This window comes from Oncorhynchus clarkii, chromosome 5, assembly GCF_045791955.1.
Source record: "Oncorhynchus clarkii lewisi isolate Uvic-CL-2024 chromosome 5, UVic_Ocla_1.0, whole genome shotgun sequence".
In the NCBI taxonomy this organism is placed as follows: domain Eukaryota; kingdom Metazoa; phylum Chordata; class Actinopteri; order Salmoniformes; family Salmonidae; genus Oncorhynchus; species Oncorhynchus clarkii.
Window position 1 is genome coordinate 49,188,804 of NC_092151.1, and position 72,089 is coordinate 49,260,892.

The 72,089-nt window shown below is 40.3% G+C and overlaps 1 protein-coding gene across 1 annotated transcript; it reads left to right on the forward strand.

The window, feature by feature from the left end:
- The first annotated feature begins 19,766 nt into the window (after window positions 1-19,766).
- Window positions 19,767-44,724, forward strand: LOC139408957 (protein ERGIC-53-like). The gene is made up of 13 exons (XM_071153487.1): window positions 19,767-20,002; window positions 21,722-21,876; window positions 23,697-23,804; window positions 24,097-24,158; window positions 24,695-24,794; window positions 25,024-25,147; window positions 25,808-25,866; window positions 26,030-26,162; window positions 28,262-28,446; window positions 34,815-34,885; window positions 43,738-43,897; window positions 44,016-44,143; window positions 44,258-44,724. The coding sequence occupies exons 1-13, from the start codon at window positions 19,795-19,797 to the stop codon at window positions 44,292-44,294; spliced, it is 1,530 nt and encodes a 509-aa protein (XP_071009588.1). The 5' UTR covers window positions 19,767-19,794; the 3' UTR covers window positions 44,295-44,724.
- Window positions 44,725-72,089: the final 27,365 nt, after the last annotated feature.

The window sequence follows — 72,089 nt, forward strand, 5'->3', positions numbered from 1 at the left end:
CACTAGCTAATCTGATGCTTGCCTTGGCCTCTAAATAGACAGGATTGTATTTGGAAGTTTACAACTGTTTTGGTCTCTCTCTCTACAGAGCAAACAAGAAACAGGAAAGTAGTAGGTTCAGACTGTCTGTCTCACTTGCTTATCAAATGTCTGCATTGGTCTTTTAGTGGGAGCAGGAGTCTCACTAGATAACGATATCTGACTCGCTAATGTAACATGTCTATTGTTTCTCCAACAGAGCGAGTTGGACAAGAACATGACTTTAATATCTGTATTGGTCTATACCAGGGCTCTTCAACCCTGTTCCTGGAGAGATACCATCCGTTATGTTTTCACTCCAACCCTAATCTAGCTCACATGACTCTAATAATTATCTGGTTCATAAGATTAATAAGGTTAGATACAAATGGGATTGGAAAAAAACCTAAAAGAGGGTAGCTCTTGTCATGACTTTCCTTCCTGGGTGAGGATCAAAGAGAGCCCCCCCTCTCTCCCACCAGAGAGGAAGAGGGGCAGTGGAGCCGGTTCTAGGACTTTAACAAACAATCGGAAACTTTCTCTCTCTCTTGCATTTGCAGTGTTGAGCCTGGAATGTCTGAGTGTTACGACAGAGAATCTATCCTGTGTGTGTGTGTTTATGTAATTCTGAGTGATTATTTAGTTAGTTAGTAAATAAATAATTAAGCCAATTTGTGTATAGTTGAATCATCATTTAGACTAGGGTTTGCGCAGATTTGAAGTCAACGACGTTCAGAATGAGACTGATATGAGGTAATAATAATAATTAATGGATGACTGGTATGATAACGACATATTCTAGAGTTAATTAGGGAAACGGTAACTCATTAAATAAACTTTTCCGTGGTGCCCCAAGATTGCTAATGAGTTAATTGTTACATGAATAATTTAATCATGTAATAAGTATACATACAGTGCCTTGCGAAAGTATTCGGCCCCCTTGAACTTTGCGACCTTTTGCCACATTTCAGGCTTCAAACATAAAGATATAAAACTGTATTTTTTTGTGAAGAATCAACAACAAGTGGGACACAATCATGAAATGGAACGACATTTATTGGATATTTCAAACTTTTTTAACAAAGCAAAAACTGAAAAATTGGGCGTGCAAAATTATTCAGCCCCCTTAAGTTAATACTTTGTAGCGCCACCTTTTGCTGCGATTACAGCTGTAAGTCGCTTGGGGTATGTCTCTATCAGTTTTGCACATCGAGAGACTGACATTTTTTTCCCATTCCTCCTTGCAAAACAGCTCGAGCTCAGTGAGGTTGGATGGAGAGCATTTGTGAACAGCAGTTTTCAGTTCTTTCCACAGATTCTCGATTGGATTCAGGTCTGGACTTTGACTTGGCCATTCTAACACCTGGATATGTTTATTTTTGAACCATTCCATTGTAGATTTTGCTTTATGTTTTGGATCATTGTCTTGTTGGAAGACAAATCTCCGTCCTAGTCTCAGGTCTTTTGCAGACTCCATCAGGTTTTCTTCCAGAATGGTCCTGTATTTGGCTCCATCCATCTTCCCATCAATTTTAACCATTTTCCCTGTCCCTGCTGAGGAAAAGCAGGCCCAAACCATGATGCTGCCACCACCTTTTTGACAGTGGGGATGGTGTGTTCAGCTGTGTTGCTTTTACGCCAAACATAACGTTTTGCATTGTTGCCAAAAAGTTCAATTTTGGTTTCATCTGACCAGAGCACCTTCTTCCACATGTTTGGTGTGTCTCCCAGGTGGCTTGTGGCAAACTTTAAACGACACTTTTTATGGATATCTTTAAGAAATGGCTTTCTTCTTGCCACTCTTCCATAAAGGCCAGATTTGTGCAATATACGACGATTGTTGTCCTATGGACAGAGTCTCCCACCTCAGCTGTAGATCTCTGCAGTTCATCCAGAGTGATCATGGGCCTCTTGGCTGCATCTCTGATCAGTCTTCTCCTTGTATGAGCTGAAAGTTTAGAGGGACGGCCAGGTCTTGGTAGATTTGCAGTGGTCTGATACTCCTTCCATTTCAATATTATCGCTTGCACAGTGCTCCTTGGGATGTTTAAAGCTTGGGAAATCTTTTTGTATCCAAATCCGGCTTTAAACTTATTCACAACAGTATCTCGGACCTGCCTGGTGTGTTCCTTGTTCTTCATGATGCTCTCTGCGCTTTTAACGGACCTCTGAGACTATCACAGTGCAGGTGCATTTATACGGAGACTTGATTACACACAGGTGGATTGTATTTATCATCATTAGTCATTTAGGTCAACATTGGATCATTCAGAGATCCTCACTGAACTTCTGGAGAGAGTTTGCTGCACTGAAAGTAGAGGGGCTGAATAATTTTGCACGCCCAATTTTCAGTTTTTGATTTGTTAAAAAAGTTTGAAATATCCTATAAATGTCGTTCCACTTCATGATTGTGTCCCACTTGTTGTTGATTCTTCACAAAAAAATACAGTTTTATATCTTTATGTTTGAAGCCTGAAATGTGGCAAAAGATCGCAAAGTTCAAGGGGGCCGAATACTTTCGCAAGGCACTGTAGTTAATTGATTTGATAAAATAACCATCATCACCTTAATGATAGTCACAAACACTCTCAAGGAGCAGTTTTAGAGAGCCTTTGGTCCTGTTTCCAGATAACGATGGAACTTGGGCTGATGAGTGTTTTAACAATATATCTTATCTACACCGGCCGAAGATGTAACATGCGTTTCCTAAAACAACACGCAGAGAGAACATTTGCTAAGTGCTTCCTTGAGGCATGTGTCAATAATGATAGTATCAAAAGAAAGGCAACACTGCTCTCGAATAAATGACACTCACTTGATTGAACATTAAATTGATTTCAATATCATTCAAATATAAAACTTGATGAGGAAAAACATTTGACATAGTTTCACTTTGATTGAACATTAAATTGATTTCAATATCATTCAAATATAAAACTTGATCTCATAGTTTCACTTTGGGATTTTCCAAACATTAGGAAGATCTTTCTAATATTGAGTTGAACAGCCTCGATTTGTCAGGCATGGACTCTACACAGTGTTGAAAGCATTCCACAGGGATGCTGGCTTATGTTGACTCCAATGCTTCCCACAGTTGTGTCAAGTTGGCTGGGTGTCCTTTGAGTGGTGGACCATTCTTGATACACACAGGAAACTGTTGAGCATGGAAAACCCATGCTGCGACTCTAGGGGCAGTATTTTCATTTTTGGAAAAAAAACGTTCCCGTTTTAGACGGGATATTTTGTCAGGACAACATGCTAGAATATGCACATAACTGACAGCTTTGGATAGACAACACTCTAACGTTTCCAAAACTGTAAAGATATTGTCTGTGAGTATAACAGAACTGATGTTGCAGGCGAAAGCCTGAGAAATATCCAATCCGGAAGTGCCCCATATTTTGAAAGCGCTGCGTTCCAATTAGTCCCTATTGAGCTGTGAATGTTCTATCAACGAGCTTACGCTTTCTACGTATTCCCCAAGGTGTCTACAGCATTGTGACGTAGTTTTACGCATTCATGTTGAAGAATACCCGTAGGGGGCTACATTGCGCAAGTGGTCACATGATGCTCCCTTAGAAAATTTTGCGTAAAGTACAGAGGTAGCCATTATTCCAATCGCTTCTACTGAGAAACCAATTGTCCAGGTGGATATATTATGGAATAGATATGTGAAAAACACCTTGAGGATTGATTCTAAACAACGTTTGCCATGTTTCTGTCGATATTATGGGGCTAATTTTGAATATTTTTCGGTGTTGTCATGACCGCAATTTCCGGTCAATTTCTCAGCCAAACATGAAGAACAAACGGAGCTATTTCGCCTACAAAAATAATATTTTGGGAAAAAATGAACTTTGGCTATCTACCTGGGAGTCTCGTGAGTGAAAACATCCGAAGTTCATCAAAGGTAAACGATTTAATTTGATTGCTTTTCTGATTTTCGTGACAAGGTTGCCTGCTGCTAGCAAGGCATAATGCTATGCTACGCTATCGATAAACTTACACAAATGCTTGTCTAGCTTTGGCTGTAAAGAGTATTTTGAAAATCTGAGATGACAGGGTGATTTACAAAAGGCTAAGCTGTGTTCCAATATATTTCACTTGTGATTTTCATGAATAGGAATATTTTCGAGGAAGATTTATGTCAGTTGCGTTATGCTAATTAGTGTCAGATGATGACAGCGGTCCCGTTCACGGGATGGGGTGTCATTAGAGGTTAACTAGGCAAGTCAGTTAAAAACAAATTCTTATTTGCGATGACGGCCTACACCGGCCGAACCCGGACAATTGTGCTCTACCCTATGGGACTACCATTCATGGCCGGGTTGTGATACAGGCTGGATTCGAACCAGGGTGTTTGTAGTGATGTCTCTAGCACTGAGATGCAGTGCTTTGGAGTGCTGTGCCACTCGGGAGCCTACAATACACAATCCATGTCTCAAATGTCTCTTGGCTTAAAAATCACACTTTAAGCTGTCTCCTCCCCTTCATCTACTTGATTGGAGTGGATTTAACAAGTGATATCAATCATGGAAAGAGCAGGTGTTCTTAATGTTTTGTACACTCAGTGTATACAGAAAGTATTCAGACCCCTTAACTTTTTCCACATTTTGTTACATTACAACCTTATTCTAAAATACTCCTTTTTTAGGCAAACAGAACCTAAAGACTCTGAGACCATGAGAAACAAGATTATTTTGTCTGATGAAACCAAGATTGAACTCTTTGGCCTGAATGCGAAGCTTCACATCTGGAGGAAACCTGGCACCATCCCTACGGTGAAACATGGTGGTGGCAGCATCATGCTTTGGAGATGTTTCTCAGCAGCAGGTACTGGGAGACTAGTCAGGATCGAGCAATAGATGAACGGACAGTGTACAGAACGATCCTTGATGAAATCTTCTCCAGAGTTCTCAGGACCACAGACTGGGGCTAAGGTTCACCTTCCAACAGGACAATGACCCTAAGCACAGAGCCAAGTCAACGCAGGATTGGCTTCGGGAAAAGTCTCTGAATGTCCTTCAGTGGCCAAGCAAGAGCCCGGACTTGAACCCGATCGAACATCTCTGAATGTCTGAAAATAGCTGTGCAGCAAGCTCCCCATCCAACCTGGCAAAGCTTGAGAGGATCTGCAGAGAAGGATGGGAGAAACTACCCAAATGCAGGTGTGCTTAGCTTGTAGCCTCATACCAAAGAAGACGCAAGGCTGTAATTGCTGCCAAAGGTTCTTCAACAAAGTCCTGAGTAAAGAGTCTGAATACTTATGTAAATGTGATATTTCAGTTTTTTTATTTTCTATGAATTTGCAAACATTTCTTAAAACCTGTTTTTGCTTTGTCATTATTCGGTATTGTGTGTAGATTGATGAGGATAAAAAAAACAAACAATTTAGTCCATATTAGAAAAACACGGAACCCAAACCGGCTGCGCGCATGCGCCATTGTGCATAAATGTATTTTGTCCCCCTACACCAAACGCGTTCACGACACGCAGGTTAAAATATCAAAACAAACTCTGAACCAATTACATTAATTTGGGAACAGGTCGAAATGCATCAAACATTTATGGCAATTTAGCTAGTTAGCTTTCACTTGCTATCTAATTTGTCCTGTTTAGCTAGCTTGCTGTTGCTAGCTAATTTTCCCTGGGATATAAACATTGAGTTGTTATTTTACCTGAAATGCACATGGTCCTCTACTCCGAAAATTCATCAATTTCTAGTCATCTCTCCTCCTTCCAGGCTTTTTCTTTGAACTTATATGGTGATTGGCATCTAAACTTTCATTTTATTACTACACCAACCAGCAACACAGTTCGTCTTTCATTCACTCACATGGGTATAACCAATGAGGAGATGCTTCTATAAACTAATGAGGAGATGAGAGAGGCAGGACTTGCAGCGTGATCTGCATAAGAAATAGAAAGGAGTTCTATTTTAGCCCTTGGCAACGCAGACGCTCGTTGACGCTCGCGAGCAGTGTGGGTGCAATAATTGAACAACATAGATTTCTAAATGTATTATGCAATGCTAGTGCACGCGATGCGAGCTGTGGGGTCAGCCTATAAGGCTGTAATGTATCAAAATGTGGAAAAAGTTAAGGGGTCTGAATACTTTCCAAATGCACTTTAGGCCTATAGTTTATACTGTATGTAGGCTTTGTATCTTTTAATGCAGTCGTCTCTGTTTTCATTAAATCTTTTGCTTGTTTGTAATAATTGCAAAGTCATTGGCAACTTAACATTGATCTAAAATTGACCCTAGAAATAGTACTGTTGGGAGATCTGGAGAGACTGGGTCAGTCAATTACTAATATACTAATACTCCTAGTAAAAGTATTTATCTTCAACTCACAATCTGTCGATTCTATTTGATTAGATAGATTGAAATTGTGTGTTAAACATCACAGCATAGATGAAAGATGTACACACGTACTCAAATTTGTTGGTACCATTACAGCTCAATGAAATAATGCTTAATTCCTCCTGAAAAGTGATGAAATTAAAAGATATTTTATCATGTATACTTGCATGCCATTGGTATGTCATGGAATAAAGCAAAGAAGCTGTGAAAAGAGATGAGTTACTGCTTATTCTACAAAGATATTCTAAAATGTCCTGGACACATTTGTTGGTACCCCTTAGAAAATATAATAAATAATTGGATTATAGTGATATATCAACCTATTTAGTTTCTTTAATTAGTATCACACATGCCTCCAATCTTTAACTAGTCATTCAGTCTATTTAAATGGAGAAAAGTAGTCACTGTGCTGTTTGGTATCATTGTGTGCACCACACTGAACACGGACCAGAGAAAGCAAAGGAGAGATTTGTCTGAGGAGATCAGAAAGAAAATAATAGACAAGCATGGTAAAGGTAAAGGCTACAAGACCATCTCCAAGCAGCTTGATGTTCCTGTGACAACAGTTGCAAATATTATTATGAAGTTAAGGTCCATGGAACTGAAGCCAACCTCCCTGTGCGCGGCCGCAAGAGGAAAATCGACCCCCGATTGAACAGAAGGATAGTGCGAATGGTAGAAAAAGAACCAGGGATAACTCCCAAAAAGATACAAGCTGAACTCCAAGGTGAAGGTACGTCAGTTTCTGACCATCTGTCGCTTTTTGAGCGAAAGTGGGCTCCATGGAAGAAGACCCAGGAGGACTCCCCTTTTGAAAGAAAAACATAAAATCACCAGACTTTGAAATTTATACAATGCATATTGAAAATCCACAATCCTTCAGAGAGAATGCCCTTTGTACAAAACTGGAGCTTTTTGGCAAGTCACATCAGCTCTACGTTCATAGTCACCAAGATGACATAGCAGTCAGACGTCTTTTGTCCTCGTCTTGTCGTGTGCCGTATATATATATATATTTACAACTTTCTTCGCATACCTTTTTATATATATTTTTTTCTTTTCCAGAAACTCATCTTCAAAACACTCTCCTGCAACCCGCCTCACCAATTTATATATATTTTTTAAAGAAAGTGTTATTTACCTCAAATCTGTAATCCTCCATAGAAGCTAACCAGAAGCTAACCAGAAGCTAACCAGAAGCTAGCCAGAAGCTAACCAGAAGCTAGCCAGAAGCTAACCAGAAGCTAGCCTGAAGCTAACCAGAAGTTAGTTAGCTTCTTTACTGGCTAATCGTTAGTATTCAGCTAACCACTGTCTGTGGTCATCAGCTATCCTTTATCTTGAAAATCTATCGCCAGTTTTGTACGGCGCGACTCGGAACATACCGGACCTATTTTTCTCTCCATGTCCCCTGATTTCATCCGCAAGCTCTGGACATTTATACCTGGATATCGCAGCTAGCTAGCTGCTATCCGTGTGACTATCGGCTTACGTCGATTCCGGAGCAAACATCAATTATTCCGGAGCTAGCCAGCTGAAGAGTTCTATCAGTCACTCCTGGGCTACATCACCTATCCGGACCCGTTTTACTGCCAACGCAGAGCCCCACCGGGTCTTCACAACTGGACTACCAACGTTATTTTCCCGATGGAGTTATCCAACTGGCTCCTCCGTCGCGACGTTACCTGCGTTACCTGCGGTCCGCTAATCGTTAGCTGTCTTATCGGCTGCTATCTGAATAGACCTATCGGGAAAAAAATATATTTTTTCTTGGGCCTCTATAACTATAGCAATTTTTTTTGCGGATTGGATTGATCCCCTCTACCACACGGAACCCCACTAATCCTACCGACGGAAACTCACGAGGTGGCTAAAAACAGACCTCCATCCTATGCTAGCTTGCTACCTATGGCCCGGCTAGATGTCTGAATCGCCGTGACCCCAACCAACCTCACTACTCACCACCTCTCTAAAAACAAGTCTCTCACCGTTGCCGCCTGCTATAGACCACCCTCTCCCCCCAGCTGTGCTCTGGACACCATATGTGATCTGATTGCCCCCCATCTATCTTCAGAGCTCGTGCTGCTAGGCGACCTAAACTGCAACATGCTTAACACCCCAGCCATCCTACAATCTAAGCTTGATTCCCTCAATCTCACACAAATTATCAATGAACCTACCAGGTACCTCCCCAAAGCCGTAAACACGGGCACCCTCATAGATATCATCCTAACCAACCTGCCCTCTAAACACACCTCTGCTGTCTTCAACCAAGATCTCAGCGATCACTGCCTCATTGTCTGCATCCGAAATGGGTCAGCGGTCAAACGACCTCCACTCATCAATGTCGAACGCTCCCTGAAACACTTCAGCGAGCAGGCCTTTCTAATCGACCTGGCCGGGGTATCCTGGAAGGATATTGATCTCATCCCATCAGTAGAGGATGCCTGGTTATTTTTTTTAAATACCTTCCTAACCATCTTAAATGAGCATGCCCCATTCAAGAAATTTAGAACCAGGAACAGATATAGCCGTTGGTTCTCCCCAGACCTGATTGCCCTTAACCAACACAAAAACATCCTATGGCGTTCTGCATTAGCATCGAACAGCCCCCGTGATATGCAACTGTTCAGGGAAGCTAGAAACCATTACACACAGGCAGTTAGAAAAGCAAAGGCTAGCTTTTTCAAGCAGAAATGTGCTTCCTGCAACACTAACTCAAGAAAGTTATTTAAAGTCCATGGAGATTAAGAACACCTCCTCCCAGCTTCCCCCTGCACTGAAGATAGGAAACACTGTCACCACTGATAAATCCACTATTATTGAGAATATCAATAAGCATTATTCTACTGCTAGCCATGCTTTCCACCTTGCTACTCCTACCCCGGTCAACAGCACTGCACCCCCCAAAGCAACTTGCCCAAGTTTTCCCCATTTCTCCTTCTCCCAAATCCAGTCCGCTGATGTTCTGAAAGAGCTGCAAAATCTGGACCCCTACAAATCAGCCGGGCTAGACAATCTGGAACCTTTCTTTCTTTCTAAAATTATCTGCCGAAATTGTTGCCACCCCTATTACTAGCCTCTTTCGTGTCGTCTGAGATTCCCAAAGATTGGAAAGCAGCTGCGGTCATTCCCCTCTTCAAAGGGGGGGACACTCTTGACCCAAACTGCTACAGACCTATATCTATCCTACCATGCCTTTCTAAGGTCTTCGAAAGCCAAGTCAACAAACAGATTACCGACCATTTCGAATCTCACCATACCGTCTCTGCTATGCAATCTGGTTTCAGAGCTGGTCATGGGTGCACCTCAGCCACGCTCAAGGACCTAAACGATATCTTAACCGCCATCAATAAGAAACATTACTGTGCAGCCGTATTCATTGATCTGGCCAAGGCTTTCGACTCTGTCAATCACCACATCCTCATCGGCAGACTCGACAGCCTTGATTTCTCAAATGATTGCCTCGCCTGGTTCACCAACTACTTCTCTCACAGAGAGGTCAGTGTGTCAAATCGGAGGGTCTGCTGTCCGGACCTCTGCCAGTCTCTATGGGGGTGCCACAGGGTTCAATTCTTGGACAGACTCTCTTCTCTGTATACATCAATGAGGTCGCTCTTGCTGCTGGTGAGTCTCTGATCCACCTCTACGCAGATGACACCATTCTGTATACTTCTGGCCCTTCTTTGGACACTGTGTTAACAACCCTCCAGGCGAGCTTCAATGCCATACAACTCTCCTTCCGTGGCCTCCAATTGTTCTAAAAAACAAGTAAAACTAAATGCATGCTCTTCAACCGATCGCTACCTGCACCTGCCCGCCTGTCCAACATCACTACTCTGGACGGCTCTGACTTAGAATACGTGGACAACTACAAATACTTAGGTGTCTGGTTAGACTGTAAACTCTCCTTCCAGACCCATATCAAACATCTCCAATCCAAAGTTAAATCTAGAATTGGCTTCCTATTTCGCAACAAAGCATCCTTCACTCATGCTGCCAAACATACCCTTGTAAAACTGACCATCCTACCAATCCTCGACTTTGGCGATGTCATTTACAAAATAGCCTCCAATACCCTACTCAACAAATTGGATGCAGTCTATCACAGTGCAATCCATTTTGTCACCAAAGCCCCATATACTACCCACCATTGCGACCTGTACGCTCTCGTTGGCTGGCCCTCGCGTCATACTCGTCGCCAAACCCACTGGCTCCATGTCATCTACAAGACCCTGCTAGTAATGTCCCCCCTTATCTCAGCTCGCTGGTCACCATAGCATCTCCCACCTGTAACACACGCTCCAGCAGGTATAGCTCTCTAGTCACCCCCAAAACCAAATCTTTCTTTGGCCGCCTCTCCTTCCAGTTCTCTGCTGCCAATGACTGGAACGAACTACAAAAATCTCTGAAACTGGAAACACTTATCTCCCTCACTAGCTTTAAGCACCAACTGTCAGAGCAGCTCACAGATTACTGCACCTGTACATAGCCCACCTATAATTTAGCCCAAACAACGACCTCTTTTCCTACTGTATTTAATTTATTTATTTATTTTGCTCCTTTGCACCCCATTATTTTTATTTCTACTTTGCACATTCTTCCATTGCAAATCTACCATTCCAGTGTTTTACTTGCTATATTGTATTTACTTTGCCACCATGGCCTTTTTTGCCTTTACCTCCCTTATCTCACCTCATTTGCTCACATTGTATATAGACTTGTTTATACTGTATTATTGACTGTATGTTTGTTTTACTCCATATGTAACTCTGTGTCGTTGTATGTGTCGAACTGCTTTGCTTTATCTTGGCCAGGTCGCAATTGTAAATGAGAACTTGTTCTCAACTTGCCTACCTGGTTAAATAAAGGTGAAATAAAAATAAATAAAATAAAAATAAATAAAATAAAAATAGCGCCGGAGGACCTGCTGGAACAATGTCTGTGACCTGGAGAGTGCTAGGCAGACCAGAGTCTGTTTTTAATAGAGCGACACGGATTAAAGAAGCAGATGAAGGCGTGCTTGAAAAACTTAAACGCAAAACCAAAAAAGGATGCAGCAGAGGAGAGGCGGGGGCTATTTCAGACCGGAGGGGGGCCTCCATCCAAGGGAATTGATACTCTCGCCTGGAAGATATGTGAAATTATTCCCCAGCAGTTCACCCCTGTCCTTCACCCCTATGATGACCAAAGACAACTCAACCCACCAATTTTTAGTAAGCTTAAACAACCGGTAAATATTTAGGACTATAATGCACGTTACAACTAACGTCAATGCTATTTCACTACAATGTTACTGTTATCAGTCACGTTACAGCATGTTGCGTAACATCATTCATACTTAGACTGTGCAAATCATAAGCCCCAATTCAATTGTTGTACAAAATGGGCATGTAAATAGCCTACTAATATTGAGTTAATTTTCTTTCTTTCCTTTCCTTTAGTTAAGCTGACACCCTGTGCCGTGGAGAAACAGTAGTGCCTGGGTCTTGCACCAGCAGCAAAAACAGCTGACAGGCCAAGCAAACGCCCCAGAACTGACATGAACCAAGCTCATATTGATGTTTTGGAGCTGTAGAGAGAGAAAAATCTACTGCAGATTGCTGTCCTGAATTTACAAAAAGAGCTACTGTAAATTCAGAAACTCCTTCAGGGAAACAAATGGCCACTGTGTAAAGAATGCTGATCTTTTTATTTATTTAAACAATTATTTATTAAAACAATCCTTTCCCAAGCAATTGGTGTCCCCCAGTCTTGTCCCCACTCTTGTGTTCTGGTGCTTCCAGTTCCACCCTGTTTTGATTTGAGAATAACAAGGTCTTAATAATACATTTTAATACAGAGAGCCTAATTAGGAATTGTCCTTGTCTATCAAAATATAATATTACTTTTTACATGTTACTAATGTTACATTGTACAGAATTTAGGCTATAAAATGGTTCTCAAACAAGGGTCTCCTCACAGCATTCCCATTTGCATTGGCAACATGTTGCAGCTGGCCGTCTTCTGCATTCTCCTCAGGTAGGTCCTCCTCAGTCTCTTAACAAAGTTATGCAGAACAGCCACTGCAATAATGATTGTCAGTGTAGTGTCCATCTATGTGCGGAGGCCCTGTAGGCACGAGAAGCTTTTTGTTCCATACTCCAAAAACGGTCTCCCTGAGACATCTTGCCAGCATATGAGAGGGGTTGCATTCTCTCTCTTCAGGTGTCTGGGGGTTTTAAAGGGGAGTGCTAAGGTACCCACGACAGGCGTATCCATAGTCACCTAGTAGGTAACATCACAGACAGCCTGCACATGGATGGAGCAGTAACCTTCCCGATTACGGAATAGTTATCCATTATCGCCACCAGGGTTGGGAATAGGAATGTGTGTACAGTCTATTGCCCCTAGTACACCTGGAAATCAAGCTCTCCTGTAAAATCTATAGGGTTGAAAATTATGTACTGATTCTTTAGACCGGCAATAGCACTGGACACTGACTACAATCTTGCAGACGGTTGACTTGTGGAATCCAAAAAGGTCCCCATCCACCATCTGGAAACATCTAATTGCATAGAACCGTAGGGTCACCAGAAACTGAAGTAGCTGGGGTACAGCCTTGTTCCTATCACTCCCATGCTTAATGTTTGGTCTAACCTTTCTTTCCAGTTGCATTACAGAGTCCTTGGAGAAGAGGCATCTCCTTTAACTCATCATTATCAAAACATTTGGCAAGATTTAACCTATAATTATTCTCTGAGGAACTCTGTTGTTTTGGTCTTTTCACAGTATATATCCTGCCATTTGATCAGTTAAACCACAAGTGGCAGTTTAGAATTAATCTCCAATCTAAATATATATATTGTTTTTATTGAGCAACAGGTTTAAAATTGATCTAGGTTTAAAGTAAAAACTAAACTTTAGATTTAGTTTAACTAGGATTAATTTAAAACTAGATTTAAAATGTTGTGCAACAAGATTAATAGATTAACCTTGATTTAACCCAGTTTAAGTTATAATCCATGTTAGTGAAACCAACCCTTAGAGTAGTATGCACATGGATACAATTTATGTTGGTTACCTTGGCGTTGGGACAGGATGGCACCCATGCCCATTTCTGAGGCATCCACCTCGATAACAAAGGGCAGCTTACATGCTGAACAGACCGGACATGTTGCGTACTCGAGGATTGCAAAGTAAATGTAGAAATCCATGTTATTCAATTATTTCACCCACACTGCTCGTGCGTGCCAATGAGCGTCTGCGTTGCCAAGGGCTAAAATAGAAGTCATTCCTATTTCTGACGCAGATCGCCCTGCATGTCCTGCCTCTCCCATCTCCTCTTTGGTTTATAGAAGCAGGTACCCACGTGCCATCTCCTCATTGGTTATACCCACGTGGGTGATTGAAAGATGAACTGTTTTGTCGGTCGTTGTGGTAATACTATGAAAGTTTAGATGCCAATCACCATATAAGTTCAAAGATGAAAAAGCCTGTAAGGAGGAGAGATGACTATAAACAATTCGGTTAACCGTTTTTATGTGTGGATTAATTGTCAGAGTAGAGGACCTTGTGAATTTCAGGTAAAATAACAACCTAATGTTTATATCCCAGGGCAAATTAGCTAGCATCAACAAGCTAGCTAAATAGGACAAATTAGCTAGCCTGTGCAAGCTAGCTAGCTAAATTGCCATACATGTTTAAGGCTTTTCTACCTGTCCCCAAATTAATGTAATTGGTTCAGAGTTTGTTTTGATATTTTAATCTGCGTGTTGTGATCGCGTTTGGTGTGATTGGACAAAATACATTTATGCACGATTTGCGCACGTGCAGCCTGTTTGGGTTCTGTGTTAGGATCTGGGTGTTTCAGCTACGGGGTGGAGGTGAAACGCCCCTTCAGTAGTCAGAAGGCCTCATTGGCTGCAGGACTCCAAACCAATTTACGGGGACCGCCCTTGAGGTGAGAGGAGAGGCGATAGAGCTGAAGTTTTTTATGAAGCTGCAGTAGAAGTTGGCAAACCTCAAACTTTTGTAGTCCCTTTATGGTGGATGGTAGTGGCCATGACCTAACCACCTCAAACTTCCTCTCATCCATCACCACTCCCTGCGGGATGATCCAGTATCCCAGGAAAGAGATTGCAACCTGATAGAACTGGCACTTCTCTGCTTTGACATATACAGTGCCTTGCGAAAGTATTCGCCCCCTTGAACTTTGCGACCTTTTGCCACATTTCAGGCTTCAAACATACATATATAAAACTGTATTTTTTTGTGAAGAATCAACAACAAGTGGGACACAATGATGAAGTGGAACGACATTTATTGGATATTTCAAACTTTTTTAACAAATCAAAAACTGAAAAATTGGGAGTGCAAAATTATTCAGCCCCCTTAAGTTAATACTTTGTAGCGCCACCTTTTGCTGCGATTACAGCTGTAAGTCGCTTGGGGTATGTCTCTATCAGTTTTGCACATCGAGAGACTGATTTTTTTTCCCATTCCTCCTTGCAAAACAGCTCGAGCTCAGTGAGGTTGGATGGAGAGCATTTGTGAACAGCAGTTTTCAGTTCTTTCCACAGATTCTCGATTGGATTCAGGTCTGGACTTTGACTTGGCCATTCTAACACCTGGATATGTTTATTTTTGAACCATTCCATTGTAGATTTTGCTTTATGTTTTGGATCATTGTCTTGTTGGAAGACAAATCTCCGTCCCAGTCTCAGGTCTTTTGCAGACTCCATCAGGTTTTCTTCCAGAATGGTCCTGTATTTGGCTCCATCCATCTTCCCATCAATTTTAACCATCTTCCCTGTCCCTGCTGAAGAAAAGCAGGCCCAAACCATGATGCTGCCACCACCATGTTTGACAGTGGGGATGGTGTGTTGCTTTTACGCCAAACATAACGTTTTGCATTGTTGCCAAAAAGTTCAATTTTGGTTTCATCTGACCAGAGCACCTTCTTCCACATGTTTGGTGTGTTTCCCAGGTGGCTTGTGGCAAACTTTAAACAACACTTTTTATGGATATCTTTAAGAAATGGCTTTCTTCTTGCCACTCTTCCATAAAGGCCAGATTTGTGCAATATACGACGATTGTTGTCCTATGGACAGAGTCTCCCACCTCAGCTGTAGATCTCTGCAGTTCATCCAGAGTGATCATGGGCCTCTTGGCTGCATCTCTGATCAGTCTTCTCCTTGTATGAGCTGAAAGTTTAGAGGGACGGCCAGGTCTTGGTAGATTTGCAGTGGTCTGATACTCCTTCCATTTCAATATTATCGCTTGCACAGTGCTCCTTGGGATGTTTAAAGCTTGGGAAATCTTTTTGTATCCAAATCCGGCTTTAAACTTCTTCACAACAGTATCTCGGACCTGCCTGGTGTGTTCCTTGTTCTTCATGATGCTCTCTGCGCTTTTAACGGACCTCTGAGACTATCACAGTGCAGGTGCATTTATACAGAGACTTGATTACACACAGGTGGATTGTATTTATCATCATTAGTCATTTAGGTCAACATTGGATCATTCAGAGATCCTCACTGAACTTCTGGAGAGAGTTTGCTGCACTGAAAGTAAAGGGGCTGAATAATTTTGCACGCCCAATTTTTCAGTTTTTGATTTGTTAAAAAAGTTTGAAATATCCAATAAATGTCGTTCCGCTTCATGATTGTGTCCTGCTTGTTGTTGATTCTTCACAAAAAAATACAGTTTTATATATTTATGTTTGAAGCCTGAAATGTGGCAAAAGGTCGCAAAGTTCAAGGGGGCCGAATACTTGCGCAAGGCACTGTAGGAACATCTCAAGGATGATCAATGGAACAGGATGTACCTGAGCTCAATTTCGAGTTTCATAGCAAAGGGTCTGAATGCTTATATAAATAAGGTATCAGATCTGTTTTACATTTTTTATAAATTTGCTTTTTGTGTAGAATGATGATGAAAAACATTTGTTTAATACATTTTAGAATAACGCTGTAACATTACATAATGTGGAAAAAGTCAAGGGGCATGAATACCTTCCGAATGTACTGTATGTTGTTTTAAATTTGTATTTTTTTATTTAACCTTTATTTAACTAGGCAAGTCAGTTAAGAACAAATTCTTATTTACAATGATGGCCTATCGGGGAACACTGGGTTAACTGCCTTGTTCAAGGGCAGAACAACAGATTAACCCTTTGCATTCTGTTACTCGCAAATATTGAGTATCAGAATGTCATGGCAGTTCAATTGTTCTCTAAAGCACCTAAAAATAAGTCTGATTTAAGCATATGTACTTTGGATGGTGACCATATTGATCGTGTCTCTGCTTACAAATATCTGGGCATCTGGATAGATGAAATGCTGTCTGTTAAAAAGCATATTGGGGAGTTAGTTAAGAAACTGAGAATAAAACTGGGCTTCTTCCATAGAAATAGGTCCTGCCTCTTGCATTAATAAATGGAAAGCAGATTATTCAGTTGACGTTCCTATCGGTCCTAGACTATGGCGACATCATCTATATGAATGCATGTGCCACTTCATTAAAGCCGTTAGATGCAGTTTATCATAGCACACAGCGCTTTTTAAGGGCAACAATTATAGAACTCATCACTGCATTCTCTACCAGAAAGTTGGTTGGCCCTCTTTGATGTCATGTAGGTTGGTACGTTGCTATGTTTTCATTTATAAAGCCCTTTTACAAAAAGTCCCACTGTATCTAACATCTTTACTGAACTTTGGACATACGAGTTACCACACCTGGTCTTAGAGATGGCTAACTCTGGAAATTCCTTTGGTCTCTGAATTAGGTAAATCAGCTTTTAGTTTTCTTGCACCTTAGTTACTCAAATATCTAAAAAATGCTCTTAAATTTGATGTTCTGGTGCCTCTAGGGCAGGTATTCTCAAACTGGGTTATGCATACCCCCAGGGGTACACGCAATAACAATGTGATTCACATAAAAAAAAATATTGAAAAAAAACAAAAAAATCTTCATATTTTCAAACAGTACATTTTTATTTTGCAATGTGGCTATACATTTGGGTGAGGTTTTTTTATTGCCTGAGTAGCTTTGTTTAACTGTCAAAAATCAAATTAAACCAACACAATGTCAAATACAGGTAGTCTAGTCGAATAATTAACATCCAATCACATTAACCGTTACTCTCTCATGGGAAAAACCTTCACTCTTGAGCAGACATTTAGAAACAAAACATGACAATTTGAAAAATAAGCCACGGGAGTTTTGAGCTAGAATAAACACAACTTTCGAGTAGTAAGACGTATAAAAGCAACAGATACCATTAATAAGAAGGGGCTAGAAGCATCTTATAGGGTGAGCTACCATATGGCTGGGACAATTCTGGGGGAAAAGGCCCCAAAAAATATGCAGACGTCTTCATCAAACAACACTGTTTTACGACGCATCAGTGACATGGCAGGAGATGTTTTGAAACAATTACTGCTTCGCATACAAGCCAGTGAATTAAATGCGTTACAGATTGATGAGTCAACAGACGTGGCGGGCCTGGCACAACTCCTGGTATATGTCCGTGATGTTTATGGGGGGTCAATTAAGGAAGACATCCTCTTCTGCAAACCATTGGAAACCAGGACAACATGAGAGGATATTGTTAATAAAGTACTGGATAGCTTTGTGATATCAAATGGACTTTGGTGGTCAAGATGTGTTGGTATATGCACTGATGGCGCAAAAGCCATGACAGGGAGACATAGTGGAGTGGCAATGCACGTACAAGCAGTTGCTCCCGATGCCACTTGGGTACACTAAAAATGGTTAACTTAGTTAACGCAAGGCCCCTGAACTCTGGTGTATTTTCTGCATTATGCAATGATATGGGCAGCAACCATGTAACACTTTTACAACATACACAAGTGCGCTGGTAATCAAGGGGCAAAGTATTGACACGTTTCTTTTAATTGAGAGACGAGCTTAAAGTTTTCTTTACTGACCATATTTTTCACTTGTTTGTCCACTTGCATGATGACGAGTTTCTCACATGACTGGCCTATCTGGGTGATGTTTTTTCTCACCTGAATGATCTGAATCTAGGATTACAGGGACTCTCCGCAACTATATTCAATGTGCAGGACAAAAATTGAGGCTATGACTAAGAAATTGGAGCTCTTATCTGTCTGCATCTAGAAGGACAACACACAGGTATTTCCATCATTATATGATTTTTTTTGTGTGCAAATGAACTCAAGCTTACGGACAATGTCAAATGTCTGAGTGAGCTGGGTGCGCATCTACGCAGGTACTGTCCTAAAATGGACGACACAAACAACTGGATTCTTTATCCATTTCTTGCCCTGCCTCCAGTCCACTTACCAATATCTGAACAAGAGAGCCTCATCGAAATTGCAACAAGAAGTTCTGTGAAAGTTTAATTTAATCAAAAGCCACTGCCAGATTTCTGGATAGGGAAAATGTGGATAGGGCTGCGTTCTCAGTTTCTTGGTAAATAGTGCTGTAGAGACACTGATGCCCTTTGCTACTACGTACCTATGTGAGAGTGGATTCTCGGCCCTCACTAGCATGAAAACTAAATACAGGCACAGACTGTGTGTGGAAAATTATTTAAGACTGAGTCTCTCTCCAATACAACCCAACATTGCAGAGTTATGTGCATCCCTTCCCCTCATTAACCTGGGGTGAGTTATTCACAAGTTTTATATGTAAGATGGCTAAATAAAGAGCAAAATTATTGATTATTATTATATTATTATTTGCATCCTGGTCCTATAAGAGCTCTTTGTCACTTCCCACGAGCCAGGTTGTGACAAAAACTCACACTCATTATTGTGTTTAATAAATCTATCGTAGGTTCACAATGATGGCAAAAAACAACATGCACTGACCCTGGTGCTAGAGGGGGTATGCAGCTGGAGGTTGAATGTTTGAAGGTGTACAAAATGTTTGGGAACCACTGCTCTAGGGCAATACAGAAAGCTGATTGAGGACCTTTATTACTGATGCATGTGTTTGTTTTTTGTGACCTTGTTTTTCTTTCTGCTTGAATTTTGTATTTATATTTTGATGTGTGTATTTTCTGTAATGTATGATTCACTAATAAAATAAAATGTAAATAAATAAAATAAATACAAAATAAACATCACACTGGATGAAACCTGATCCTCTAAATAAGGCACTGGTTACATTGTAAAAACATCGAGAAACAGAATCGTTGTTAACATTGTGAAATAAATGCAGACACATACCAGGCAACAATGTATAATTTATCTAAGGATACAATGTAATTTAGTTGCGTTCTGTGATGTACAAGCAAGCTGCAACCGTTCATATTATACCTCAGTGGCCGCAACTCGGTGGTGTCTAAGATTCAACCAATAAGAAAGCGCCCTGTTGGCTCAACAGGCATTCACGTCACCCTCTCTGTTTCAATGCTACGTAAGCAGTGATACCAAAAGATGGCGGTGTCCATAGGAAGGTGTCTGGCTGCTGATGCTTGTTTATTAATATTAACTTTAACATTTCACCACAGTAATGCCGATAATATCGTTGCCGGTGCATCGACTGAAGAAGCTCCACACCGTCGATTTGAATACAAGTACAGTTTCAAGGGACCGCACCTGTCTCAAACCGACGGGTTTATTCCTTTTTGGGTGCACAGTGGAAGTAAGTTTCAGTTAGATTGGCTAGGCAGTTGCTTACTGTTGTCAATTATCATAACCTATACATAGGTGTAGTGGAAAATCAGCTGCGATAGCTATTTTGCCACTCTAGCCAGCGATTGTAGCTATTTTGCATGTAGGGGATACATTTGACACGTTTGTTGTAGCTATCCGGCTACTGCCTGCTGTAGAGAACTTCTGTAGGGGGACCAGTTCATTGTTGTGTAGAGAAGTTCTCGACTGTGCAGACTTGGCTTGCTACAGTTTCTAAAGAGTGGCCTGATGTCAAACTCGCTTCAACATGTCATGGCCGTTAAATAGCCAGCAGCTTTAGAATAGTGTAGAGAAACAGGAGAAGCGAAAGGTACATGCACCGTCAGGCAATATGCGACTCTTTTCCAGAGTGACTTACAGTTAGTGAATTCATCTTAAGATGGATAACTAGTTGGGACAACCACATCACAGATTTAGTAACTACACTTTCCCTCCATAAACTAGTTCTCAGTAAAGTCAGAGCTAGAAAGGGGGAGGGGTATTTTTAAATACTCTTTGAAGAGGTAGGGTTTCAGGAGCTTGCCTGCCAGCTGGCTAATTCACCCAAACCGCAAAGTATACCATCTGTATACCTGCCAGCCTACATTTCTTTTTAGCTGACACTTAATAGTTCAGTTGGTTCCTTTCAGCAATACCGAGTATTGCAAACAAAGAGACATGGATTACTTGCACACAATCTGGAATGCTAACATTCCTCTTGTTAGTCCAAGTTTTGCATTTATCCTTGCAACACTCAACCACCCACATGCTACAGCAGGCAGGTTTCACAATACCTAATATTTGAGAGCGCATTTGAAGTTGACGAGCATTGCATTTCTTTCCTATTGAAGTGGCCTGCTTGTCCCCTAGTCTGGCATGGTTTTGTGTAACGTAAAGTGTTAACAAATCAGTGTCTCTAAAAACAGTTGAAAGGTCCAGCTGATGACGCACCCAGATTTAAGTCCATTTTACCATGGTGCCTTTGTCTTATCAGTATAGGCTGTAGTGAGATGGCATGTGGCTCTACACATGTACAATTGTCATTTAGAATTTGGTCACACCAAATAAGTGTAGGCAAAGGTCCATATGCCAAAGCCTGGTTGCACTAGGCTAGTTGCTATTACCCATATTTCTACTTTCCAATGCCATATCTGTCTTGGCTAGACAATAAAGCCTAACACGAGCGAGGTAATTTGGATATAGCATGATCTTGTTTCTAGCCATAAGCCTGACAAGCATGGTGTAACATTGCAATGTTAACAATACTAGGCCTATTATAATGTCTCTCTGTCCTTTACATAGGAGGCTTTCAGATACATTAATGTTACTGACAGAGAGCCTTGGACATAATCCCAGGAGCATACCTATTAAGGTGTACATGGGCTGAACACACATTTATGTTCCTAACCTCGGGCTTTGTAAGAGAATTTACCTCCTGGTCAATTGTTTGCCCTGAGCCAATAAGCTACCGTTTTCTCCATATGTAGTTACACTATAGAGTTAAACAAGTATTTCTGGACCTTCACAGAGTGAGTTTTCAGTTTCTGTACAGTTTAAATTCAGGAACATTTTGAATGCATGAGAAGCTACAATTTTTTTTTGTCAGTTAGGATTTGCCAGTATGAATTCATTGAACATTAACTAGAATGTACCCCTCCCAACCCTTTAAACTATCAACCTTGTATTCCAGATGCCATCCCCAGTGCCGACCAGGTCCGTATCACCCCCTCTCTCAGGAGTCAGAAGGGCTCAGTCTGGGCCAAAACCACGGTCAACTTTGACCACTGGGAGGCTGAGGTGACCTTTCGTGTGTCTGGACGGGGGAGGATGGGAGCCGACGGCCTTGTAAGAACTGAATAACACCTCCTTTCTATGGCTTCCATACACTGACTTTTTCCACTGCTGAGCTGAACTGTACTCGGCTGGTTACAACTCTACCATAGTTGCTGGAACCTCCTTCCTTTGACTCTAGACCAGGGATGGGCAACTGATGGTGGTCGGGGACCACAAAAAAACAAAACTCATGAGGGGCCACAGTGGCCCGTGGGTCTGCTTACCCACATTCATACCCCACCTTGTGAGCAAAACATTTAGCGGCCCCCCTCGTGACAGCGAAGAGAGAAAAACACTTGAGAAAGTGTTTGGATTTTTTTTATTTCCTGCAAATCAACACTTTGCCATGGGGTGGAGGCACATGTTTGCAGTTTTTAATATGGTAACTGATGATCAATGGGCCCCACACCGGTCGGTAGTTCGATCACGCTTACTACGAGTTTTCATAGCTGGCCACTAGACTAACTTACCAATCAAAATGTTTTTTGCTGACACGGGCTAATTAAGTGACTGCTGATGCACAATGAAATGCACCTTGTGTATTCGATGATTCTACCGCTCAACAGTAAATTGAGAGTTAGTGCCCATCTCTGCTTTAGACCTTTTCACACTACATGCTGTAGCTGATCAAGCTGTATTTTACAGGCCTGGTTACGCATCCACCTTAGTTGCTAGAACAATGCTAGAAAGGACAATGTGAAAAGAGCCAGTTAAATATCAGGGCCAGCACTAGGATAAGACAGTAATTGTCTAATTGACATTTATGGATGAAGACCATCATGAAAATTAAATAACTGTTCTAAACATTTTAATAATAAATATATCAACTTCATTTAAGTTGACAAACTTTACCCAAAAGCAGTAAAGTAAACATAAGCCTGGTTAATTAAACAGTCTCTATTAGGAAAGAGGAGACAACTAGCCAGTTTTAGAAATATGTTTTGTGGAACAAACAGCTGACTGAAGACAGCCAAATATTCAAAAATACGAGACTTGCAGTTGAGTGGTCTGGTTTCAAATATAGTGGTATGGTTTCTACCCTCTGCTACAGTTAATTAATTATTTCTAGACTGATAAAGGATGGTGTGAAAAGGTTATTTCTGTCCATTGAGACATAGACCTATGTTATGGTGGCTGTTGTGCTAGTAGAGGATGTGGAGTTGTACCGACCTACCGGCTCAGACTTCAGGTTAATAACCATGTTTTACCTCTTTCGGCCCTGTCCCTGTGTGGCTCAGTTGGTGAGAGCGTTGTGCTAGTAACTCCAAGGTCGTGTGTTCAATTCCTACTTTATGCTGTGACTGTACTTTACATCTTACTGTATCTATTGTCCCCATGTTTATCTGTCTGCCCCTTTGCTGCTCTACTGTTACATATAGTTATTTAGAAGAAAAATAAACGCACACCTATTTAAGCGAGGTGCTGGCTAGCGGAGTAGAAAACTTGAAAATAAAAGATCCGCACACTCTAGGAGCTCAGATGCAAAAATGTAATTACCAACGTTTCGACAGCCAAGCTGTCTTCATCAGGGTATAATCACAAACACTGCGGGATGACTCTTTAATGTAGTGTCAAAAGACACAGGTGTCTGTAATCATGGCCAAGAGTGGCCTAATATCATTGGTTAATTATCAAATATTACAATGTCATACAAAGAACAGCATACAAACAATGGATAGGATACGATCATAAATTAATTTGACTACACAAGCTTACAAACAATTACAATGGAAAAGTCACAATAATCACAAGATAGTTATTTAGACAGTTAAACAAGTATTTTTGGACCTTCAGTGTCTCCATGTCTTAATGTTTGTCTGTCCCTCTAATAGGCGATATGGTTCACCACTGCACAAGGCCTAGATGGTCCTGTCTATGGAGCTGCTGACAACTGGAACGGCATCGGAATCTTCTTTGATTCCTTTGACAACGATGGGAAGGTTGGTGGCCATATTAATTATATATTCATAAAATACAAAATATAATGCATTAATTTACTTAATCATAGGTAAAGTCAAGTGTATATAATATACCTTTAATATTAAATTACTACAATGCGAATTATAGGAATAATAGATTGATACTATACACACTTGGATACAAAAACTGTTTTCATACTTTCAAGTGGTATGCCTAGATCTGATGAGGACGTATGCTGGGATTGGATAAAATAAACCCAAATGACCTTCATAACATAGATTAGGTATATTAATGTTTCACTGTTTGTTTTAGAAAAATAACCCTGCTGTGCTGGTGGTGGGAAACAATGGCAAACTTGTTTATGATCACCCAAAGTAAGTCAACATTTCCTTCCCTCACTGACATCACAAAAGGAAAATGTAAACAATTTAAAGAAGATTAGAAAATATTACACAGTACATTTGTGGTTGGAGATTATAGTCCTGTCTCTTCCTAATCTCCCTTGACAGTGAAAGCTTTAAATCACTTCTCTGTGCCAGTTGATCTAGGCCTATGTCTTAGTGTTCTGTTTTGTCACTGCTGAAAATGCCGTTTACAATAATAGGAGTAAATTACATTTGAAATGACATTTTCCTTAATTTCTCAAATCTCCAAACCATTTACCTTTGGAAATGTTATTTGTTTGATCACACTGTATATGGAGCATTTTATCCTCTGCACTTACTTTTCGTGCTGCTATCATGCATGTGTATTTCATACTTTATTTGGATCAACGTTGGCCTTTGTTCTTTTGTATTATTGTTGATGCTTGTGGGGACCAATTAATTTATCTTGAAATATACTGTATTAAGTACTACTATAATAATATGGTGTTCAGTTTTAGTTTCTAAACAGGATGTTTTTTTTGCAGCGATGGCACGACTCAAGCCCTGGGAACATGCTTAAGAGACTTTCGTAATAAACCCTATCCTGTCAGAGCCAAAATAACATACTACAAGAAGACACTAACGGTAGGACAATATTCAATCAACGTTCTCAAATAATCTCTCTTCCTTGTTCTCATCGATACCACTGTCTATACTCTGATCTCTGCCTTTTACTCTGTTTTTCTCCACATCAACAGAGACATGGATACTGAACAGTTTTGCATTATGCACAAAAAAATAGCCTCATCTTTTTATATTGGGCATTTATTTCAATTGATTGCCTTAGTTGATGTGCTGTCGTCTGTCCCCTCAGGTGCTGATCAACAATGGTTTCACGCCAGATAAGGAAGACTATGAGTTCTGTACCAAGGTGGACAACATGATCATTCCTCAGGAGGGCTACTTTGGCATCTCAGCTGCCACGGGTGGTCTAGCAGGTGGTACTTGGTAACAATTTAATTAAGGCCTGCAGGTGTAATGCATTATGTGGTTGTAATGCATTATTAAACTTGCCAAAAGCAAGTTTGTCTGTCATTCCTTTCTAATTAGATTTGACTCTTCTGTGAACATTGATTTAACTGATTTTTGTCACATTAGGATTATTATTGTCAGGCTAAATTTCAGCTAAACCCAGGTTATGGAAAAGTGACAAGGAATTTTTATAAACTTCATTTACTGCATTTCCTCAATTGAAAACATGTCATGCAATTTAAAAGCATACATTAACTCCAGCCTTTATCACCTTGGCTTGTATAGTTTCATGTCAAGTCAAACAGCATCTACAGCCATCTTTTGAGAGACGTTTTGCTGTTCACTGCAGAGCTGTGTCGATGTGCTTTTCACAGTCCTCAAGCCAGCCAGCTGGGAAAACATCCCCCCCCTCCCCCTGCTCAGGGCTAACCGCATTGTCCTAAAGCCAGCCTGCTAATACCGCTACACTGTATTTGCTTTTTAATCGGAATTGGAATGATTTTCATAGCCTATTTTAAATTGTTGGTGTTGAACTTGGATATGGCGACTGCCATACCCAATTGATGCACTTGCTTAACGTTGCATCATGATACTTCATGTTTAATGCATTTTTTTCCGTCTTCCAGATGACCATGATGTCCTGTCCTTCTTGACGTTCAGACTAACAGAACCTGGCCAAGAACTGGTAACTAGATTTTCTTAGTTATACCTCTCAGAGCTGGTAACTCATTTTATTTTCTACCACTCCCAGTCCTTAGTTATACCAATCTCCAGTAATATTTAATTGGAAGAAGATCTGAGTGAAATTGTGTTTGGGTTCAGAGTGGTTGTTTTCTGTCCCATTGAAGCCTGCACCTGAAGCAGAGATGCCCAAGGAGGAGCAGGACAAGTACCAGGAGGAATTTGAGAACTTTCAGCAGGAGCTGGACAAAAAGAAAGAGGACTATCAGAAGGAGCATCCGGAAGTCCAGAGAGAACCCAGTTAGTTTAACTCAATAAAATGTGTTATACTTTTTTGGCTATGCTTTTATATTGAGACTAATATACTTATTTAATATTGATATTATTATTCAATAGTTTGGTCAATTAAATGTAACTAAAGAGAGATGCACGCTATATAAGCTCTCCGTAATTTATTGGTTATAACACCACATTTTCGGCATCAGTGCCTTCCTTCTTCAGGATGAAGAATGCACTGAAGCCGAAATGTGGTTCACCCAATAAATTACTGGGAGCATATATATATATATATATATATGTGTGTGTATGTGTATATACATACACAGAGAGAGAGTTGAAGTCAGAAGTTTACATGCACCTTAGCTAAATGCATTTAAACTCAGTTTCACAATTCCTGACATTTAATCTGAGTACAAATTCCCTGTTTTAGGTCAGTTAGGATCACCACTTTAAGAATGTGAAATGTCAATAGTACGGAGTGATTTATTTCAGCTGTAGGTTTTTTTATTACATTCCCAGTGGGTCAGAAGTTTACATACTCAATTAATATTTGGTAGCGTTGCCTTTAAATTGTTTAATTTGGGTCAAACGTTTCGGGTAGCCTTCCACAAGCTTCCCACAATAAGTTGGGTGAATTTTGGCCCATTCCTCCTGACAGCTGGTGTAACTGAGTCAGGTTTGTAGGCCTCCTTGCTTGCACACGCTTTTTCAATTCTGCCTATACATTGTCTATAGGATTGAAGTCAAGGCTTTGTGATGGCCACTCCAATACCTTGACTTTGTTGTCCTTAAGCCAACTTTGGAAGTATGCTTGGGGTTATTGTCCATTTGGAAGACCCATTTGCGACCACGCTTTAACTTCCTGGCTGATTTCTTGATGTTGCTTCAATATATAAACATAGTTTTCCTACCTCATGATGCCATCTATTTTGTGAAGTGCACCAGTCCCTCCTGCAGCAAAGCACCCCCACAACATGATGCTGCCACCCCCTGTGCTTCACGGTTGGGATGGTGTTCTTTGGCTTGCAAGCCTCCCCCTTTTTCTCTAAACATAATAATGGTCATTATGTCCAAACAGTTCTATTTTTTGTTTCATCAGACCAGACTATCTTTGTCCCCATGTGCAGTTGCAAACCGTAGTCTGGCTTTTTTATGGTGGTTTTGGAGCAGTGGCTTCTTCCTTGCTGAGCTGCCTTTCAGGTTTTGTCGATATAGGTCTCATTTTACTGTGGATATAGATAAGTTTCTACCGGTTTCCTCCAGCATCTTCACAATGTCCTTTGCTGTTGTTTTGGGATTGATTTGCACTTTTCGCACCAAAGTACGTTCATCTCTAGGACACCGAACGTGTCTCCTTCCTGAGCAGAATGATGGCTGCGTGGTCCCATGGTGTTTGTACTTGCATGCTATTGTTTGTACAGATGAACGTGGTACCTTCAGGCGTTTGGAAATTGCTCCCAAGGATGAACCAGACTTGTGGATGTCTACAATTATTTTACTGAGGTCTTGGCTGATTTATTTAGATTTTCACATGATGTCAAGCAAAGTGGCACTGAGTTTTGAAGGTAGGCCTTGAAATACAGCTACACCTCCAATTGACTCAAATGTTGTCAATTAGCCTATCGGAAGCTTCTAAAGCCATGACATCTATTTCTGGAATTTTCCCAGCTGTTTAAAGGCACGGTCAACTTGTGTATGTAAACTTCTGACCCACTGGATTTGTGACACCATGATTTATAAATGAAATAATCTGTCTGTTAACAATTCTTCACAAAATTACTTGTCATGCACAAAGTAGATGTCCTAACCTACTTGCAGAACTTCAGTTTGTTAACATGACATTTGTGGAGTGGTTGAAAACAAGTTGATGACTCCATCCTAAGTGTTAATGATTCCGTCCTAGGTGTATGTAAACTTCTGACTTCAACTGCGTGTGTGTGACTCTTTATCGCCTACAGTTTACACAGTTGGCCAGCACAACTTAAATATAAATAACAGAAAACAAATTAAGTCTAATGCAGGATATTGGTTACTTTGTACATACTAGATGCTACCAATGGATGCTAGGTTGTCTAGATGCTAAAACTTGATGCAACAGGTGTGTCCTGTTCCTTGTTAAGTTGAGGACATGTACGAGAGTGTCAACGACAGGGAGATCCGCCAGGTGTTTGAGGGTCAGAACCAGATCCACCTGGAGATCAAACAGCTTCACCGTCAGCTGGCCATGATCCTCGACGAACAGAACCGCTATGTTTCTGTGGTTACAGACGAGATATCCAAACGCCAAGTGGAGTTGGTGGGACAGGTAGGAAGTTTGATTGTACGCTCGTGCGCACAAACATTTACATTATGCACACAATTACAACTACCTACTGCTCTGACAGAGGCCTTGCATCAAGGAGGGAAGGTTTCATTCATTAGTACCATTGCAGACTATACCACGAACCTCAGACGTTTACTCTGTTTTGTTCACCTCAATATAGCCATTAACTTTGCTAGACTTGAACTGAAATAGGTGCTGGTAATAATGGTGTATGCCGGTCCTGTTTATATTTAGGTGCAGGTACTCTGCAAGAAATACTTTTTTGCTAATATTCTATAAAAGGTGCAGTAACTCGAGCAGAAAATCTTGAGGTGTTGGTACTCTGCTCCAGTTAGCTCATGCCCAAGTCGAGCACAGCCCATGGACATAGTGCCTTCAGAAACTATTCACAACCCTAGACTTTTTCCACATTTTGTTACAAAGTGGTATTAAAAATTATTTTTTTGTTAACAATCTGCACAAAATACTGTAATGTAAAAGCGGAGGAAAAATTCTAGCATTTAAAAAAAAAATGCATGAAAAATAAAATGTTGATTATATAAGTATTGAACCCCTTGAGTCAATACATGTTAGAACCACCTTTGGCAGTGATTACATATGTGACTCTTTCTGGGTAAGTATCTATGAGCTTTACACACCTGGATTGTACAACATTTTCCCATTTTATTATTTTAAAAATTCTTCAAGCTCTGTCAAATTAGTTGTTGATCATTGCAACCATGTTCAGGTCTTATAGATTTTCAAGGAGATTTAAGTCAAAACTAATTCAGGAACATACACTGTATTCTTGGAAAGCAACTCCTGTACAAAGCAGACTGGACAAGGTTTTCCTCTAGGATTTTACCTGTGCTTAGGTCATGATGCATCCACTACTAAGCTTGAAAATATGGAGAGTGATACTCCGTAATGTGTTGTATTGGATGTGCCCCAAAGAAAGCACTTTGTATTCAGGAAAAGTGCAACTCATTTGCTGCATTTTTTTGCAGTATTACTTTAATGCCTTGTTGCAAACAGTATGCATGTTTTGGGATATTTTTATTCTGTACAGGCTTCCTTTTCACTCTGTCAATTAGGTTAGTATTGTGGATATCTACAATGTTGTTGATACATCCTTAGGAGAGAACTTCCACAGCCATTAAACTCCCAACTCTTTTAAAGTCACAATGGTGACATCCCTGGACGGTTTCCTTCCTCTCCGGCAAGTTAGGAAGCACGCCTGTATCAAATCGTATTTGTCACATGCGCCGAATACATTAGGTGTAGACCTTACAGTGAAATGTTTACTTACAAGTCCTTAACCAACAATGCAGTTTTTTTTTTTTTACATTAAAAAAATAAATAAAAGTAACAAATAATTAAAGGGCAGCGGTAAAATAACCGTAGCGAGACTATATAACTCTTAGATCTGGGCTTCACAGGATAAGGTCACGGTTGGCTTGTGGGGTATCTTTCATTTTATTTGGCGTGGGCTACGGCCAAACAGTAGCCTGTGTAAAGTTGGGTTAATAAACCATCAATTTGTAAACTCAAGCCTCAGTCTGGACAATTGTTCCTTCATGATTTAGTCAGGTCATCCCGTCAGTAGAGGATGCATGTATTTTTTTTTTAAATGCCTTCCTCACCATCTTAATTAAGCATGCCCCATTCAAGAAATGTAGAATCAGGAGCAGATATAGGCCTTGGTTCTCTCCAGACCTGACTTCCCTTAACCAACACAAAAACATCCTATGGCGTTCTGCATTAGCATCGAACAGCCCCCGTGATATGCAACTTTTCAGGGAAGCTAGAAACCAATATACACAGGCAGTTAGAAAAGCCAAGGCTAGCTTTTTCAAGCAGAAATGTGCTTCCTGCAACACAAACTCAAAGTTCTGGGACACTGTAAAGGCCACGGAGAATAAGAACACCACCTCCCACTGCACTGAAGATAGGAAACCCTGTCACCACCGATAAATCCACTATAATTGAGAATTTCAATAAGCATTTTTCTACAGCTGGCCATGCTTTCTACCTGGCTACCCCTACCCCGGGCAACAGCACTGCACCCCCCACAGCAGCTTGCCCAAGTTTTCCCCATTTCTCCTTCTCCCAAATCCAGTCCGCTGATGTTCTGAAAGAGCTGCAAAATCTGGACCCCTACAAATCAGCTGGGCTAGACAATCTGGAACCTTTCTTTCTAAAAATGATCTGCCGAAATTGTTGCCACCCCTATTACTAGCCTGTACAACCTCTCCTTCATGTCGTCTGAGATTCCCAAAGATTGGAAAGCAGCTGCGGTCATCCCCCTCTTCAAACGGGGGGTCACTCTGGGGGACACTCTTGACCCAAACTGCTATAGACCGAAATCTATCCTACCCTGCCTTTCTAATGTCTTTGAAAGCCAAGTCAACAAACGGATTACCGACCATTTCGAATCCCACCATACCTTCTATGCAATCTGGTTTCAGAGCTGGTCATGGGTGCACCTCAGCTACGCTCAAGGTCCTAAACGATATCTTAACCGCCATCGATAAGAAACAATACTGTGCAGCCGTATTCATTGACCTAGCCAAGGCTTTCGACCCTGTCAATCACCACATCCTCATCGGCAGACTTGATAGCCTTGGTTTCTCAAATGATTGCCTCGCCTGGTTCACCAACTACTTCTCAGATAGAGTTCAGTGTGTCAAATCGGAGGGTCTGTTGTCCGGGCCTCTGGCAGTCTCTATGGGGGTGCCACAGGGTTTAATTCTGGGACCGATTCTCTTCTCTGTATACATCAATGATGTCTCTCTTGCTGCTGGTGAGTCTCTGATCCACCTCCTGATCCACCTCATCCACCTACGCAGATGACACCATTCTGTATACTTCTGGCCCTTCTTTGGACACTGTGTTAACAACCCTCCAGGCGAGCTTCAATGCCATACAACTCTCCTTCCGTGGCCTCCAATTGCTCTGAAATTTAAAAAAATAAATAAATGCATGCTCTTCAACCGATCGCTGCCTGCACCTGCCCGCCTGTCCAACATAACTACTCTGGACGGCTCTGACTTAGAATATGTGGACAACTACAAATACCTAGGTGTCTGGTTAAACTGTAAACTCTCCTTCCAGACTCACATCAAACATCTCCAATCCAAATTTAAATCTAGAATCAGCTTCCTATTTCACAACAAAGCATCCTTCACTCATGCTGTCAAATCTACCCTTGTAAAACTGACCATCCTACCAATCCTCGACTGCGGCGATGTCATTTACAAAATAGCCTCCAATACCCTACTCAACAAATTGGATGCAGTCTATCAGAGTGCCATCAGTTTTGTCACCATAGCCCCATATACTACCCACTGTGACCTGTACGCTCTCGTTGGCTGGCCCTTGCTTCATACTCGTCGCCAAATCCACTGGCTCCATGTCATCTACAAGACCCTGCTAGGTAAAGTCCCCCCTTATCTCAGCTCGCTGGTCACCATAGCAGCACCCACCTGTAGCACGCACTCCAGTGGATATATCTCTCTGGTCACCCCTGAAACCCACTCTTCCTTTGGCCACCTCTCCTTACAGTTATCTGCTGCCAATGACTGCAACAAACTACAAAAATCTCTGAAACTGGAAACGCTTATCTCCCTCACTAGCTTTAAGCACCAGCTGTCAGAGCAGCTCACAGATTACTGCACCTGTACATATCCCATCTATAATTTAGCCCAAACAACTACCTCTCTCCCTACTGTATTTATTTGTTTATTTATTTTGCTCCTTTGCACCCCATTTTTTTCTCTCTACTTTGCACATTCTTCCACTGCAAATCAACCATTCCAATGTTTTACTTGCTATATTGTATTTACTTCGCCACAATGGCCTTTTTTTACCTTTACCTCCCTTATCTCACCTCACTTGCTCACATTGTATATAGACTTATTTTTCTACTGTATTATTGACTGTATGTTTGTTTTACTCCATGTGTAACTCTGTGTCGTTGTATCTGTCGAACTGCTTTGCTTTATCTTGGCCAGGTCGCAATTGTATATGAGAACTTGTTCTCAACTTGCCTACCTGGTTAAATAAAGGTGAAATAAAAAATATACATGAGGTACAGAGTCGGTGTGCAGGGGCACTAGTTAGTCCAGGTAATTGAGGTAATATGTACATGTAGAGTTATTAAAGTGACTGCATAGATAACAGAGTAGCAGCAGTGTAAAAGGGAGGGGGAGTGGGCAATGCAAATAATCTGGGTAGCCATTTGAAGAGGAGTCTTATGGCTTGGGGGTAGAAGCTGTTTAGAAGCCTCTTGGACCTAGACTTTGTAGTGACTGGGTGTATTGATACGCCATCCAAAGTGTGATTAACTTCTTCACTATGCCCAAAGGGAAATATTTTTATAAGTCTACCAGCAGGTACCCTTCTTTCCAAGGCATTGGAAAACCTCCCTGTTAGTGGTTGAATCTGTGTTTTGAAATTCACTGCTCGACTGAGGGACCATACAAATATCTGTATGTGTGGGGTAGAGAGATGAGGTAGTCATTCAAAAATAATTGATATAACTATTATTGCACACAGTGAGCGAATGCAATTTATTTATCCCACCTGGCCAACATCCTGTGAAATTGCAGAGCGTGAAATTCAAACTACAGAATTATAAATATTTAACTTTCATAAAATCACAAGTGTAATACATCAAAATAAATCTTAACTTGTTAATCCAGCCGCTGTGTCAGATTTCAAAAAGGCTTTACGGCGAAAGCACACCATGCGATTATCTGAGGGCAGCGCCCCGCATACAAAAGCATAAAACATATTTCAACCAGGCAGAAATAGCGATATAATAAATGCCTTACATTTGATCATCTGTTGGCACTAAAAGGTCCCAGAACATCATAAATGGTCCTTTTGTTCGATAATGTCCATATCCATAAAAACTCAGTTTAGCTGGCGTGCTTCAGGCAATAATCCACCCAGTTTTCCTCCATTATTAATGCATACAAAATTATTCCCAAACGTTACTAATAAACTTTTCCAAACAAGTCAACCAAATTTATAATCAAACCTTAGGTACCCTAATACTTAAATTGTATTGTTTATTTAAGACTGAGAATCATTTGTCTTTACCGATGAAAAATACCAACTACAGCCAAAATGGGAGCCACCTAGAAAACCTAACATTTCTGGTTCATTTTTCCAAAAACCAGCATGAAACTCTTTCTAAAGACTTGACATCTAGTGGAAGCCCTAGGAACTGCAATCTGGGAGGATTTCACCTTATAATAAAAGTGACAGCCATTGCTGTGGTAGGCTGTTTTTTGGGGGGAACGGTTTGTCCTCGGGGTTTCGCCTGCCATATCAGTTCTGTTATACTCTCAGACATACTTTTAACAGTTTAGAAACTTTAGTGTTTTCATTCCAAATCTACCAATTATATGCATATCCTAGCTTCTGGGCCTGAGTAACAGGCAGTTTTCTTTGGGCACGCTTTTCATCCGGACGTGAAAATACTGCCCCCTACCCAAGAGAGGTTAAGCACATTTTTACTCCTGAACTTATTTAGGCTTAGGGTCGAAATAGGGTTGTTTTACACATGTTCTACTGCAGCGCCGTCTTGTATCGGTCTTTGTCTTTGGTCTTTTCCTGTGTAAATAGCCAGTCATTTTCGCAATCTCATTTTAGCCCACCAAACTACCTCATCCACATATTATTTTTGCTCCTTTGCACCCCAGCATCTCTACTTGCACGTTCATCTTCTGCACATCTATCACTCCAGTGTTTAGTTGCTAAATTGTAATTATTTCGCCACTATAGCATATAGTGGCAAATATAGTTACCTCCCTAATCTTACTACATTTGCACACACGGTATTTATACTTTTCTATTTGTATTATCCCATATGTAATTCGGTTTGTGTTGCACTGCTTTGCTTTATCTTGTCCAGGTCGCAGTTGTAAATGAGAACTTGTTCTCAACTGGCATACCTGGTTAAATAAAGGTGAAATAAAATGTTTCCTGAACTTTTTTGCCATGGGTTTTGGTAAGAAGCTAACGAGGTTCAGACTACATAATCTCATTTTCAATCATATTCTGCTTCCACATTTTAGCATTTCCTTTTTTATTCATTTGTAAAAACATAATTCTACTTTGACATTATGGGGTGGTGGGTGTGTTTTTGTCACTGGCCTACACAACTCGATTTAATTAATTGATACGTTTTAGTACATTTTAAAACAAAATGTGAAAAGTTAAGGGGTATGAATACTTTCTGAAGGCACTGTATGTATGCCAGTTTTATTACTAAAAAGGAAAGATGCCTTTACTCAAACATCTTTCAGTAATCTATCCTTAGGTATAAAACATTTATTAATTTAATTGTTTATCGTCTTTAGGCTCCTAGTCAAGAAATGGGTGCAGTGGTCGCAACACAACAGGAGATACTGAGAAACCTGAACGAGTTGAGGTAAGTGCAATAGCAATGACCATTGTTTTGTTTTGTTTTCTTTGTCTGTATTTGTTTATCACCTTCAATGCTGCAGAAATGTTTTGGTACCTTTCCCCAGATCTGTGCCTCGACACAATCCTGTCTCGGAACTCTAGGACAATTCATTTGACCTCGTTGCTTAGTTTTTGCTCTGTGCACTGTCAAATGTGGGACCTTATATAGACTGGTGTGTGCCTCTCCAAATCATTTCCAATCCATTCAATTTACCACAGACTCCAATCAAGTTGTATAAACATCAAGGATCATCAATGGAAACAGGATGCGGCTGAGCTCAATTTCGAGTCTTATAACAATGGGTCTGAATACTTACTGAATACTTATGTAAATAAAATACATTTGGTGAGCCATCTGGCTACACAAACTTGGTGTTGATGGGGAGTGCGAAGAAACAGACAACCAGTAGTCGTTGAGAGGGGAGCTGCGCAGCACAGTGGAGAAAGTGAGAAAGATTGCGAGTCACTTTCGCAAGTCAGGGGTACGTGATGACAAGCTACAGGGGTAGGCTATGTAAAGGAAGAGTTTGGTAAATAACTCCAGATGAAATTGGACTGCAGTACACTGGAATGTCTGGCAGATATGGTAGATGTTGTGTGTAGCACAATGCTGTTTGCATTGGCATGGCAGAAGAATCCATCACTTGCAGCCATTTCTGCTTGAATTTCTTGTCAGCTTCAGGTAAGACTGCATAGTTCTAAGATGTTTTTCTAGTAAAACCCCCGTGCTCTTGCTGAAGCCCCTTCTCTGTACTTACCTCCCAAGTGTTTGGAGTGTAGGCCAGCCTGCATGTTGGATCAATCAACTTGTCAAACCGCCTGTAGGCTAAATTGTATTTTACGCTTGCAGATTTAGCGTTCTGCCTTGTGGCATTACTTTTAGTGAAGCTCTACTACACAGTCAACATTTTTTGAATTACTAAAAGTAGGTAGGCCTACTTAACCGTTGGCTCAAAAGCTGGTGCCAATTTTATTCCCATAGACCTACTAACTGCATTTCAAGGTCATGTGTACAGTTTCAGCACAAACAATAAAGTAAATATGTTGTAATAGTCCAACAGTGCGCACACTCAGCCACACTGAGCGTTGGATCGTTGATAATGCAGGTAGTTAGAGTAGAGAAGGCCAAGCGAAACCAGATTTAGACATTGCATATAAATTAAGTTCCATTTCATGTCATATAAATACATTTACTGGTTTCTCAGTTATTATCCCGGGAAACCAGAGTTGGTTTGGCCAGACAATCTCAGTAATCCGGTTCCCACTTTAAACCCTAGTATTCACCCCCCTGAGTAAATGCATGTTAACACCTTTGGCAGCATTTACAGCTGGGAGTCTTTTTCTGTAAGTCTAAGAGCTTTGAACACCTGGATTGTGCAATATTTGCCTATTATTCTTTAAAAAATGATTCGAGCTGTATCAAGTTGGTGGTTGATCATTGCTAGACAGCCATTTTCAAGTCTTGCCATAGATTTTCAAGCAGATTTAAGTCTGAATAAACTATATCTAGACCATTTATGAACATTCAATTTTGTCTTGATTAGCAGTGTAGATTTGGCCTTGTGTTTTAGGTTATTGTCCTGCTGAAAGTTGAATTCATCTCCCACTGTCTGTTGAAAAGCTGAATCAGGTTTTCAGTTTAAACTCTATACAGTCCTTGCTGATGACGAGCATACCCATATGATGCAGCCACCACCATGCTTGAAAATAAGAAGTGGTACTCGGCCATGTGTTGTTGGATTTGCCCCAAACATAACACTTTGTATTCAGGACAAAAAGTACATTTCTTTGTCACATTTTGTGCAGTGCTCCTTTATTGTTGTTGCAAACAGGATGAATGTTTTTGAATGTTTTATTCTGTAAAGGTTTCCTTTTTTACTCATTTAGGTTAGTATTGTTGAGTAACTACAATGTTGTTGATCCATGCATAGTTTTCTCATATCACAGTCATTAAATGTTGTAGCTGTGTTTTAAATTCACTGTTGTCCTCATGGTGAAATCACTGAGTGGTTCCCTTCCTCGGGTCAGTTGACAATCTTTGTAGTGACTGAGTGTGTTGGTACACCATCCAAAGCCTAATTAATAACTTTAACATGCTCAAACAGATATTCATTGTCTGCTTTTAATTATTTTCAACCATCTACCAATCGGTGCCCTTCTTGTCAAAGCATTGGGAAACCTCTTTTATTTTATTTTAATCTGTGCTAGATATTCACTACTTGACTGAGGGACCTTACAATTATCTGAATGTGTTTGGTACAATCATACAGTAGTCATTCAAAAATCATGTTAACCACTAATATTGCACACAGTGAGTCCATACAATTTATGTGATCTGCTAAGCAAATTTCTACTCCTGAACTTATTTAGGCTTCCCATAAAAGGGTTTGAATATGTATTGACTAAATATGTTTTATTCATTAAAACACCCCCCCCCCCCCCCCAAAACAGAACGTTTTTACTTTGACATTATGGGGTATTTTGTGTAGGTCAGTGAACACTTAGCTCCATACTCTACATTTGGGAGTGTTACTGCTTACTTGAAACTGTCCCTATTCTTTAGCTACCTCTGTTATTTGACAAGATCATGTTTCTGATTAAATTATTTGTTATGTATTACTAGCAGGAGGGGTACGTCCTTTCCTTTTAATATTGTCTAGAAGCAATTTAAGATGATTACAAAGCCAAAAATACTGTCAAATGAAAGCAATTGGAAGGCTATAAGTATCAAGCTCTCGAGGGAACTGCGACATCAAGAAAGCAATCAGAAGGAGCCCGTGTTTTGTATCTGTGTATGAAGGATGTATTTTAAAGACGGATGTCTAATACTTTGAGGACAAATGGTGCTAAAATGTGGCCTTTTCTTGCAGCCATCCCAGGGCCACATGGCACAGAGCACACAGAGCTGAGGGACAGTCATACAGTATAAGACGTTTGTATAAACAAAATCTAATTTGTTTCTCAAATTACAAAAAATCTCCCTTGAAAGTAAGTGAACATTTTATTAAACCATGCATATAATCTTTATCTCATCCAAGTGACCAATTTATGAAAAAGCCCTTCTCAGATCAGAGAACATAATTTAACAGAGACTACAGTAAGATAAAGACATATCTTAATTATTGTCTATAGAAAGGGGTCACGAATGTAAAGAGGTCATAATCTACCTGAATATAATCTAATACAGCTCAATCACCTGTTACTGCATTATAGATTATAGGCCAGATGTGCATCTATACTATATTTGTAAACATTTATGTAAATCAAATTATGCTACAGAAACTATCATGAGTCTTTACAAGTATTTTCACATCCAGATGAAAAGCACGCCCAAAGTAAACTGTCTGCTACTCAGGCCCAGAAGCTAGGATATGCATGTAAATAGTAGATTTGGATAGAAAACACTCTGAAGTTTCTACAACTGTTAGAATAATGTCTGTGAGTATAACATAACTGATTTGGCAGGTGAAACCCCGAGCACAATCCATCCAGGGGAAAAAAATAGAGGTCACTGTTTTCCAATGGTTTTCTATGGGAGACCTGATTTATTAGGGCCCATATTGCAGTTCCTATGGCTTCCACTAGATGTCAAGTCTTTAGAAATTGTTTGATGTTTTTCTTTTGAGAAAAGCCTCTGAAGGGCTTTAGTTGCGTGTGAACTGGAGCGCACTTTACTGTTTCTAATACCAGATAAAAACGTGTTCTGTCTTTATATTTGATTGTTTATTTACATTTTAGGATACCGAAGGTTGGATTAGGAACGTTGTTTGAAATGTTTGGACCAAGTTTACAGGTGCTTTATTAGATACTTTGTAGTCATTTTGGAACCGGTGTATTTCTGAATCAAACGCCCCAAATAAATGGACATTTTGGGGATATAAAGAAGTAATTTATCGAACAAACAACCATTCATTGTGTCATTGAGACATTTAAGATTGCAAAAAGAAGACCTTCAAAGGTAAGGCATTTATATTATGGCTATTTCTGACTTTTGTGTCGCACCTGCCTGGTTGAAATATGTTTTTCATGTGTTTGTATGCGGGGCTCTGTCCTCCGATAATTGCATGTTTTGCTTTCGCCGTAAAGCCTTTTTGAAATCTGACAGCGGCTGGATTAACAAGAAGTTAAGATTTATTTTGATGTATTACGCTTGTATTTTTGAAGGTTGCATATTGATATTTTTGTAGTTTGAATTTGGCGCGCTACAATTTCACTGGATGTTGTCAAATCAATCCCGTTATCGGGATTCGCGCTTAAGAGGTTATAGGCCAGATGTGCATCTATACTGTATTTGTAAACATTTATTATGTCAATCAAATTATGCTACAGAAACTATCACGATGAGCCCATACATTGATCAGTAATAATCCTATATCCCCTGATTCAATCAAGCAATTATTGTCACATTTATGTATTACTACATTATAGTTAATAAGCCAGATATAGTTTTGCCTAAAATAAATATATCTGGACACCCCTTAAAAATATGTGGATCCAGCTATTTCTTCCCTGCTAGACCTGCCCCGGTCAACTAAGGGCTATTATTGTGAAGTGGTACTGTCTAGGAGCCACAACGGCTCATCCACGAAGTGGTAGGCTAAACAAGCTCATAGAACAAGACCGCAGAGTTCCGAAGTGTGTAGGGTAAAACAATCGTTTTCTCAGTATGGAAAATTTTGATTGCACATTTACAGATGCCACAGACTAATTACACCTATTATGGTTTCAATAGACAATGCCAAATTATGTGTTAATCTTAAACAAGCTTAACTCCTAACTAGCAAACTGACAAATCCCATTTGAGAGATTCCAAGTCAAACTTGCCCTGGGCAAAAATGTATAGTCGTGGTATTATTTATAAATAGTTTACAGAAATGTTTTCTGTTTTCAACCTTTCTAGGTTGCATGTGATACTTAACTTTTCAATAAGTATCTATTTCTTATTAAGATACTGTATGTCTGGGTTAAAAGTATAGTGATTCCATATGAAACCAGGACACAACTTCCGACTTCAACTGTACCTACATGCATACACTACCGTTCACAATTTTGGTGTCCTTGTTTTTGACACTGTCCATTTTAAATAACATCAAATTGATTGGATATACAGTGTAGACATTGTTAATGTTGTTAATTACTATTGTAGCTGTATTTCAATGGACAAAAAATGGTTTTTCTTTCAAAAACGAGGACATTTTCTAAGTGACCCCAAACTTTTGAACCGGTTGTGTATATGCACACACTACATGACCAAATGGGCATTAATATGGAGTTGGTCCCCCCTTTTCTGCTATAACAGCCTCCACTCTTCTGGGAAGGCTTTCCACAACATGTTGGAACATTGCTGTTGGGTCTTGCTTCCATTCAGCCGCAAGCATTAGTGAGGTCAGGCACTGTCAATGTTTGTTCCATAGAGATTACATGGCTGTGTGCTCAGTTTTATACACCTGTCAGCAACAGGTGTGGCTGAAATAGCCGAATCCACTAATTTGAAGGGGTGTCTCCATACTTTTGTGTGTTTGACATATGTATCTAAAAGCATAATTAAGATATTTTTTAAATTATTTTTTTAAGTTGGCATATGACATTTTTCTTACTCAGGCCTCATTTTTATACTCCATAATGTTTAATCTGTAGGTGCTACAAAGCAGCAATTATTGTCATGACGCTTTACCGCTTGTACTGTAATATGAGTATTTTGATTTCAAGAGAAACATTTTTTACTTTTGAATAATGACAAATCAACATGAATATTTGAAAAAACACCATTTTGGATGTGGTAAATTGTTCTGTACAGTCGTGGCAAAAAGTTGTGAGAATGACACAAATATACATTTTCAAAGTCTGCTGCCTCAGTTTGTATGATGGCAATTTGCATATACTCCAGAATGTTATGAAGAGTGATCAGATGAATTGCAATTAATTGCAAAGTCCCTCTGCCATGCAAATTAACTGAATCTCCAAAAAACATTTCCACTGCATTTCAGCCCTGCCACAAAAGGACCAGCTGACATCATGTCAGTGATTCTCTAGTTAACACAAGTGTGAGTGTTGACGAGGACAAGGCTGGAGATCACTCTGCCATGCTGATTTGAGTTCGAATAACAGACTGGAAGCTTCAAAAGGAGGGTGGTGCTTTGAATCATTGTTCTTCCTATGTCAATCATGGTTACCTGCAAGGAAACGCATGCCATCATCATTGCTTTGCACAAAAAGGGCTTCACAGGCAAGGATTTTGCTGCCAGAAAGATTGCACTTAAATCAACCATTTATCGGATCATCAAGAACTTCAAGAGCAGTTCAATTGTTGTGATGAAGGCTTCAGGGCGCCCAAGAAAGTCCACCAAGCGCCAGGACAGTCTCCTAAAGTTGATTTCAGCTGTGGGATCGGGGAACCACCAGTACAGAGCCTGCTCGGGAATGGCAGCAGGCAGGTGTGAGTGCATCTGCACGCACAGTGAGGCGAAGACTTTTGGAGGATGGTCTGGTGTCAAGACGGGCAGCAAAGAAGCCACTTCACTCCAGGAAAAACATCAAGGACAGACTGATATTCTGCAGAAGGGACAGGGATTGGACTGCTGAGGACTGGGGTAAAGTCACTTCCTCTGAATCCCCTTTCCGATGGTTTGGGGCGTCCGGAGAAGATAAGGTGAGCGCTACCATCACTCCTGTGTCATGCCAACAGTAAAGTATCCTGAGACCAGTCATGTGTGGAGTTGCTTCTCAGCCAAGCGAGTGGGCTCACTCACAAATTTCCCTAAGAACACAGCCATGAATAAAGAATAGTACCAACACATCCTCGGAGAGAAACTTCTTCCAACCATCCAGGAACAGTTTGGTGATGAACAAACGGAAAGGCAAAAGTGATAACTAAGTGGCTCGGGGAACAAAACATCCATATTTTTGGTCCATGGCCAGACAACTCCCCAGACCTTAATCCAATTGAGAACTTGTGGTCAATCCTCAAGAGGCAGGTGGACAAACAAAAATCCACAAATTCTGACAAACTCCAAGCATTGATTATACAAGAATGGGCTGCCCAGAAGTTAATTGACTGCATGCCAGGGCGTATTGCAGAGGTCTTGAAAAAGAAGGGTCAACACTGCAAATATTGAGTCTTTGCATCAACTTCATGTAATTGTCAATAAAAGCCTGACACTTATGGCATACTTGTAATTTTACTTCAGTATTCCATATTAACATCTGACAATTATCTAAAGACACTGAGGCAGCAGACTTTGAAAATTAATAATTGTGTCATTCTCAAAATTTTGGCCACGACTATACTGTTAACATAATATACTGTACAAGCATATAACAGTTCCAGAGTGGAATCTGTTAGTTTAAGAATTATGATCCAATTTGAATTCAAAATGCTCGATCTGCTGGTGATTTGCAGGATGTGCAAATGAAGTAAAATGAGAGCTGTAGTTTGTTACATTTGCCTTCTATGCCAATTTCTCTGTATAAAATGGTCCTTAACTTTAAACTAGCAGAGATCCCACTCTCGAACTGTGACATGCCCATAGAATATATTATGTTCAACAATATATGGAAGCATTTGCCTAATCAATTTTTTTTATATATACGTGGCCAAAAGTTTTGAATGACGCACATTCATTTTCACAGTTTGCTGCTTCAGTGTCTTTGGGTATTTTTCTCAGATGTTACAATTCTTCAAAAGGACCATTCTATATATTCAATTTTGTGAATTTCCCAAATCAGTCTTTTTTTTTTGTCCTGGTTTTGTATGGAATCACTCCATGGGATTAATTTAGCAATCATGTCCTTTTTTATTGGATGATTAGATTTTGTATCAACTTTAAGGATAAATTGCCTTTTGTTAGCTAAATAGAAGATCCGAAAGATGAATTTGGACAATTCACTGTAATATTAAGATTATAAATTGTTCATTTACAGTACATTTGCAGTAATTTCTTATCTCTGGAGGGGACTTTTGGCTGGACTTAATAAAACAAACTGCAGGAAGCCCACACTATCATTTAAAGTAGTTTCCGGGTTGCCTAGTGTGACACCGATTTGTGCCACTGCCTTCAGAGCTTATATGCCAGTATTGGCGATGGTTAGAATCCAGACCTCTTGCCCTTCTATCTCTCCTACCAACTTTCCTGTCACCCTCTCGCTGTCCAAAATAGTTTGTTAAATCTGTACAGATGTCTCATTTGTGAGTGAGCAAGGATGTATGAAAGTGTTCTGTGTGTGCTGTACAATAATCGGGAATGTGTGTTGTCATCTGTTTTGGCCCAGCGTCTCTGCCTCATCTTCCTATTTTTAATCCAGATAAGTGGTCTGGGCATTGTTCACAGACAACGGTCCAATATCTTTAGTGTCATCATGGATAAACCTGCCTTTATGTCTGGGTCACACATTAACGTCTTCACACACTATCATAATGTAGGGAAAAGCCAAACATTTCTTATCTTATTGGAAAGATTGAATAATTTCCAAGCTTTCATTTAATCATGGCAGAATTTTTCTTTTTACTCCAAATTCACATGTTTCATTTGGGATAATTTACGTATACAAAGATATTAAAATATTCAATGACCTTCATTCTGTATCAAACTGAAATCCTATCGATTCCATTTCTGGTTTAATGTTGTTAGATCTTGTTAATGTTGTCAGATCTTATTTACCATGGGCTATGGATTTCTTCGCTACCCTTTCTGGTGTGCTGTTGTGAGATGAGATGTAGAAAATGGCTAAATCTTTTTTTTGTTCTATTCTATGCATTCTTCTACTGCAGCATCAGCTGTGTTCAACAGATATACGTGACACTGTTTTTTTTCTCCTCAGAAACTCTTTCCATGAGTCTCTGAAGCAGATCAGCGCCACTCAGCACCAAGCCAACCCAGTGAGCATGGGGACATATAAGACGGTGCAACACTTCAGCGAAATCCAGGAACATCTACACGTGGTCAAGAGGAACATCGAACACCTTATCACACGCAATGGGGTCTGTTAATAACTTATCTTACAGTAAACCGCTGTAAAAACCACATCAAGTCTCAACAAATGAATTTGGAAAGAGCATTGGATTTGTGTTTTTACTCTTTGTTTTGTAATGCATGTAGAGCCCCAGTGAAAATCAGGGAGAGAAATGCCCTGACCCTCCTAAAATGCCTTCCTGTCTGGGTACTATTCACTTCTTGGTCTTTGTGGTCATCCAATCAGTCCTGTTCTTCAGCTACATCGTGTACAAGTAAGAATGAGATCTTGTTTTCACTTTATTAGCTTTGGTAATTCAAAATTGTAGTTACATTTTTGTTTCTCACAATTCACTCTCTATTTTCTTGTTTCTTCTCCCCCCCTACAGGAGTCAACAAGAAGCAGCAGCAAATAAATTCTTTTGAGGAAACATTATCATCGATATCATGATATGTAAATGAGGGACTGTTAATTTTGCTGTTTTATGTTTTTGAATTTGTAAATGATTGTACTCAAATGAGATTTTGTTTGAGAAGTTTCTTTTTTTTTATGTCTTAGTTTTAATTTGATCTGATATTTTTAATGTGGTATGTGAATGAATGCGCGAGTGGGAAATGTTAAGATTCCAAATATGGCAAAATACTGTACAGAATATATTACAAGTCATTGGATGATATTATATTTTTTTATTTATTTTTGACAAGTGCCCACCCCCAGAAGACAAACAAACCACTGTCTGCCAATTCACATAGTTTGGAAAACTGTGAATTTAATAAATGCGCAATTTTGTATTAATGCTGCTATGTTGAATTAAACCCAGTGGGTGTCTTCTTGAGTGGTTGTAACATGCCAAAAGACTGACTTTGTCTTTCTTCTCGAGCAAATTACATAAGCTGCAAAATGCCAGTTTATTTTTTGTTTTTCTCTTTCTTGTTCTTGAAGGTTATCTTGTTTACATATTGGTGCTCTTCTATTAAAAAGTAGCCGAATAGTAAAATTTTTACCTGAAAGTTTAGTATTGGTAGCATGTTTTGGTTGTCTTGTCACTCGCGAAATGTGACATTGTGTTTGTGCCATCTTGCACCTTGTAACTCATCTGGGACCAGGCTATCATCCTGGCTTTTTTGATCAGGATCTCTTTGAGACATTAGCTAAATGCTTGACTTAGTGCTTAGTCTGGTCAAGGATTGGTCTGAGAAAGGGACTACAGTGTGAGGCACGGTAGGCTGGTGTCCAGCTATAACAGTCTGACATGACAGAAAACATGCTGGACACATGCTCAACCTTAGTGATAAGAGAACAACACGTGTATGTCGCCTAGATATTGGAGTAGTATCTACTATCTATTAGTATCTACAACTAATAATGTGATTTAAACCTGTATTTAAATACTTTTGGCTTTGAATCCAACACATTAACACCTAACATTTCTGGTGTCTAGTACATCCTTGAAACTTTTTTTTAACTTTTATCCATGAAGTCCAATTGATGTCAGAATACAAGGCATGTCTTTTACAAGGGAGACTTGGAAATGTCACTGATTTTCGCTTGGATCTGAGACCAGGGGTTTTTCACGAAGCAGGGTCCATGATTCCACTCGCTAACTTATTTAAAAAAAATGGACTTTAAATTGACATGGTATAATTGACTCGACAACCAATATCTCTAATTACTGTTGTAATGCACTCCTGTTAGCAAATATCGTCCTTCAGCTGTAACAATACCACTTGGCAATGTATCAACATAGATTGGATAGTGATGTCCCTTTTATGTAAATAATTGGCAACATTGTATTTGAGTCAACACTGATCGGTAGGCATACAGATTATTGCATATCAGTCATAACAGCAGTAAGCATATTTCAACAAATGCACCCTTGTAGTCTTAACATTCTGTATACTCCCCTTGTCCTAAGGGTAAAAAATTACCTGCCTTCACTAAACCCCTAACCATACCACTAAGACCGCACTCAGTCAGCTGTATAAGGAAATAAGCAAACAGGAAACCACTCACCCAGAAGCGGCGCTCCTTGTGGCCAGAGACTTTAATGCAGGGAAACTTAAATCTGTTCTACCAAATTTCTGTCAACATGTTAAATGTGCAACCAGAGCGAAAAAATTCTAGATCCACACACAGAGATGCGTACAAAGCTCTCCCTCGCCCTCCATTTGGTAAATCCGACCACAACTATCCTCCTGATTCCTGCTTACAAGCAAAAATTAAAGCAGGAACCACCAGTGACTCGGTCTAAAAATAAAGTGGTCAGATGAAGCAGATGCTAAACTACAGGACTGTGCTGCTATCACAGACTGGAACATGTTCCGGGATTCTTCCGATGGCATTGAGGAGTACACCACATCAGTCACTGGCTTTATCAATAGTGACTGTACGTACATACCCCAACCAGAAGCCATGGATTACAGGCAACATTTGCACTGAGCTGAAGGGTAGAGCTGCTGCTTTCAAGGTGAGGGACTCTAACCCAGAAGCTTACAAGAATTCCTGCTATGCCCTGGGACGAACCATCAAACAGGCAAAGCGTCAATACAGGGCTAGGTCTGAATCATACTACACCGGCTCCTCAGATGGTGAAGGTAGGAAACAACATCTCCACTTCATTGACCCTCAACACTGGGGCCCCACAAGGGTGTGTGCTTAGCCCTCCTGTACTCCCTGTTCACCAACGACTGCGTGCACGCCTCCAACTCAATCATCAAGTTTGCAGACGACACAACAGTAGTGGGCCTGATCACCAACAATGACAAGACAGCCTATAGGGAGGAGGTGAGGGTACTCGGAGTGTGGTGTCAGGAAAACAACCTCTCACTCAACGTCAACATAACAAAGGAGATGATTGTGGACTTCAGGAAACAGCAGAGGGAGCACCCCCCTATCCACAATGAAGGGATAGCAGTGGAGAAGGTGGAAAGTTTTAAGTTCCTGGGTGTACACATCACAGACAAACTTAAATGGTCCACCCACACAGACTGTGTGGTGAAGAAGGCGCAACAGCGCCTCTTCAACCTCAGGAGGCTGAAGAGATTTGGCTTGTCTCCCAAAACCCTGATAAACTTTTACAGATGCACAATCAAGAGAATCCTGTCGGGCTGTATCACTGCCAGGTACGGCAACTGCACCGCCCTCAACTGCAAGGCTCTCCAGAGGGTGGTGTGGTCTGCACAACGCATCACCGGGGGCAAACTACCTGCCCTCCATGACACGTACAGCAACCAATGTTACAAAAAGGCCAAAAAGATCATCAATGACAACAACCACCCGAGCCACTGCCTGTTCACACCGCTATCATCCAGAAGGCGAGGTTAGTACAGGTGCATCAAAACCGGGACCGAGAGATTGAAAAACAGCCTCTCAAGGCCATCAGACTTTGCATCAACTTCATGTAATTGTCAATAAAAGCCTTTGACTCAAGTACACTGGTTAACCTTTTTTTTTATGAAATTAAACAAACAAACAATCCAGAAATCAGTTCTGTACAGCATTAAGGATATCTAATTAATTTTACTCTAGGTTTGTGTTATACACTCACTTCTTTCCAGAATAACTTTTTGACCATATTGGAGCCTATACACTTTTGTAACATACAACCTCCAACTTAATTGTGAACGACTGAATACTATTTTTATTTGGGATGCCGTTGAGGACACAAGAAATAGCATGACGCTTGTTAACAGAATGTACTGCGCTTTGGCCTTCCACACTTGTTCATGTCCATTCTTTAGTTCTTAATGCCACCTCTGCGTACCCACAATAATGGCAGAAAATGTGGATTGTGAAAGCACAATGAATTCCATTGTGTCTCAAATGGCACCCTATTCCATGTATAGTGCACTGCCATTTGGGACAGCTAATGATCTCTCATCAGACCATATTGTCACGTCATAAAAAAGACAATTACATTTTTTTCACACCCAGGAAAGCTAAGTTAGCTGCCTCCCCCCTGGCTCCCCTGCCACAGCACAATCAATGGCCAACACAACAGCGGAGCTATAGAAAAAGGCAAAGGTTATACAATTATCTTTATCCCTATAGAATTACCTACCAATTATAAATATCATCATTTGTTATGTTAATGATCTGTATGCAGTTATGTATTTTCTGTTCTCTAAAGTTTTTTTCATGTTTGCATATAAAGGATGTTTTCTTTTCTGTTTGCATATCATCTCTCTCCAGCCACTCCAATGGCAATCTAAGAAGCATGGGGTTAATCTGAATCTATCAAAGGTCATTGGTGATTGCATAGTCTTAACGTGCAGGGGGGATTGGTGTCTCTTGGAATGGTGTAAGCATTGGTTTTACACCAGTTCACTTCATTTAAATAGATAAAGGGAAGTGAACAAGTGCACACTTAAGGCAGAAGGGTTGAGGAATGGGAAGTATACAAGTGCACACTTAAGGCAGAAGGGTAGAGAAATAGGAAGTGAACAAGTGCACACTTAGGGCAGAAGACTTGAGGAATGTGGTGCCTTTCAAATCGGCCTTTCAAATACTTTGAGTGTTTGAATGAGCATGTCTGTAGTGCTAGATGAGCGGGGTTTGCACTTTTGGGACAATTCAATTGGGTTCCATCGTGCCAGGTTTTCTCAATCAAGCACAGCTGAGTATTACATTTTCTTTAAATAGTACTTGAGTCCCAGGTCTGCTAGATAAACAAGCTGATCATCCTCGTCCCCCTCCAGCCATCAGCCCTCAGCTCAGGCAGGGTATAAATGTAACTCTCTAGTAGATATGCCACATGGGAGGGGCCAACCTTTCTTAAGTAATGGGATTACTAGCAATGGGCGGGTGGAAGCAAATACAGTATGTGACGTCTGCACCAACCAACTGACAGAAGAACAAGAATGTTTTGGGATCTTGAAATCCCAAAATATTACCGTGACCTTTGCATGGTGCTGTACACCAATACTGCCATTGATTGAGCATGTCTCATAATCAATATGAATCCATAAAGCTGTGTGTTATGAAAATAGAATGCGGACCACCAAGCCACCTGCCTCTTAGCATGGTGGGGCTGTGGTGAGGTTTAATCCAGATTACGACCGGGCGTTAAAAACAAAATGTTGGTGTCTGCTCCCTAGCCGTGATTGCGTCCTTCACTACAAATCCAAGCAGCAGGACAGGTTAGCTAGACATACAGGATCCTTTTGGAATTAACCAACCGCTAAGAATCCCAACCCATCAGTAGTGACCATAGGGAAGAAACTGGTATTATTTGCAATAATATTATATCTACAGTGGGGCAAAAAAGTATTTAGTCAGCCACCAATTGCGCAAGTTCTCACACTTAAAAAGATGAGAGAGGCCTGTAATTGTCATCATAGGTACACTTCAACTATGACAGACAAAATTAGGGAAAAAAATCCAGAAAATCACATGTGTTATTTAATAGATTTGATGTCTTCACTATTATGCTACAATGTCAAAAATAGTAAAAATAAAGATAAACCCTTGAATGAGTATGTGTGTCCAACCTTCTGTTGTTGAATATTCTAGTTTTCTAATGTATCTACATGTATTCGTTGTTACAGTTTATTGTTATTTTGGTTCATTTGACTTATTTCTTGATGGTTTAGTCATTCAAGGTTAGAATGGAGACCCAAACTCAAACTGGAGTTTTTTTTAGCATATTCTTTCTGTAAAAATACATGCTTGTTTCTTGTGTTCCATGTCACCCCAGTCCCTTTCAACCACAACCACCAGTACACAATTAATCTCTGATCATTGATCCTCTGCTGTGTTGTCAACAATATTGTTGTTGACGCCCAACTGTCTAACCAACATTGAATCTGTCTAACACTCAAATGGATCAGCACTAAAATAAAGTAAAACAAATCTGCAAAATAGTCTTAGATTAGATTTTCTTTGGCTACTATCCTATTTAGTTCCTGAACTACTAAGACCATATGTGGAATTTTCAGAATGGCTGCCAAATTTGACCCATGATGATTTAACTGCGATGGTGTAGGAGGCACTTTGATGTTGAAGTGAAAAAGAATAGATCTAATGCCATCTTATTAAAGCTTGGTCAATCTAAAATGATTTCAGGACTCTGTCAACTTTACTCCTCCATAAACACAGTATCAGACAGGAATAATTCTCATTCACATTTACATTTTAGTCATTTAGCAGACGCTCTTATCCAGAACGATTTACAGGAGCAATTAGGTGCCTTGCTCAAAGACACATCAAATCACATCAAATCAAATGTATTTATATAGCCCTTCGTACATCAGCTGATATCTCAAAGTGCTGTACAGAAACCCAGCCTAAAACCCCAAACAGCAAGCAATGCAGGTGTAGAGGCACGGTGGCTAGGAAAAACTACCTAGAAAGGCCAAACCTAGAGAGGATCCAGGCTATGTGGAGTGGCCAGTCCTCTTCTGGCTGTGCCGGGTGGAGATTGTAACATAACATGGCCAAGATGTTCAAATGTTCATAAATGACCAGCATGGTCAAATAATAATAATCACAGGCAGAACAGTTGAAACTGGAGCAGCAGCACGGCCAGGTGGACTGGGGACAGCAAGGAGTCATCATGTCAGGTAGTCCTGAGGCATGGTCCTAGGGCTCAGGTCCTCCGAGAGAGAGAAAGAAAGAAAGAGAGAAAGAGAGAATTAGAGAGAGCACACTTAAATTCACACAGGACACCGAATAGGACATGAGAAGTACTCCAGATATATCAAACTGACACATAAACTACTGCAGCATAAATACTCGAGGCTGAGACAGGAGTGGTCAGGAGACACTGTGGCTCCATCCGAGGACTCCCCCGGACAGGGCCAAACAGGAAGGATATAACCCCACCCACTTTGCCAAAGCACAGCCCCACACCACTAGAAGGATATCTTCAACCACCAACTTACCATCCTGAGACAAGGCCGAGTATAGCCCACAAAGTTCTCCGCCACGGCACAACCCAAGGGGGGGCGCCAAACCAGACAGACAGGAAGATCACATCAGTGACTCATCCCACTCAAGTGACGCACCCCTCCTAGGGACGGTATGAAAGAGCCCTAGTAAGCCAGTGACTCAGCCCCTGTAATAGGGTTAGAGGGAAATAATCCCAGTGGAAAGAGGGGAACCAACCAGGCAGAGACAGCAAGGGCGGTTCGTTGCTCCAGAGCCTTTCCGTTCACCTTCACACTCCTGTTCCAGACTACACTCAATCATATGACCCACTGAAGAGATGAGTCTTCAGTAAAGACTTAAAGGTTGAGACCGAGTTTGCGTCTCTCACATGGGTAGGCAGACCATTCCATAAAAATGAAGCTCTATAGGAGAAAGCCCTGCCTCCAGCTGTTTGCTTAGAAATTCTAGGGACAATTAGGAGGCCGTAGCGTACGTGTAAGTATGTACGGCAGGACCAAATCAGAGAGATAGGTAGGAGCAAGCCCATGTAATGCTTTGTAGGTTAGCAGTAAAACCTTGAAATCAGCCCTTGCCTTGACAGGAAGCCAGTGTAGGGAGGCTAGCACTGGAGTAATATGATCAAATGTTTTGGTTCTAATCAGGATTCTAGCAGCCGTATTTAGCACTAAGTGAAGTTTATTTAGTGCTTTATCCAGGTAGCCGGAAAGTAGAGCATTGCAGTAGTCTAATCTAGAAGTGACAAAAGCATGGATTAATTTTTCTGCATCATTTTTGGACAGAAAGTTTCTGATTTTTGCAATGTTACGTAGATGGAAAAAAGCTGTCCTTGAAACAGTCTTGATATGTTCTTCAAAAGAGAGATCAGGGTCCAGAGTAACGCCGAGGTCCTTCACAGTTTTATTTGAGACGACTGTACAACCATTAAGATGAATTGTCAGATTCAACAGAAGATCTCTTTGTTTCTTGGGACCTAGAACAAGCATCTCTGTTTTGTCCGAGTTTAAAAGTAGAAAGTTTGCAGCCATCCACTTCCTTATGTCTGAAACACGTGCTTCTAGTGTGACAGGTTAAAGGAAATATTCATAGCCTGTTATACATTAAAAAGTATTAGTAAGTTCATAGTATGTGAGGATCTTAAAACATCTAACCTTAAAAAGATTCATTCAGTATTAGTTGATAGAGATTGATAACATTCATATAATTGTGTTAAAGTTCAAATCCGTCAAGCGTACAAAGGGTACGAATTGTGAGTAATGTGTAAACGTTATATTGATTACTTTATTTTGTGGTGCCTAAAAGTGTTAATCTGTGATCTACGAAATGCTCTTAATCTATGAGCCTGAGATCGATTGCTCTGGTCTCCACCCATATTCCTGGGGAAATCGCTGTCTTTTCTCATTTCAACTAAAAGTTGAATTGAGAAAACAACACCGTATCACTCTCGTGATTATTTCTCACCTGTTTTCAGGTACGTTATTGATGATAAAAAAGAGTAATTTAAATGTAATAACTCACTAACATGTGAAGAGTGTTTGAGGTGTGTCTTAGTAACATCTTGAGGAAGTTAGAGTTAAGTTTGAAGAGAGTAATATGAGCCCTGCTCGGTTGTAGCATTGCAAGAGTTAGTGTTACGCTGTGGCTTTGTGGGGTGTTTGTCCTAGTCCTCAATCTGGCCCTATCCCTCAACCTGGCCAACTAATAATCCTCCTCTTTAATTGGCTAGGGTAAACAGTTCCATTTCCACAGTGACCAGTGAGGTTGGAACAAACTGGCCAAGAAAGGGATTCCCATGACCCTTAGCCTAATGTCAATACAATAATGAATTGACCATGCACTGTATCTCATTGTTCAACACATATTGATATGGTCTGGGTTGTGTAAAGCCATAATAATGAAACAAGAGGAAAGTGGTGTAAATGTTGGTTTAATAAATTATTGTATCGGAGTCATAGTGTGCGCCTTAAAAAAACAGGAAGAAAGCAAGCAGCCATTTGCCTATAACACAGTAACCCTACAAAAATCTATGATAGCAGCAGTAACCGTACTATAACACAGTAATCATACACAAATCTATGATAGCAGCCAATCATCCTCCATGTTCTAATTTCAAATGATGGAAGCAGCATATGATTGACAGTGAGATTATGTAGCCTGACACCTCATTAGCTTCTTACCTAAACCCATCTCATGGTTAACCCATGGCACAAAAGGTCAGGAAACATTTTATTTTATTTGTATTTCACCTTTATTTAACCAGGTAGGACAGTTGAGAACAAGTTCTCATTTAAAATTGCGACCTGGCCAAGATAAAATAAAGCAGTGAGACAAAAACAACAACATACATGGGATAAACAAATGTACAGTCAATAACACAATAGAGAAATCTGTATACAGTGTGTGCAAAATGAAGTAAGGAGGTAAGGCAATAAATAGGCCAATAGTGGCAAAGTAATTACAATTTAGCCATTTACACTGTTGTAAGGGTCAACATCCATAAGCCCTGCATCCTCTGAATTTTAGGTGTTGTTCTACAGTATGGGATTACAATGTATTTGCATGATAGCTATAGAATGTTAGCCATGTTCCACCATCCTGATCGAGTGCTGGTGGATCACGCAAATATAATGTACCTTTGGTTAAAACAAGATAATATCCAAACCATTATTGTGTTTGAATGCACAGTAAACAAACATACAGTTGAAGTCGGACGTTTACATACACCTAAGCATCAGTATAGAGACAGCTCAGACATGAGAGGTATTTGGCAGGGTCTACAGTCAATCACAGACTATAGAAGGAAAACCAGCCCCGTCGCAGACCAGGACGTCTTGCTCCCAGACAGACTAAAGAACTTATTTGCTCGCTTTGAGGACACTACAGTGCCACTGACACGGCCCGCTACCAAAACCTGCAGGCTCTCCTTCACTGCAGCCGACGTGAGCAAAACATTTAAACGTGTCAACCCTCACAAGGCGGCAGGCCCAGACGACATCCCCAGCCGCATCCTCAGAGCATGTGCAGACCAGCTGGCTGGTGTGTTTACAGACATATTCAGTCACCCTTATCCCAGTCTGCTGTTCCCACATGCTTCAAGAGGGCCACCATTGTTCCTGTTCCCAAGAAAGCTAAGGTAACTGAGCTAAATGACTACCGCCCCATGGCACTCACTTCCGTCATCATGAAGTGCTTTGAGAGACAATTCAAGGACCATATCACCTCCACCCTACCTGACACCCTAGAACCACTCCAATTTGCTTACCGCCCCAACAGAGCTGGTGTAACTGAGTCAGGTTTGTAGGCCTTCTTGTTCGCACATGCTTTTTCAGTTCTGCCCACACATTTTCTATAGGATTGAGGTCAGGGCTTTGTGATGGCCACTCCAATACCTTGACTTTGTTGTCCTTAAGCCATTTTACACAACTTTGGAAGTATGCTTGGGATCATTGTCCATTTGGAAGAGCCATTTGTGACCAAGCTTTAACTTCCTGACTGATGTATTGAGATGTTGCTTCAATATATCCACATAATTTTCCTACCTCATGATACCTCCCCATGCTTCACGGTTGGGATGGTGTTCTTCGGCTTGCACTCCCCCTCCTTTTTCCTCCAAACATAACTATGGTTATTATGGCCAAACAGTTCTATTTTTGTTTCATCAGACCAGAGGACGATCTTTGTCCCCATGTGCAGTTGCAAACCGTAGTCTGGCTTTTTTATGGAGGTTTTGGAGCAGTGGCTTCTTCCTTGCTGAGCGGCCTTTCAGAGTGTGATGATATATGACTCGTTTTACTGTGGATATAGATACTTTGTCCCTGTTTCCTCCAGCATCTTCACAAGGTCCTTTGCTGTTGTTCTGGGATTGATTTGCACTTTTCACACTGAAGTACGTTCATCTTTAAGAGAGAACGCGTCTCCTTCCTGAGCGGTATGAAGGCTGCATGGTCCCATGGTGTTTATACTTGCATACTATTGTTTGTACAGATGAACGTGGCACCTTCAGGCGTTTGGAAATTGCTCCCAAGGATGAACCAGACCTGTGGAGGTCTACAATTATTTTACTGAGGTCTTGGCTGATTTATTTTGTAAGCAAAGTGGCACTGAGTTTTGAAGGTAGGCCTTGAAATACATCCACAGGTACACCGCCAATTGACTCAAATGATGTCAATTAGCCTATCAGAAGCTTCTAAGGCTATGACATAATTTTCAGGAATTTTCCAAACAGTTTAAAGGCACAGTCAACTTAGTGTATGTAAACTTCTGACCCACTGGAACTGTCATACCGTGAATTAAAAGTGAAATAATTTGTCTGTAAACAATTTTGCGAAAAATGACTTGTGTCATGCGCAAAGTATATTTCCTATCCGACTTGCCAAAACTATAGTTTGTTAACAATTATTTTGCGGAGTGGTTGAAAAACTAGTTTTAATGCCTCCAACCTAAGTGTATGTTAACTTCTGACTTCAACTGTAGTATATACATGCATACTGTACATACATACAGTTATCCATGACCTGATCATGCTAGATATCAATTAATTAATCAATCAATCAGTCATTCATACATTTTCTCTGTTTTTCAGGATGGAGAGAGACGCAGACTTCTTACACAAGAAGGCTGAGCGGGCAACTCTGAGGGTGTGCCTAAGCTCTCCCAAAGGTGAGAGCCTATTCCCTGCCGCCATACAACCTTATGTAGTTACCTCCTTGGTCACTCTGTAGAGTCTCAGAAATCCAAGACCTTGGAGCAGCATAAGCTAGGAAATGGCAAGGTCTGGGGAGGATGTTGGATTCTCTTGGACATAAAGCTGCAATATGTAATTTTTTGGGGGCAACCTGATCAAATTCACCAAAAAATGGGAGTTATTGATCTGTCATTCTCATTGAAAACAAGTCTAGAAAGCTGTAAAACTGTTCTCTGTGTGCTATTTCTATGCTTCCTGTGTAGTTTTTTAAAAATCTTTTACCTTCAGTTTGTTAAAGTACTCCAATTTCAAATGAAAATGCTATATTTTTGGTTATTGGTCATATATTTCACAGGGGGTTGGATGGAACAATGATTCTCTGCACTATACTTGCTTGTTTTGTCACATAAACTGAAATTAACCAACTGAAACTGAAATTCACATTTTAGTAAACAGGAAATGGCGGAGTGATTTCTGCACAGTGTACCATTAAAAGTAACAACAACAAAAAAAAATCCAGTGAGGGTTCTCTTCAGACAGACAAGTCGGATGTGTGACGCACATCCGATTTCCAACTCGTCCCCTCTGTCCCAACTGACGCCAGAACCTCTACAGACATGTAAGACCAAAGGAACATTGAGGGAGGTAACTTATCTGTCTAAACAGAATAAGTTTGGGTCAATTCTGTTTCCATTCAGTTCTGGAAGTAAACCCGAATTCTGCATTGTTTTATGTGTTTACATAAGGAAAAGGAAATGAGTGAAAAAGCCAACAAGTGACAGTTAAATGCTCAGGTGCAGAGGCCTTGGGATTGAGATTATGTTGTCTTAAATTGTATGTAAATTTAAATTTTGACAGAATTTAAATGGAATTGACACCAACCCTATTCCATGGTGAACACCTCAATGGTTAAACATGACCTCCAGTAGCTGTTGAGTCACGAAAGTCAGAAATAACGATAAATGAATCAGTTACCTTTGAAGATCTGGTTGCAGTCACAAGATTCCCAGCTCCACAATAAATGTTTGTCTTGTTCGATAAAGTCAGTTTTTAGATCCCCAAAAATCAGTTTTGTTGGCACATGTCCAGTAATCCACTGGCTCAAAGGCAGTCAAAACATGCAGACGAATACATCCTAATAGTACCGGTAAAGTTTGTTGAAAAATGTCAAATTATGTTTATAGTTAATCCTCAGGTTGTCAGTTGTCTTAATAATTGATACTATTTCAACCGGACGATAGCGTATTCAATAGAAAGGAAAAACAACGAAGGGTGCACACTCGGTCACACGTTGAAACCAGCACTGCATGCTTCCTCAGTCCACTGACAGAAAGGTCTCGTTCTTCTTCATTTTTCAGAAAACAAGCCTGAAACAATGTCTAAAGACTGTTGACATCTAGTGGAAGCCATGGGAACTGCAATATGGGTCCTAACCCATTAGAAACTCAATAGGCATTCAATTGAAAACTACCCACATAAAAAAAAATCACACTTCCTGGATTGATTTTCCTCAGGTTTTCGCCTGCCGTATCAGTTCTGTTATACTCACAGACATGATTTTAACAGTTTTGGAAACTTTAGAGTGTTTTATATCCACATCTACCAATTATATGCATATCCTAGCTTGTGGGCCTGAGTAACAGGGCACGCTTCTCATCCAGACGTCGAAATACTGCCTCCAAGCCATAAGAAGTTAAACTCCCTGTTCAAAGATTGATTTAAGTCCTGTCAATCACACAGCATTATCTGATTTAGGAACTTGCAGTGTGCCATGCTTTTGTGAAAGACAATTGTCATCTTTAGCAGCATTGGTTTGTTCCTTTTTGGTAGTGTAAAGCCACAGTAGTACTTGTGCAGATTCATTGACAGTGTGAAGAAGGCAAAGATTGCACACATAAATATCATGACCACGACGTGATTTGAACACGCTACCATTGCGCCACGAGGTCTAGTTAAATTTGCAACTTTGGAGGGGATGCCTAGCTCAGATTTCGATGACTCTATCATTTGGAATGGAGGCCTGGTTCTCTGGGGAAATGTTCCATCTGAAAATGCCCCCTCGTCAGCACGTGCCTCTGCCCGGCAGGTTAGGTGTATGAAAATAAGCAAATGCAGAGCCAGGATAGCTCAGTCGGTAGAGCATCAGACATTTAATCTGAGGTTCCAGGGTTCAAGTCACTTTTTGGGTGTTGCATTACTGTTCACCTTCCTTCAGTAGGCAGCCTTTCTATATTTGCATTTTCTTTGACATGTTCACCTGTGGGCAATACACTCCCAGAGCCAAAACAGCTTAGTCTGAAGATTTTTGATCTGAACCTCCAGGTTTAAACTCCCTGTTCGAAGACTGATTTAAGTCTGTCAATCAGAGAGCATCATCTGATTTAGAAATTTGCAGTGTGCCAGTTGTTTGTGAGAGACAATTGTCATCTTTAGCAGCATTGTTTTGGTCGTTTTTGTGCATGCTTGGTACTCTAAAGGCACATTGGTACTTCTGCTGATTCATTGACTTCACTGTGTAAAGAAGGCAGAGATTGCGCACATAAAAACAATGACCATGACATTATTTGAACACACAACCTTCTGATCTGGAGTAGGACGCGCTACCATTGCGCCACGAGCTCTTGTTTAATTTGCATCTTTGGAGGGGATGCTTAGCTCAGATTTCGATGACTCTATCATTTGGAATGGAGGCCTGGTTCTCTGGGGAAATGTTCCATCTGACAATGCCCACTCGTCAGCACGTGCCTCTGCCCGGCAGGTTAGGTGTATGAAAATAAGCAAATGTAGAGCTAGGATAGCTCAGTCAGTAGAGCCTCAGACTTTAACCTCTTAAAGCTAGGGGGCAGAATTTTCACTTTTGGGATAAATAACTTCCTGCTACTCATGCCAAGAAATAAAATATATGTTATTATTCATAGATTTGGATAGAAAACACTCTGAAGTTTCTAAAACGGTTTGAATCATCTCTGTGAGTATAACAGAACGTATGTAGCAGGCAAGACCCCGAGGACTAACTGTTCAGAATTTGTTTTTTTGTTCCCATCTCTCTTCCCTATATTGTCTTTGCCATTGGAAATTTCATAGAAATATACTTTCAGTTCCTACATCTTCCACACGATGTCGCCAGTATTTGGAATATGGCTGAGGTTATTTCTTTGTCTTAGCAGGAAGTAGGCCAACTCGGAACGGGGGACCCTTTTGTGAGTTGCACAAGACGTGTAGAGTTTTTTTATTTTCATTCATGTATTGAATACAGATTGCCCCGTCTACAATTTGATCGATTATTAACGTTTAAAAATACCTAACGTTGTATTACAAAAGTAGTTTGAAATATTTTGGCAAAGTCTATAGGCAACTTTTGAAATATTTTGTAGTGAATTTGCGTTTTTCGAAGCTGTTTTTTATGGATCAAACGGGCTTTATAAATGGAAATGTTCGATATATATGGACGGAGTAATCGTACAAAAGGACCAATTGTGATGTTTATGGGACATATCGGAGTGCCAAAAAAAAAGCTTGTCAAAGGTAATGCATATTTTATATTTTATTTCAGCGTTTTGTGTAGAGCCTGCTACGCTAGCTCTTTTGTTTACTACTGGTTGAGATGGGTGCATGCTATCAGATAATAGCTTCTTATGCTTTCGTCGAAAAGCATTTTAAAATCTGACATGTTGGCTGGATTCACAACGAGTGTAGCTTTAATTGAGTATCTTACATGTGTGATTTAATGAAAGTTTGAATTTTATAGCCTTTTATTTGAATCTGGCGCTCTGCATTTCCCCTGGCAATTGGCCAGTTGAGACGCTAGCGTTTCCCTATCCTCAAGAGGTTTTAAGGAGAAGTGGATCTAAAATCCATGCATAATACTTGTATATTTTATCAATGTTTATTATGAGTATTTCTGTAAATTGATGTGGCTCTCTGCAAAATCACTGGATGTTTTGGAACTACTGAACATAATGTGCCAATGTAAACAGAGATTTTTGGATATAAATATGAACTTTATTGAACAAAACATACATGTGTTGTGTAACATGAAATCCTATGATTGTCATCTGATGAAGATCATCAAAGGTTAGTGATTAATTTTATCTCTATTTCTGCTTTTTTTTACTCCTCTCTTTGGCTGGAAAAATAGCTGTGTTTTTCTGTGACTAGGTGCTGACCTAACATAATCCTTTGGTGTGCTTTCGGACACTGTGGCTGGATTTACAACAAGTTCATCTTTAAAATGGTGTAAAATACTTGTATGTTTGAGGAATTTTAATTATGGGAATTCTGTTGTTTTGAATTTGGCCCCCTGCAATTTCACTGGCTGTTGGCAAGGTGGGACGCTACCATCCCACATATTCAAGAGAAGTTAATCAGCCTCTTCATATACCACACCTGTCAGGGGATGGATTATCTTGGCAAAGGATAAATGCTCACTAACAGGGATGTAAACACATTTGTGCATAACACATTTTTGAGAAATAAACTTTCTGTCCATATGGAACATTTCGGGGATCTTTTATTTCAGATCATAAAACATTGTTCAGTATTTCTGTTCAGTATAATTGTAGACCCATTTCTTCATTCAGCCTCTTATGGTGTGTTAATGTATGTCACGTCTGCTCCTGCCCTCCAGCTTACTACGTCATAAAATTACTAACCACCGGTCCTGAGATTTATCATTACGCACACCTGGCACTAATCATTACGTGCACCTGTGAATCATTATGATTCACACCTAGACTCCATTACCTTCATCATTTCCTCCCCTTTATATGTCACTCTCCCAAGTTCACTCACCAGTTGGTATTGTTCTTGTGTATTGGCTTACTGCCTTATGTTAGTGTTGTGTTCTTGGTTTTGTTGTTTTATTATAACGTTTCACGTGCACCTGCTTCCAACTCACCGCCCATCATTACAATGTAATTCAAATATTAGCCTCTTATGGTGTGTTAGTGTAATTTAGTTTTAACATTCTGTATACTCCCCTTGTCCTAAGGGTAAAACATGACCCGCCTTCACTAAACCCCTAAAATAAAGCAGCTTAATTTAATGTTAAACCCCAAGTTTATTTCATATGAAGAAACAACCTGTCATTCATCACAAACTTTGTGACAATCTTGGTTTTCCCTCTTCACAATGCAGAAAGAGTGCATTTAATCAGTGGACACCACTCATTTTTATCACAACACACCTGTCATTGTTTTCTTTACTAAACTAGAAGTTTATTATTATTATTGCTAAAGGTACTGCATAGGTGTAAACATGTTTTTTTTAGCCAGAGATAGCACTTGTATAGCCTAAGAAATTAGCAGAAATGTGCAGAAAGTAGTTTTGAATGCATTTTATTGAAGCGAAACAATAACCGCCTTTTTTGGCAACATAGTGATGTATTCATATATTCTGTACATTGAGGAATTCAACTACAAAATACTACACAAGGTGTACTACACAAGGAGTATAGACAATAAATAAGAATAAAATAAGATGATAGATACATAACAAAATCGTGAAGAACATAAATCAATCAACTCTAATTAGCACACGTAGGACAGTATGCAAGTGTGTGTGCATGGACTTTGCAGATGTATTTCTCACATGTGCAGCACATAGTATTTGTTTTACAGTCCTTCTTTGGGGGGCAGAACTGGCATTACCTCCTCTTGACTGCCACAGTTGCAGCCTCAGGTGGATCAGGACAAGATTCAGTTCCCTGTACAGCTTTCACAAGCGCTGCAGAGGCTGCTGTGTGGGGGAGGCGCTCCCTTCTTTGAATGTGTGGGGTTACAAGTGCCTTTCCCAGCTGCTCCAGGAACACCCTCCTCTGGTTCCACTTATCAGGCATCCAGGTAGAATTGATCTTGTTCCATATCTTGAAGGTATTGTATGAGGACACATCAATGATGTTATGAAAGATGACCACGAGTCAGCGGGCAGTCATTCTTCGGCAATTGTAAGTTCCAATCACCTTGTCCAGGCTGTCCACGCCTCCATTGTTGTGGTTGTAGTCCAGGATGATGGCTGGCTTCCTGTCCTCTTGATCACTGTTTTGTGCAGTGTGCTCAGGTGGACCACATTCTTGTTCCTCTTTGGGAGGTAAGAAACTAGAGTGGTGGTGGGGGTGAGGAAAACTTTGATGAGAAGGCCTCTCCCCCTTGTTGCGAGGAGTGCAGGGGGAGCTCAGGCTTGTTCTTTCTAACTGTGTCAACCATGGTTGAGGAGCTGCTGGCTGAGTTCATAAGAGGTGAAGAAATTGTCACACGTAACACTGTGCCTCCTCAGTCCATCTGTCACATCAAGCACAACCTGAATCATCTGGTTCTTCTCCGGGCCTCCACTGGTCGGCTTCCCTGTGTCATGTCTCTGACTTTCCATTATTTGTGAAGACTGTTATTTTATCAATTTAATGCTCTATATGTGTAGTATCTTTAGAGGCTTCTTAGATTGATGACTCATGACATGTAAGTACGGTTTTGTATTTAATTGTAACTTAGAACAACATTCTCTAATGCACCTGGCTTAACCTCTCGGGGATCGTTCGGGACGCTAGCGTCCCACCTCGAAAACAGCCAGTGAAAGTGCAGGGCGCCAAAATCAAAACAACAGAAATCTCATAATTAAAATTCCTCAACCATACAAGCATTTTACAACATTTTAAAGATACACTTCTCGTTAATCCAACCGCAGTGTCCGATTTCAAAAAGGCTTTTCGGCAAAAGCAGAACATATCTTTCTGTTCTGTTTTGTTAGGTCAACAACTAGTCACAGAAAGCATTCAGACATTTTCCAACCAAAGAGAGGTGTCACAAAAAGCAGAAATATAGATAAAATTAATCACTAACCTTTGACGAACTTCATCAGATGACACTCCCAGGACTCAATGTTACACAATACATGTATGTTTTGTTCGATCAAGTTCATAATTATATCAATAAACCTCAGTTTACATTGGCGTCATGTTTAGAAATTCCTCCAAAACATCCAGAGAAATTGCAGAGAGCCACATCAAATAACAGAAATACTCATCATAAACTTTGATGAAAGATACATGTTTTACATAGAATTAAAGATAAACTTGTTCTTAACTTCTTTGGGGTACCCCCCCCCCTTCTTCTCAATTTCCGGCTAAAGACATGCCCTAATCTAACTGCCTGTTGCTCAGGCCCGGAAGCAAGGGTATGCATATTCTTGGTATCATTGGTATTTTGTGGAAATGTGAATTGAATGTAGGAGAATATAACACAATAGATCTGGTAGAAGAAAATACAAGGAAATAAACATACGTTTTCTGTTTTTTTATTGTTGCTGCATCATCTTTCAAATGACCAAGAACAGACAAACATACAGATAGGATGCTGGGGATGATTTTAATGAAGAACATAAGATGGCAACAATAGGTGAGCAAAGTTTTAGACAGATAACTTCAAAAATGAGCGAGCATGAAGTCACCCAGGTGTCCCACACCAATGTAACCAAATGTACCCAAGTGGCCGAATTGGTACAGTGATACATTTTGAAGGAAAGAACTATATACAAATACATAAATGCACCAAAAAAAAAAATATAAAAAACATTTAAAAAAATAAAAAATAAAAAAAATAACAAGGGTAACTATTTACTCGGTCTCACTTTCTCCATCTATTTCCTCTATAATTTGGGTTAAATCTGTATACGTAGACTTTGTTTTAGCTTTTCCTGATTTATTCACCATAATTTAAATATATAAACTTGCTGAAAATGCTATTGACTATGTACTGCTATGCGTAACACTTGTGCCTCCGTCAAGTAGGATTTGCAATGGCGAATGAACCTCTTTTACACCAGAGTTTATGACAAAGACTGGTCTTCGAATGTATAACCATTACATGTTGCCGTTTACTTCAGCTCATTGGCTATCTTCCAAGCTAGACGTCAAGATAATCAGTGGTCATTGGGCCAAAATACAGTCAATCAACAATAGACCGGTACTACCATTGGTGCGCAATGAGGTCATTGATTGGTGTCTTCATATCGGTTTGTTTCGGTCAATCGGTCCTGTGAAAATAACCATCATGTATGGTTGTGTTAGTAACAACCAGAGGATTGCAATGAAACCAACCATGACTGGATAAACGTTTGTTTAGTGTGTGTAATTACCACGAACGCTTCGTTCAAAGTCGAATGAGACGGAAATCCCGACGCAAGCTGTTTACAAATGTTATCAAACATAACAAACATTTACTCTGTAGTTAGGACACTTGGCATTGCCACCAGAAGAAGATCTTCAAAGGTAAGCGATTTATTTCATTGTTATTTCTGACTTTCGTGACGCTAATCCTTGGTTGGAAAATGCTAGTAATACTTGTGTGTGTGGGGAGCTGTCCTCAGAAAATCGCATGGTTTGCATTCGCAGTAAAGCCTTTTTGAAATCTGACACAGCGGCTGGATTAGTAAGATGTTAATCTTTTAAATTATGTAAGATACATGTATTTACAAGAATGTTTACTATAACAAATGTGTATTTAGAATGTTAGCGCTCTGCAATTTCACGAGATTTTCGCCTGGTGGGCTGTTAGCGTTGGCCTGGTGGGACGTCACCTACCCTAGAGAGGTTAATGCAACCGCTGTGTCAGATTTCAAAAAAGATTTACAGCAAAAGCACAATATTCAATAATCTGAGAACAGCGGTCAGCCACAAAAGCAAGCCATATAGTTACCCGCCAAATTGTGGAGTCAACAAAAGTCATAAATAGCATTATAAATCTTCACTTACCTTTGCTGATCTTCATCAGAATGCACTCCCAGGTATCCCACTTCCACAAGAAATGTTTGTTTTGTTCGATTACGTCCATATTTATGTCCAAATACAATACTGCCCCCCTGTTACCAAGAAATTAAATCTGGGGTAATTCTCCTGTGTTATCCTGTGTCCTGTGTGAAGTATGCTCTCTCCTCTCTCTTCTCTCTCGCTCGCTTGCCTAGGACCTGAGCCCTAGGACCATGCCTCAGGACTACCTGGCCTGATGACTCCTTGCTGTCCCCAGCCCACCTGGCCGTACTGCTGCTCCAGTTTCAACTGTTCTGCCTGCGGCTATGGAACCCTGACCTGTTCACCGGATGTGCTATCAGTCCCAGACCTGCTGTTTTCAACTCTCTTAGAGACAACAGGAGCTTTTTTAAGGGGGTGATAAGTTTTTGAAAAAATGTTCACTTTTTAAAAATTTTACTTTTGGATGTTGACTTGACTGTTACATTTGCAATATGAAAAACCACAGTGGAGCGCACTCGCCATCTGTTGGAATTTTAAAGTGTTACACTTGGCATTTGACATATGGCATTTGCAATCAACTTTGAATGAAACGATGCCGAATTGAGTGGTATTGGACACCGTGTATATGGTTTGTCCAGTGCCAATGACTTCCCATTCCATATTTATGTCCAAATACCTCTGTTTTGTTTGCGTGTTTTAGTTCACAATTCCATAGACACAATACGCGAGCGCAAAATCCAGACAAAGTCAAGAGTTCTATTACAGTTTGTAGAAATATGTCAAACGATGTTTACAATAAATCCTTAGGGTCTTTTTATAATAAATCTTCAAAAATATTTCAACCGGACAATAGGGTATTCATTACAGAGGAAAAAGAAGGCACGGCGCGCCCGCGTGACCGCGCAGTAAACAACTGATTGGCCACAGCCTGGTCCACTTGTTGAAACAGCTCTTATTCGACCCTCTTCCACAATAGAAGCCTCAAACAACTTTCTAAAGACTGTTGACATCTGCTGGAAGCCTTGGGATGTGCAATCTGGCCCCATAGACACAGCATATTGAATAGGCAATCACTTACATGAAACTACAAACCTCAGATTTCCCACTTCCTGGTTGGATTTGTCTCAGGTTTTCACCAGCCATATGAGTTATGTTATACTCACATACATCATTCAAACAGTTTTAGAAACTTCAGAGTGTTTTCTACCCAATACTACTAATAATATGCATATATTAGCATCTGGGACAGAGTAGGAGACAGTTTACTCTGGGCACCTTATTCATCCAAGCTACTCAATACCCCTGTCATCAAGAAGTTAAGCTACCTGAAGCTTTCTTAAATCATGGTTATATAGGCAGACATAGGAAATGGCTACAGATAGCGGAAAGCAAACCCCTATCTTGAGTCAATATTGCCATCTATTGGAAAACATGAATATATCAGGTTACAACAATATGTAATTATTATTGCGTGATTAAACTAATCATGTCAACTTTAATTAACTAGGAAGTCGGGGGGCAACACAGGAAAATGTTTATAGAGTCTATTTCCCGAATCGACTCGAAATAAATGTTCCTGTCTTATCGAATACAGTCTTCTATTAATGAACTATTACCTCATCAGCTCTTTTTCTAAACGTCGTAAATTTCTTGGCTATCTGCACGAACCCAGCCTTTACTATGAATCATCCATACACCAATTGCTGAATTATTTATTTGCTAACTAATTAAACAATTACAGAATATACAATACATAATAACGGGATTGTGATGCTGCTGCTCACTCAACTCTATGTTTATTCAAATAACAATCTGACTCTGTGTTAAAGCTTCCACTTTCTTATAAAAAAAATACCATCCCTAGTGGACTTAACAAAAACAGTTTGGTTTTAACACGATAGATTCAGAGAGAAGAGAAAGGGGTTTTGGAAGGAAGACTAAGGAACATGGCTCTATCGGACCTGGGAAGCTATTCTCACATAAATATATATGCCACTAACGATCGCTCATTTGGAAAAGTAATGGATTGTATTTGCGTGAAGCTGGCTTCAATAGTTGAGCTGGGGATGTGAGGCTCTGGTTTGCCCAGTCAATGTCCCCATCGTCCGTTGTGGAATCTTCCAGGTTGTTATGTGAGAGGTTCACGTGGTCTGAAAGGTTCATCTCACTCTGGAGATTCGTCCACGTCAGTCAGTGTTCTCGTACTAGATCTACACATTTGTTCAGCTGCAGTCTGATATATGCTCTTTTAGTATGTACTTCTTCTTTGGGTGATCAATAGATCAGAGTTCAAATCATTTCATGTGTGGAGCAAGCTCTCTCATTTCTTGACCTAAAGCCCTTTTCAATGTGGAGGACCTTTATTTGGAACTGAGGTGACTTTTCGTCATCGGGGCTTTCATAGAAATGTAGAAAAGGGGTTGGTTCATCATTTCCAACCAATGTCTATTCACTTGGGCATGGCCGCATCAATTTACTTATGAAAACAATTCTCTCATTTAGAAGACTAAATATCACATTACATAATTTTTCTTGTAGTTTCATCGTTAATCATTCATTTTATACAATAATTAGATGCAAGCCTCATAACTGAGGAACCTGTATAAACAGAGTTAGGGTAATGTGGCTGTATTGTCTTTCATGAGGTCTGTGGTGGTTTATTTCTTATTATCAAATTAGGAGAGACAAACTTATCACACAAGTCAGAGTTATACTTAAACTACATCTTTAACTCATGTTCTCTGGAATGTCTCTTTAGGTTTTATCACCCAAAGACATCCTCTGTCAGTGTTATCTCATAGAGGCCCATCCTCAGTAGAACACACACACAATAGTTAACAGAATGCTCTATGTTGTCGAATAAAACAACCATTATAATGAATACAAGCATTATAACATAATCTTGCAATTTCCCTGTCATGTCACAAACATGAAATAAAACGGACCAGGTCGTAGCTGGCTTCTCCACCGACTGTTTCCACATTCTCCAGAATAGGAATATTGTTCAATTCTCAAATTCTGGGATGTAGTAGAATTTGGCGGAAGAGTTCCTTTGTTCTACTGTGACCCTCTCTCTCCCATACTGCATAGTCAGGGAGACGAGTCTCCGCAAGCAATTTACGACGTGGTTGTAAAGTTGTAAAACTGCCCCCCCCTCTCACCTCCTAACAGGAAGGGGGGAAGTTGTTCACATCTCTTCTAGCCAATTCACTGAAAGGGCTAGCGTCATGACACCTGTGTAGACTTGCATCTTCCAAGCGTAGCTGGATTGTGCGTCACAGGCCACCCATATCTTGATGCCATACTTTGCTGGCTTGCTGGGCATATACTGCCGGAAAGGGCAGTAACCTTTTGACAAAAGAGATTACTATCAGTAATTAGCATTAGTGTCACATAAAACTATCACATATATCAATGATATTACAGCAATACATCTTAAAAAGAACAGTGAAAATCACCTCTGAATGGAACCAGTTGCTCATCCACTGTAACTTCATTCACTGTTAGTTATTGACATTTTGTGCTGCCATCCTGCCCTGGTTGTCATATGGTGACAAGGACCATGTTATTTTTCTGTTCTTTGACAAAAATGTCTCTCTTTCATCTTGGGGGCTTTCTTCCCCATCTTCTTCTTCAGATACCTTCTCCTCTTCTAAATATTTGTTCTCTTGTTCGTCCTGGACATTTGAAAAGATCAGATCTACGACCTGTTGGGCACTGAAACGTGCACTCATGGCTTCAGCAAAGAGAGAAATGGGGGGCTGTCATCTGCAGCACCTTTATAGCCTCTGACTGCATTTCAAATTAGTATACAATGCTTTCAAGAAATGTTAATTTTGTCTGAAATGTTTATTTTGTCTGAAATGTTGTTTATTTTGTCAGTGAACTTGAGTCATGTGTGGGGTCGTGGAGGGGAGATGCTGTACATGCACAATACAGTTTTAGTTTTGTCTGAGTTCAATCAGTAGCACACAATCTCAATTCCTCATTGTGTGTGTGTGTCTTCGTGGTTTTTGTGGTGTGTAAATTATTTTATAACTGTCGTGTTAAAAATGACCATAAGACAATCTTTGTACCCTGGTGATGTACAGCTTTCATGGAAATATGAACAATGGCGATGTTTCACTTTTTCTAATGTTGGGGGTCACTCTAGGAAAAATAGAATTTAGGGGGTTTTCTCTGCTGTTAAACATAGTGGCGGGTCATTTTAGACCATGAAAACAACACAAGGGTTAACACCTAATCTGAGTTCCATAATCTGTGTGTTTGATTGACTGTGTTCCAGAAGGAGTTTTCATCCAACTGTGTCTATAATATCACACATTAGGAATACAAGTATTTGTAGAAGGCTTTGGATCTGTAAACAAATATAAACTTTGAGCAATAATGGTAAATAGTCGGTTGGTTGTTTTTTACAAGTCAGTCGTTTTATTAGTCAATGGCTTCCACATGAACATGTATCATTCTAACTGTACAACATACATTTACATTTAGTATACTGTATATATGCTATAATAATCCAGAATCCTCAACATTAGTACTTCAGTGTTAGTGTCAGCCAATGTTAATGTTTGAATATGGAATGAAGACAACATATTTTTTTCAAATGAGAATTTGTGCAAAAACTGCAAATATTTGTCTCTTTCAGGCTTGTTGTTTTAGATAAACATTGATGGAGGGGATTTTGAAAGTTGTACAATCGTGTGTGTTGATGAGGATATGCAACAGAATGCACATTGTCAGTTGCATTTGGTCTGTATAGAGTGTAAGAAAAGTGGCCAAGTTCACTATTATTTCTTCATTAATTAATGAGAAAATCTATTAGTTAATTAAGTCATTATCCCAGATTAAATAAAAATAATAACACGAGAAGGACGGAGGGGGAGCAACAATCTAAAACAATTTATTCATACAACAAATGACCTATCCAGCAAATTTAGGGAACACATCAAAACAGACCATTCACACAAGAGGTTGATAGGAAGTGAGTTTCCAACAAGACCCTCTGCCATTGGACATACATCTCCAGGGATCTTTCACAGCTTGGTTGGTGGCGAGAATGAGAGAAGGACCCAGACAGGCTCAATCAAAACACTCAAAGGAGACTTTGAAAGATCTCAGATACTAATTTTAAACCCAGGTCTGCTGCATGGTGAAGACTCAAAACTCTTAGACTGTTCGGAGCGAATCCTAACTTCCACATAAGCCAAGTCTATATAACAAAAATAATTACTTAAGTGGAAGTTTCACCCCTGATCAGTGAACTGAAATATTACATTTTATTTTATTTACATGACAGAGAAGCATTTCTCCTCTGCCTTGGTTTCATCTCCGTCACGGTAGTTGAGGCCTTCTCCTTGAGCTGGTCCATGTCCATGTTCTGGAGGTTTTGAATGCCACCCAAGATGGAGTCTTTGTCTTCTTCCTCCGTGGCATCCTCGTCCACCATCTTGAGCAGCTCCTTGGGTAAGTCCACATCGTCTCCGGCCATTGCGAGCATGTTATCGTCCTGCTCGCTCTAGAAAGAGTACAGACGAATTCATATAGTCGATTATTTTATAAATTATAATATTATTATGAGTCAGGATATTAGCAAGTAAGACACAGAGATCATGTTCTCGTCCTGCTTGTGTAACGGATGTCACGCTGCTTACTTAGAAAGTACCGCTTTCTCCTTATTTGGGTCTCACCGAGGCTTGAACCCAGGACCTCTGCCTTATTAGCACACGTTACCACCCTCCCAAAGGGACTCACTTGACAGAAAATGCTAGCTATTCAGTGGCACAAGTGGGGACAATTCAGGCTGAGAAGTAAGTTTCACAGATCCTCATGTGCTACTTTTTTGCTCTCCCAACATCACTTTATACACAGAAGATCTCCACTAAACATTAAATCATTATTACCTGTCTCTCCATGACCACCGATAACTTCACAACGAAGTTGACTATAAATACGAAGTTGCCAGTGTATTTTCTTATTTTTTTATTGAATGTTTAAAACATACAATATACTTGCAGTGAAGGCGCTCAACAACTACATCACATTAGTCATCTAACAGACTTCCCTCCAGAGCGGCACACAGAAGCAACCAGGGTCAATGCCTTGCTCAAGGGCACGTCGACAGATCTCAAAAACGGGGACCCATCAGCCACCGGCCCAAGCTCCCAACCGACAACCCTCCAAGATCACCCCCACAGTTCCCCCAAGAGCTGCCCCTCAACCATCCGAGACCACCCCACAGCCCCCCCCAATATTTTTTTTTAAATTCCGTCCTCCCCAACACACCAACAAACAACAAAATGAACAAAAGACAGAAAGACAAAGGCAAAGGAAAACAGTAAACAACAGTGCAGAAAACAAACAAAGACATCTAGGACAACAAAAATCATAACAGCAAGGCCAACTGAATATGTTTGAGTGCATGTATAGCACTGTTTACCTGTGTGTGTGTCTGTGTATGTGCACACGTGTGCATTTGAATGAGAGTGTGTGTATATGCATGTGTACAAACACCTGCACGGCATCAGCCTCAGGCAAACCGGCATTAGCTGTCACTGCAAAAAAACATTTTCTATAGCTCTCAATGAGACTTCTTCACCTGTTAACAGGTAGTTTGGCCCACTCTTCCTGAGCTAACTGCTTCAGCTGTCTCAGGTTTGACAGAGAATTAGTGAACATAAAAGTTAAATCAGGAGAAAGAACAGGGACATTTCTACCTTTAGAAATTACATTTCTACCTTTAGATTTTGTGGCATAGAGGAAGTTAAGATATTAGACGGGGGAGGAGATATTAATAACACTGAGTAAAAGAGAATGTTTTGGGATTTTCATCCTCCAGACATTATTTCCTAAAGGACTTAATGATGAAATGCCTATGTATGTTAAGTTGTGAATTTGAACATTCTTTTCTTTGAAGGCTTCATTTTTTCATCTTAATTTAACCAGCTAGGCAAGTTGAGAGCAAGTTCTCATTTTCAATTGCGACCTGGCCAAGATAAAGCTAAGCAGTTCGACACATACAACGACAGAGTTACACATGGAGTAAAACAAATATACAGCCAATAATACAGTAGAAACAAGTTTATATACGATGTGAGCAAATGAGGTGAGATAAGGGAGGTAAAGACAAAAAAAGGCCATGGTGGCAAAGTAAATACAATATAGCAAATAAAACATTGGAATGGTAGATTTGCAGTGGAAGAATGTGCAAAGTAGAGATAAAAATAATGGGGTGCAAAGGAGCTAAATAAATAAATAAATAAATAAAATAAAGTAAATACAGTAGGGAAAGAGGTAGTTGTTTGCGCTAAATTATAGGTGGGCTATGTACAGGTGCAGTAATCTGTCAGCTGCTCTGACAGCTGGTGCTTGAAGCTAGTGAGTGAGATAAGTGTTTCCAGTTTCAGAGAATTTTGTAGTTCGTTCCAGTCATTGACAGCAGAGACCTGGAAGGAGAGGCGGCCAAAGAAAAAATTGGTTTTGGGGGTGACAAGAGCTGGAGCACGTGCTACGAGTGGGTGATGCTATGGTGACCAGCGAGCTGAGATAAGGGGGGACTTTACCTAGCAGGGTCCTGTAGATGACATGGAGCCAGTGGGTTTGGCGACGAGTATGAAGCGAGGGCCAGCCAACGAGAGCGTACAGGTCGCAATGGTGGGTAGTATATGGGGCTTTGGTGACAAAACTTATGGCACTGTGATAGACTGCATCCAATTTGTTGAGTAGGGTATTGGAGGCTATTTTGTAAATTACATCGCCGAAGTCAAGGATTGGTAGGATGGTCAGTTTTACAAGGGTATGTTTGGCAGCATGGGTGAAGGATGCTTTGCTGCGAAATAGGAAGCCAATTCTAGATTTAACTTTGGATTGGAGATGCTTGATGTGGGTCTGGAAGGAGAGTTTACAGTCTAA

Excerpts from the sequence above, each read along its gene's own strand:
- LOC139408957 (XM_071153487.1), top strand. The coding sequence starts at position 19,795 with ATGGCGGTGTCCATAGGAAGGTGTCTGGCTGCTGATGCTTGTTTATTA. Across the intron at positions 21,877-23,696 it reads GGATGGGAGCCGACGGCCTT|GCGATATGGTTCACCACTGC; the intron begins GTAAGAACTGAA and ends TCCCTCTAATAG. Across the intron at positions 25,867-26,029 it reads CAGAACCTGGCCAAGAACTG|CCTGCACCTGAAGCAGAGAT; the intron begins GTAACTAGATTT and ends GTCCCATTGAAG.